The 68,643-nt window shown below is 51.6% G+C and overlaps 4 protein-coding genes across 12 annotated transcripts; all 4 read right to left on the bottom strand.

Moving 5' to 3' along the window:
* Positions 1–434: 434 nt before the first annotated feature.
* PI16 (peptidase inhibitor 16) lies at positions 435–16,108 on the bottom strand. Of its 5 annotated transcripts, XM_049832602.1 has the most exons (10): positions 16,029–16,108; positions 11,993–12,091; positions 11,273–11,425; positions 10,338–10,575; positions 9,028–9,137; positions 6,330–6,548; positions 5,679–5,788; positions 4,786–4,874; positions 2,236–4,332; positions 435–1,870 (listed from the first exon to the last, which is right to left on the bottom strand). In XM_049832602.1, the coding sequence occupies exons 4-10, from the start codon at positions 10,360–10,362 to the stop codon at positions 1,728–1,730; spliced, it is 2,793 nt and encodes a 930-aa protein (XP_049688559.1). In that variant the 5' UTR covers positions 10,363–10,575; positions 11,273–11,425; positions 11,993–12,091; positions 16,029–16,108; the 3' UTR covers positions 435–1,727. The 5 variants fall into 5 exon arrangements, with proteins under 5 accessions (XP_049688559.1, XP_049688558.1, XP_049688560.1 ...); XM_049832601.1 differs by lacking the exon at positions 16,029–16,108 and having other exon boundaries at positions 10,338–10,492; positions 11,993–15,941; XM_049832603.1 differs by lacking the exon at positions 16,029–16,108 and having other exon boundaries at positions 435–1,867; positions 11,993–15,941.
* Positions 16,063–37,622, bottom strand: C29H6orf89 (chromosome 29 C6orf89 homolog). 2 transcript variants are annotated; one of them, XM_049832665.1, is made up of 8 exons: positions 37,515–37,622; positions 32,494–32,701; positions 31,067–31,232; positions 19,400–19,554; positions 18,956–19,077; positions 17,583–17,709; positions 16,755–16,878; positions 16,063–16,351 (listed from the first exon to the last, which is right to left on the bottom strand). In XM_049832665.1, the coding sequence occupies exons 2-8, from the start codon at positions 32,680–32,682 to the stop codon at positions 16,266–16,268; spliced, it is 969 nt and encodes a 322-aa protein (XP_049688622.1). In that variant the 5' UTR covers positions 32,683–32,701; positions 37,515–37,622; the 3' UTR covers positions 16,063–16,265. The 2 variants fall into 2 exon arrangements, with proteins under 2 accessions (XP_049688622.1, XP_049688621.1); XM_049832664.1 differs by lacking the exon at positions 37,515–37,622 and adding an exon at positions 36,344–36,421.
* Positions 37,623–39,745: 2,123 nt separating this feature from the next.
* RAB44 (RAB44, member RAS oncogene family) lies at positions 39,746–55,606 on the bottom strand. 4 transcript variants are annotated; one of them, XM_049832575.1, is made up of 17 exons: positions 55,358–55,605; positions 53,658–53,883; positions 53,447–53,561; positions 53,011–53,182; positions 52,561–52,704; positions 52,108–52,198; positions 51,890–51,985; positions 51,358–51,545; positions 50,912–50,960; positions 50,493–50,587; positions 47,243–49,967; positions 44,335–46,357; positions 43,758–43,839; positions 43,297–43,411; positions 42,422–42,523; positions 41,524–41,600; positions 39,746–41,074 (listed from the first exon to the last, which is right to left on the bottom strand). In XM_049832575.1, exons 2-17 carry the CDS (start codon positions 53,865–53,867, stop codon positions 40,990–40,992), a joined length of 6,369 nt encoding a protein of 2,122 aa, XP_049688532.1. In that variant the 5' UTR covers positions 53,868–53,883; positions 55,358–55,605; the 3' UTR covers positions 39,746–40,989. The 4 variants fall into 4 exon arrangements, with proteins under 4 accessions (XP_049688532.1, XP_049688533.1, XP_049688530.1 ...); XM_049832576.1 differs by having other exon boundaries at positions 44,335–44,925; positions 48,298–49,967; positions 55,358–55,604; XM_049832573.1 differs by having other exon boundaries at positions 44,335–49,967; positions 55,358–55,606.
* A 2,320-nt stretch (positions 55,607–57,926) lies between these two features.
* On the bottom strand, positions 57,927–62,803 carry CDKN1A (cyclin dependent kinase inhibitor 1A). Its single transcript, XM_049832672.1, has 3 exons — positions 62,718–62,803; positions 59,953–60,363; positions 57,927–59,419 (listed from the first exon to the last, which is right to left on the bottom strand). The coding sequence occupies exons 2-3, from the start codon at positions 60,353–60,355 to the stop codon at positions 59,355–59,357; spliced, it is 468 nt and encodes a 155-aa protein (XP_049688629.1). The 5' UTR covers positions 60,356–60,363; positions 62,718–62,803; the 3' UTR covers positions 57,927–59,354.
* Between the last annotated feature and the right edge of the window lie 5,840 nt (positions 62,804–68,643).

Genomic DNA, 68,643 nt, shown 5'->3' on the forward strand with positions numbered 1-68,643 from the left:
TGGGAGAGGCTGGCTGCTGAGCCTCTTAAAAGAGGAAACCAGAAGCACTCCAGCCCCAGTTTTGATGTCTTTTTTTTTGCTCCAAGCTCTCTTCCTCTTGCTTTCCTTGCCCAAAAATTCCTGGTGGGGACACATTTTTGCTTAGCACTCAGCTGGGTGCTCGGGGAACATTCCCTACGTCATCCTCAATCTCCTCCTTCTGCTGCTTTTACACAGGCTTAAAAATATTAAGTTGCAACCTTGCAAAAAACAGCACCCAGATGCTTTTGGAAAGCCAATAAAAACCTTCAGCACCCCCAGGAGCCACATTGTCTTTTAGCAATTCTACCTAAGCACACAATCAAGAGCATTTTACAGATATAATAAGCAGGCCCCTGGCCTCCAGATCCCCCAGCAAGACACTGCACGCCCCACAACAGACTTTCACAACAGGATTTATTCAGTGTGTGCTCTGGGGATGCACAGGACACAGCATTATGGGGGGAGGACACAAATATTGGCCTTCAGGTCATTCTCCACTTCATCTGTTTAAGAAATCAAAGGATGCAACAACCAGAGAAGGACTGTATCTCCTAGTCCCTTCCACCGGTCTGCAAAGCTTGTCACATATTTAAGACACCTTACTGGGAATCCTCGGGTGAAGGGAGCAGAGACATGGGGGAATAAAACACACAGTGTCCCAGATAGCGAAAGTGGTCCTGCAACAAGTCCTGGAACCACTGGTAACCTCTAACATAATTTGTTTGGCTCTCTTGAGCTCAGATGGTACCAGCACACGTGATGACTTGTTTCTCCAGGACCAAGTTCCACCACACGCAAAATATATGTCAACTGGGATCTGTATCTAAATTCAAATACACTTAAGTTATGCAAAGAAGGAAGCCATGCAGAAGAAAGCTGTATGAAGGAGCCAGTAACTCCTCTTCAGCGCTGAAGGTTTTTCTTCTGTGCGTGCACACAGGTGCAGGCACACGCGTAAAATAAAGTCATGGCAATGGACTAACTGTGGAATGGGTACATGCAACAGACAGCAGAAGAGAGGAAGGAGGCAAGGGTTGCAGAGGTGTGAGGAGGAGAAATCTGGGTAGTACTGGCCATAGCTATACCAGAAACAGGAAGGAAATAGAAATCCTCTCCTGTGGACAAAAAAAAAAAAGAAAAAGAAGCCACTCTTTTCGGAAAGAAGAGAAGAGATGACACTTCTCAAAATTGAGACAAAAAGACACATTAGGAGGGGAAAAGGGCATTTTTGTTGGAAACTCATCCTGACAAACACCAAACCCAACCACCATGTCTCTTCTACAGACAAACACCAAAACCAACGACCATGTCTCATCGCCACTTGGGTTTCCAAGTCATTCTGCTTTCCCTGGGGACATGGTGTGGCGGGGCCTGCCAGCCACACAGGTGCGTGGGAGAGCTCATCACTTCCAGTTTGGAAATGGAACAGAAGCCCAGGCTGGCTGGGAAGAAAGGAGAAGGGTCCAAGGTCACCAGCATTATGGCAGACACCCTCCTGCCCTTGGGTCTCTCAGGAACGGGACCAAGTTCCCATGGGACTGCCAGCTGCCCCTGGCTCGTCGGGGCTGGAGCAGATAAGGCAGCATCAGAAGAGAGTGTGTCAACCTGAATTGTGCATGGTGTCTCCCAAGCCTACCAGGGTTGTGGAACAACCAACGCTGATGAAAGCCTTGGTGACTGGTGCAGGGACAGCTGAGAAAGACCATTCAAAGCAGAAGGCCCACCAGGATGACACTGGGTAGGAGGAAGAGTGAAAGCCCCAGGCAGGTACTGGGGGCTCCAGCCGTGGGCTGATCCATGCTTGTCTGGTCTGAGTTTGTCTCCGGTTCTTCAGTGTCCGGGGAACCTGCTGGCAGAAGAGAAGAAAACCTGGAGTTACTGCGGATGATCTGGACAAAAGAGAAACTCCCACTCATGCAGATCCAAGACACCACAAGGTGTGAGGCAGCGGTGCACCGATCCAGCGAAGGCATGACACAGCTGGTGAGTTAGTGGGGAGCAGGCTGTAAACAAAACCATGCTTCACAAACGAGACATCCAACCAGCCCCTTTCGGTGTTAGAGGAAAGAGTGAGGAAAAGGGTTGGTGCCACATATGAGAGGAGGATCCAGAGGACCAGTCTGATACTGGTTCCTCCCAAGCGCTCTCCATGCTGCTTGGGGATCACTGAACATCTGTGTGTCCATGCCAGGACAGACTCCACAATTACCTTACCTGAGAGGGAGGTCTGGAAAGCAGGGCTCTGCCCTTTTTTTTCTTTGGAAGATGATGTTAAGCGCAAGAAGGTAGGCTCTTCAGGGCTGAAAACCACTGACTTTGAGGGGGTTATGAGCTCAGCTTTATTGAAACCTAACTTGATCTCTGGAACAATTTGGCTGAGGGATGGAGGTGGACTGGAAAAGGCTGATTTCTCTTTCCCATCCTCTTTCTCACCTTTCTTTGTTTCTGGGACTGATTTGGGGCTGAAGGTTGTGCCCATGCTTCCTAATAAGGCTGGATCCTCTGTAGTTAAGGGGCTAACAGGCTCTCCAGTGTCTACCTCTACTTCTGGAGATACTGTGTAATCCACATCTAACGTGGGCTCAAAGGAAAGAGTTAGCCTAGTTGCCTCAGTAGGATTGGGTCTTTCTGTTTCAGTGGGTTCTGGCTTTGTGGTTGTGGCAGTTTTCGGTTGTGTCTTTGCTGTTGTGGTAGGTGCTGGTGTTGTAGTGGCAAGTTTTGGCTTTGCTGATGTTGCAGCAGCAGGTGTTGGCTTGGCTGTAGCGGTGGTAGATGTTGGTGTGGTGGGTGTTGGCTTGGCTGTAGCTGTGGCAGGTTTTGGCTTAGCCACAGTTGTGGTGGGTTTTGGTGTGGTGGGTGCTGGCTTGGCCGTAATGGTGGTTGTGGTGGGTTTTGGCTTGGCCATAGTTGTGGTGGGTTTTGGTGTGGTGGGTACTAGCTTGGCCGTTGTGGTGGTTGCAGTGTGTGTTGACTTGGTGGTAGTGGTAGTTGTGGTGCGTTTTGGTGTGGTGGGTGGTGGCTTGGCTGTAGTGGTGGTTGTGGTAAGTTTTGGTGTGGTGGGTGGTGGCTTGGCTGTAGTGGTGGTTGTGGTGGGTTTTGGTGTGGTGGGTGGTGGCTTGGCTTTAGTGGTGGTTGTGGTAAGTTTTGGTGTGGTGGGTGGTGGCTTGGCTGTAGTGGTGGTTGTGGTGGGTTTTGGTGTCGTGGTTTTTAGCATGGTGGGCTTTGGCCTGGCAGTACTAGTACTGGGTGCTGGCATGGTAGGTTTTGGTTTGGCCATGGCTGTGGTAGCTGCTGGTGTGGGTTTTAGCTTGGCTGGGGTTGTCGTTGGAAGTGTGGTGGCAGGTTTTGGCTTGGCTGTCATTGTGATGGGTGCTAGTGTTGCAGGTTTTGGCTTGGCTGTGGTTGGGAGCATGGCTGTAGGTGGTGGCTTGGCTGTGGTTGTGGTTGGGAGTGTGGTTGTGGGTGGCTTGGCTGTGGTTGTGGTTGGGAGTGTGGTTGTGGGTGGCTTGGCTGTGGTTGTGGTTGGGAGTGTGGTTGTGGGTGGCTTGGCTGTGGGTGGCTTGGCTGTGGTTGTGGTTGGGAGTGTGGTTGTGGGTGGTTTGGCTGTGGTTGGGAGCATGGTTGTGGGTGGTTTGGCTGTGGTTATGGTCGGGAGCATGGTTATGGGTGGTGGCTTGGCTGTGGTTGTGGTCGGGAGTGTGGTTGTGGGTGGTTTGGCTGTGGTTGGGAGCATGGTTGTGGGTGGTTTGGCTGTGGTTGTGGTCGGGAGCATGGTTGTGGGTGTTGGTTTGGCTGTGGTTGTGGTCAGGAGTGTGGTTGTGGGTGGTTTGGCTGTGGTTGGGAGCATGGTTGTAGGTGGTTTGGCTGTGGTTGTGGTCGGGAGCGTGGTTGTGGGTGGTGGCTTGGCTGTGGTTGGGAGTATGGTTGTGGGTTTTGGCTTGGCTGTGGCTGTGGTTGGGAGTGTGGTTGTGAGTGTGGTTGTGGGTTTTGGCTGGGCTGTGGCTGTGGTTGGGAGTGTGGTTGTGGTTGGGAGCATGGTTGTGGGTGGTGGCTTGGCTGTGGTTGTGGTTGGAAGTGTGGTTGTGGGTCTTGGCTTGGCTGTGGTGGGCACTGGTGTTGTGGGTTCTGGTTTGGCTGTAGTTTTGGTGGGCGCTGGTGTTGTGGGTTCTGGTTTGGCTGTGGTTTTGGCGGGCACTGGTGTTGTGGGTTCTGGTTTGGCTGTGGTTGTGGTTTTTGGCATGGTTGTGGTTGGGGTGGATGGGCTTGCCTTTGTTGTCACAGGGGCTGGAGTGGTCTCTTCTACAGTGGGTTCTGGTAAGAGACGAAAAGTGCCATGGGTTAGGGCTTGGGTAGCTGACCTCAATAGATCCCCTGCATTGAGCAGGGCCAGCAGAAATCAGCTGGGGGGTGAAGCAGCAGCTGACCCCTTTCAGGTCACTCTGGGCCATCCCCCACTCTGGGGTTCCCAACCTGGAGACATCTCATCTCCCTCACACCACCTCCTGCCCCTTGGGATTGGGGCATCCTCATGGGGCAACAATTGCTGGCTAAGGGGGTATGAAGTCCTTGTCCGATCCTCCTCATCTTGAGGCAGCTGACCTGTGTTAGGGGCTGCCATTGCACCTGATGTCTCATGGTCCAGCCCTGGAACTGCTGGTCCAGGGCTTCCTGATAGCTCCAGGAGGGTTCAGAGCTTGGACCCCAACCCAGGGGTCTGAGTCCCAATAGCCCGTCAAGGAACATGCGCCGCTTTGCTTCACTTACCACACAAGGAGTTGACACAGACTCTGCCCTCGGGACACTGCGAACAGGAGGGTCCTTCCTTGTATGGCTTTCGGCCTTTCATATTACCCCTGGAAGCAGAAGACGCCAAGAAAAACAAGGCGTGAGGAGAGGGGGAGACACCCATCCCAAAGAGGGGGTCTGATTCAACTGGAATATCCCAGCCAAGGCAAAACTCAGCATTAATGTAAAAAACAGGTCTTGGTCTCCTGCCACAGACTGTCAGTGCCGTTTACTCAACGGCCTGACCGCAAGGCTGCTAAAACCAGAGGAGACAGCTCCATGGACCAGATCCGTCACCACCCCTTAGAATAGAGCAGTCAATGGGCATTTGGATATGTAATTTTCTCTCTCTTCTGCTCAAGACCCCTATAAATGTCTGCAGTGACCAGTCACTCTTGTTGGTCTCACCAGCTCCAAGCGAGTAGTCCCCAAGGCTAGTCCCAGGGCTTTGCAAGTGAGCACACACCTCTCCTCACATGTCCAACCCTTCCTGCTGGTGCAGATGTGCTTCTCCACCCCAGGCAACTGCTGCTGCCGTTGGGGAAGAACCAGGCACAGAGCAGGGAGCTGCCATTCGTAGCCTCAGCTACTGCGACATCAGCCTTGGGCAGCTCTCACGGGGGAGGTCCCTCCCCGGGTCTGTGCCAGGAGCTGAACCAGACCTCAGCAGTCGCAATCATGGGCAAGGATCACCAGACAACCCTTCCTTCCTTTGTGACCAACCCAAGATAACAAAGGCCTTTCTTGGAATCGCTCTGCTGTTATTTCTGAACAAGACCAAATCCTGCTCTGCTATAGGGACCGAAGGAAGGACGTTTCCAGCACAGAAACCCCATCAAGATGCACCAAGCCATGCAAGACATGGGACTTACGGTGGGTAATAGTTGCAAACAAGCAGGTACATGTCCTCTGTTTCGATTCCTTCAATCTTCTCGCAAAACTTTGCCCCACAACCGATCTGATGCGTGCTTGCCCAGACCACCTAAGGCAAAGACCAGGGCTGAAAGTGAGACGACAGGGGGAAGGCAGATGCCCAGATTCCATATCCCCACGTTGCTTTAGCATTCAGGATGCTGCCCCTTGCCCCTGTCTGGGCCACCTTCCCAGCCTAGGGGTGCAGCCCACATATCCAAGTGCCACAGCTTTCCTCCCATATAGTCTATACAGGTAGAGCATCACCATCTCTGCTTTGGTCCTGGAACCCTTCATCCATTCATCCTCATATTTACCACCACCATCTCTGCTCCTCCTTGCTCCCACCCAAGCTATGAAGAAGAAACACTCAGTCCTCCTATCTCTGGCTAAGACAAGCTGGCACCCAGCTCTGCTGAGTAGCCAAACAGGGCTGCAGAGCTTGTTTAAGAAAGGTCTTCTCCAAAAGGCTGGTACCATGCCCAGGTCCTCTGTATCATTGTGATTCCTACCTGGTTCCCCATCCCTTTGCAAATACTTTGGGAGGAGCTGGGGCTCTGGTACAGCTCCTTTCTCTACAGCCCCATCCCTCCACCCCAGCAGCCTGGTACCTGGGTGTAATGGCCACACATCTGGCCAGGCACACATGTGGAAGTTGTCAAGTTGTAGTATTTCTCCTCCCCATTCCAGTCTTCCACGGCGAATTCTAGGTCCAGAGTTGGGGCCATAGCGAAGAGGTTTTCCCCCCGTCGGCCCCTGTCCTTGTTGTGGTCCCAGATGCACTTCTCTGCGTAGGCTTGAGCAAAGGCCTCCAGCTCTGCGTCCCAGCTCTGAAAGGAGCTCGGCGTCAGCATACAGAGAGGGACACTGGGCTCTCTGATGTACACAAGCACACATACCGAGGAACCCTGAGCTCTCTGGCCATAATTTCTCCATTCATGAGTAAAATTCAAATCCCTATTCAACAAAGTCCTCAGAAGAGGGGAGCTCCACAGCAAGTCCCAGCACAAACCAGACCTTAGCTTATAGGTCAAACAGGGGAAGGTCGGTGCATCAGCACAACTCTCACAACCTTGCCCGGAGCATTTCTAACATCATCATGGAGCGTCCTCAACTCAGTGTGGAGAAAACGTGAAGTTGGATGGAGGAAGGGAGGAAACTCACCCAGGGTCACACAGAAGGGGGCCTGGGGACATCCCTCTTTGACCAGGGTGGGGATGAGAGGAGAGCGGGACACATCTCCCCCAGCAGCTGCACAGAGCCTGGAAGCACACGCTCCTGGGAAACCTCATCTGTTCGCCTGGATCTGAGACGCAGCCGGCCGGCTGCCTGCCAAAAGCCCCCTCCAGAGCAGCAGCGGCCCTGCCGCCAGCTGAGCCCACCGGCCCACGGTCCCCCACCAGCCACATTGATATGCAGGAGGAGGAGGAGGAGAGGTTTTCTTGCAGGAGGCATACAAGGAATCCTGCACCGCAGCTGTTTGGACCGTCCTTGCGCCATTTGATGGAGACAGCAGCTTTGCTTCTGCAGCAGGCTGGAAGGCAGCCCAGCAAATAGCGGGTCCTAAGGGGGGACCTACCCGGCTGGAGCCAGGGCTGGATCTGAAGGGGGACCTGATGCAGGGCATGTCACCGTTGGGGTGTCGAGGGGATGTGGACGGGCCCCTGAGCGGCAGCACTGAGGGACTGGGGGGAAGGAAACACTGAAATAGCTGGTTGACCTCCCACCATGGCCCCAAGCCAGGCTGAGAGCGACGGCTGGAAACCCAGTTTGGGGAGTGCACACTCCTCTCCCTCTGGCACGGAGCTGGGCTCTATAAAAAGGGACTTGCACCTGCAGGATTTGCCTCATTAAAAAAGAAAAGTGGCTTTAGGCTATGTATCCCCCCCATCACCTAACTATTTCCACAGCAACCAGATCCGTATCCCAAACAGAAGCGTGGGGTGACCTCAGGCAGGCACGCTGCCACGGCAGCAGGTGAACTCCGAGACAAGGACAGCCCAAGCAAACGTCCCAGGAGGGAGGCAAGGACAGAGCTCTCATGGAAAAGGGCTGCTGTAAGCTAAACATTTGTTGTGCTTCAACAAAAAAAAGCCTTTGGCTCTGGACTGCAAGCAGGTCCTGTACGTTTAAGCAGAAATAGAGCAACTCTGCAAAGAGGAGTATCTCAAAGCACACAATCTGCAATCAAAGCTTCAGCTGGGAACAGCAGTCACTGGTTCAGAATTGCTGCTGACTTAAGGACCCTGCGAGACTGTTTCCCTCAGGCTTTCTCTAAGACTTTGGCTCCAAAGCCCTTATTCTATGAATTTTCTGTGTCTTGCTCTGGTGGGTGTCTGTGGGATCATGGTGCTTAGGGTTCCGGCTCTGTCCCCTTTGAGTCTGAAGTCACTAGTCAGACCTCCTATACCTGAACATAGCTTTTTGTCTCATTTGCCCAGTAAGCTCCCATTTATCATCCCACAAAGGTTTAATTCAGTGTGGGCAACTTTTGGGCCAGACAGAGAAGTCTCCTCCAAGCACATTGTGACCAAAAGAGGAAAGCACTCCAACTATCCATGATAAACAGTTGTCCTCCTCCTCCAAGCACGTTGCAAACAGTGAGAAAAATCGCATGTGGTGCAACATAAAATGTGATAGCCAAATTTTAATCAAATCAAGGGTCTAAATAAAACAAAAAGCAGCACCAGCTCAAGAGCTTTTTTTTGCTCCCAATGCAGCCACATGTGACAGTGGGCACTTGACTCAGTTTCCCCACACAAAATGGGGGATCCCTCACCCCCAGGACAGCCATACACAAGTCATGGTGGGGATTAGCAGAGCAATGGAAAGCCCAAATAACTGAATGACCTGGTGGACATGTTTGAAGTCGACATTCCCTCCTACAGATAAAAGCCTATTCACCTGCAAAGGCAAATAAAATGCACCCGGCGGATGCCCCACACAGCAGGATTCCGCCTCCAGCCTGGGGCACTTGCTCATGGCAATGTCTCACCTGCCTTTCCTCCCCATCACAAGGAGCTCCAGCGGGCCCTCATGTCAGTGAGAGCTGCATCGCTCTCACGCAGAGCATCAGGGGACTCAGATCACACTTAGGAACTTACAGAAACGATCAAAGACAACTCTCAGTGAAAGAAAACTCATCTCTTTAGAGGCAATTTAGGGAACCCCTCCGTTGATACCTAGTTGAAGCCCTACACAAGAATTGCTCTGCCTCCCCTAAAGAAAACCCCTATCCCTCCTAGCATTAAGATCGAGGCTTGCACTACACAAACACCCTGACATACCCCTGCAATCAAAGCCACTTACCATCTTCAGCATATCCATAGCAGGAGGAGAGACCTGGGAGCGGTATTTATTATGCTCATCCAAGATTATCTTCTTTTCTTCATCAGTCAGGGACCAGCTCAGCTCCAGTGCTGTGAGCAACAGGAAAACAGGAGGAAGACCTGAGCTCAGCATCATGCAGCCAGCTTCTGCTCTTAGCAGCCCACGGCTCTGGCAGTCAGATTTAAAGCACCTCCCAAAAGCAAGGAACACCCAACAGCTTGAAGATTGGGGAGGAAATGTATTTCTTTATTAGAGAAGAGTTTTGGAGCCACGCGGTACACGCCCATCTCACATATCGGCCTTGATGGAGAAGCAGCAATACGGCTGGTGCCAACGAGCATGCAGGGTCCACTCCCCAAGACAGACCCTGTGCCTGAATCGTAATCCCTGGATTGACATTTTCATCCAAGTCTCTGCTGCTCCAAACCTCAGACATCCCCTTAACCCTCAAGTTATGGGTCCTCTCTTCTACCTCCCGTCCCTTTGCTCCTAAACTATAAAAATAATCCCTAAGCAACCAGCAAAGCCCTGTTTTACAGAAAGGGCTGTCCCTGGAACGCAGCTGTGTCTAGAAACGAAGGCAACAAGATGCAAGTGCTGAGAACAGTCTGCAGCATAGCAACTTCCCAGCCAGGAGTCAGAGCCCACCTCGTCCAGCCTTGTGCCTGTGCACTGGCTGTGTTGGGGGGAAAGCAGTGTGCAGCTGAGGAATGGCCCCCCCAGGGCTCCCCCAGCCTGCTGAGGGGGTGGTCATGGTGTAAGCAGAGGGTTGATACCCCTTCCCTGTGCCATCAGGAGAAGGGTGAGCAGGAGAGGAAGAACTGAAAGACTATAGAACTGAAATTGCCCCCAAAAGGGGAGTTGACTATAGCTGCCTTCAGGGCTGGCTGGAATAACCAGCCACGAGCTCTGCAGGGACAGGCTGTGCTCTGTCCCCAGGCAGACACCTGGGGGGGATCAACATCAGGTGTCCCGAATCGCACCGCCACAGAGACAGTCTGGCAGAGACCCTCCAGCCTGCCTCCAGCCTCTTCCTCCCATCTGTGATTGTGCAACCACCCCGGCTCTGCTCCAGGAGCTGCCTTTGGGGATCACAGGCTATTAGAAAGGATCAGCGGGTGGGCAGCTCTGGCTAGCAGAGCCAAGTTAATCACACGCTGTTGGCTCTGCCTCCCCCCTCTCCCTTCCTGGCTCCCCAGGCAATGCTTTGCCATTTGCCCTTCTGCTTTGGACCACACTGATCACCTCTCACCACAATAGCTCTCATACTGCCCCTGCAAATCTCTTACCTCTGCATATTACCTTCTCCTTCATCAGGTCCAGGGTCTACCGCGCTCTCCATAGTCCAAAAATTTCTGTAAGCAGGGTCTGAGGCTAACCTCTCAACAGGCTATCTTCAACTCATCTGATCAAACCAGAGGTTCCCATTTATTGATTACGTGAACTGCAGGACAGGAATCTGGGTCAAGGCAAACCCATCTCCACCATGAGACACCTCAAAAGCTCTGCTGCTGCATCTCCAGAGACCTGGAGAAACAACTAGAAAGGATCAACACTGGCTCCAGCTCCTGTGGGCCAGCTTGCTGGGGCCTGGCTTACAAGGAGCAAGGCAGCACTGAGAAGACCCCAACGTGCATACTGGTCTCTGCAAACATGATGGGCCAAGTTCCATGTAGCCCCCGGCACTAGAACATCCTGACTAAGCCTTGCAGGAGATAGCGGAGCAACAAGTATTAAGGAAAATGGGACACACAGGGCTCCTGGGGGAAGAGAAAACAGCCCTAGAGGAGTCACCCTCAGGGCACATGGCTCATGGGGAAATGTGAGTAACAGCTGATGCATTTGGCAAAGTCAGGCAGGGCTGCTGGCAAAGGGGGTGCAGGGCCATTTCTCAACTCCCCAACCTGCCCCAGCAGCTCTTTCTGGAGCCAACGGCTGAAGCATCAAGATTAACACCACAAGGTCCAAGCCCCACCCTGGAGCTGACAAGCTCATGTCCAGCCGGCATTAGGTAAGCACATGAGGAATGCAGCTTTACTTCTGCTCACTCAGGGAACAGCCTGTCCAGCGCATCCCCAGGGAGCCAGCAGCCTCAGCACAGGAGACAGGAGCTGCACGCCAACACCTGATGGGGTGTGCAGGGTCTGGCTTGAGGCCGGTGGGCTCCAGGAAGGCACAACTCTGCGCTGCAGAAGCAACCAAGCCTGGTTTTCTACTGACTCACATTTTGAGGGTCTTCAGCGTGGCTTCTCTGGTGTCTAACAAGGCTAATGCGTTGTCTGGGTAGTAGCGGGATCTTTTTCTCCTCTGCTGGCCTGTTTTATGAACGCTGGAGGAGCTTATCATCTTCTACCCCTCAAAGGTTAGCTGAAATAAGCTGAATTGTGAAGGAAGGACAGTTTGTTATCGGGAAGAAAGGAACGCAGAGCTGTTGCATCAACTTTTTTTAGGGAACCAGGCTAAAACTGTCAAAACATTTTCCAAAGTGTTTTGTTTGACATTTTCCAAACAAAAGCATTCTGACTTTTCACTTAAAATGACACTTCCACTTAGAAAAAGGGTTAAATAACCCCTCAATGGCTGACATGCAACATGACAAGAAAATAAATCAGGAAAAGGGGAAAAGGTGCATTAACACTTGTATTTAATTGCAAAAAGTAAAAACTTTTTTATTATTCTTACATACAAATCTAATTTATTTACACACTTTACAGGCTTTTTCCAAGTATTTACAAAGTTTGCAATATATTAAATTATGACCATCCATAAAATTCTGCATTAAGTGCATATTTACATTCTTTTTTTTTGTCCACCACTGAATTTATAGTGTTCAGCATTGAAACAGTCTTTATGCATATATAGCTTTACTTCCCAGCACCCCTGAGCCTCTATAACATGCCTCTCCTCCCCACAGACAAAGAGATAATGCTAAAAATAAAATCACCTGTCATTTGTTTGAATCTCCAAAGCAATGGGGAAGACCAGCATCTCCCTTGTTTAACTCAGCAGGACAGTAAATCTATCCTTTATAAGGAGGAGTTGCCTGAAGAGGAGAATATGTAGTTCTACATATAAAATTTATGAAGAGGAGAAAGTTTGGTTTGTCGGAAGCAAAAGCTCTTTGTGCACCCACTGCAAGGCCTACCGAAATGGCCTCACCCCAGAAAACGTTCGGTTCTCTTGGGGACCACAGGGCTAAATGTAGACCACTAAGCCTGGGATTGGGCAGATCCTGCTAACTTCCCTCCCTGGAGCAGCGTTTCCAATGTGCACATGGGGGTTCAAAGGCAGGAGGATCACCTTTCTGAGATGCTGGCGTTCATAGAGCTCACATCTTGAGTAACAAGATGCTCTCCTGCTCCCCACCTCGTCTTGCTCAGGGTGTTCCCACGCTGCATGTGGGAAATCCTGTGAAAGGGCATGCAAGGCTTGCTGCTAGAAATCTGGGGAAGCCAGCCATGAGAGAAGGGAGGTGCTTTGATCCAGCCCAGTAAAACCAGCTTTCCTGCCAGACCATTACAAGACAGCTAGTGAGAGAAGCTAAAGGCCCGAGACTCTGGGGAAATCCAACCCTGGAAAGCTCTCCAGGGCATTGCAAAGGGAGTTTGAGGCTGGGAGCTGTAGAGCTGCCTCAGGGAATCGTGTGTGCAATGCCAGTGGGGAGCCAAAAAAAAAAAAAAAAAAGAAAGAAAAGAATCAATAGAAACAGGCAGCTTGGCTCCCTTAGGGGATGCCGATTTCCTGGTACTTAAGTAAATAATAATACTCCTTTCTCCTCCTTTCAGTTACCCTGAGTTCAGGGCTGACTGAGAGCAATGGTCAACAACCCCTGCCTTTTGGAAACCAGCTTTGAACCATGATCTCTTGCCCAGCTGACGGGTGACAGCCCATCTTTCTAGCCTGACAAGTAGAAAGATGACCCCTCTGCATCTCTGCCCACTGGGCACCTGGGTAGCACCAATTTCTGTGCCTCACTAGTGTGATTTCAGAGCAGCTTTGCAGCCTCCGAGTCATTGGGTGAGTGGGAGTCCATCTCCCAGCTCACAGGCAAAGAGCTCTGAAGCATGCAAATAGTTTTTAAAATAAATGAGATGCATGCATTGATGAGGCACCCCTCTGAGCTGGCCAGGGCGGGGAGTGGGAGACTGTGAACCAGCACATACCCTTGGATATGCACAAGTGCCAAAGTGAAGCTAGAGGCGAGGAAAAGCATGATGGGGGACACACACTCTGCAAGTCATCCGATCAGGTCTGTTGCCACGATGCCCCAATAGCTGAGAAAATAGCCACGCTGCCCCCAGTTCAGCCTCAGCAGATCACTAGGAGCTACCAGACTCTCTAGGGAAGTCGCAGCCTTTGCAAAGGTTCTGTGAATCCAGAGCCCCAGATGAGGAAGATGACCAGGATGCGCTTGCAGCCATTTGGCCAAGGCATCAACACCTCCTTTTGGCCATCTTAGTTTTGCCATTTTGGCCTCATGTCCGAGTCTTCCATCCTGGCTCCTTGCCCGTGTTGTGATGCAGAAGGCGTTAGCACTGCTTCTCTGGCAGCGGAAGACAGGAGCTGCTCTAGAAGCTGTGCTACAGGCCGGGGCTCCGCACTCAACAGCGGCTAGGGCCAAAATCAGCTCTTTATCAGCCGGAGAATTGCCCTCCTGTTTTAGTTTAGCAGCTAATTCCTTACAGCTTTTGGAAGAGGAAGAGAAAATATATTGGAAGTTTAAAAACAAATGATGTAAACTCCAAAGGGAGCAAGGTTGGGACATATGCAATGTATCGCCTAGACACAGATCTGGAAACTTATGCAGAGACCATAAAGTGCACTTGGAAAGCTGATCTGCAGTCCAGATTCACCATCTTCTGTCCAACCAGCTGCAACTCTTTGAGGAGTGGAGAAGCAATACGTGAGAGCACTTTTGCTAAATAGGCACAAAGCTGCCCTAGAGCCTCCCCTTTCCCCCCAGTCTAAACAGCAACTGTAAACAGATCCATTTTCTCTGCTTCTTCCCAAAGGAGCCAGACAGCCACAATGGCTTAAGCGTGACTCACAAAATACAGGCATTTCACAGACACTTGAGAATTGTCTCTGCAGCTCTTTTACAAGTTACATTCAAGGACACTTAGAAGTAACAGCATCACCAAACCACCTGCAATCTCAACAATAATGGGTCCAGCAGGTTCTCTCCCCATGCATCTCTAACCAAATGCTTTACAGAAATGGATCAGGTACAAAACCAGTTAAGAGGTGAAGTAACCTTGTCAGCCTTTGCATTTGACTTGAGAAGCTGCCAAAGTGTAAATAGCAACAGTCACTAATGAGGACCTAATTCTGCCATCACCAAACTCCCAAATTTCCATGAACTAAGACTCAGGCTTTAAGAGGAGGGAGAGGGGTGGTGTGTGTGTCTTGGCATGTACAAGATTGCATGTAGTGTCACATGTGTAAAACACACCCCAAACATTAACAATACTAACAGAAGTCTTATTAATCCCATTCCCTTTAATATTTTGCTAGAAATTAGTCCTTTTCTGTCCTGAGAGAGTTAGGCTCTCCCCCTTTGGTTCTACTAGATCTGGTGGATGTTGGTCCAGTGTCAAGGGCCAGGCACACAGACTGACACAGGTGCTGGGGTCGTTCTTATTTGTTTACAGGAGAAAAACAAGGGTTATGCATAGAAATGTTTGTAGTGCCAAGGCCTTAGACTAAATTCTTTGGAGCAGGAACTGTCCTCTGCCTTATCCTTGTACAGGAGCTAGACGTGGTCATCCCACTTGGCAGCTTTTGTTAGACCCTAATAAGATTAGTACAATGTTTGCTCCCATTCTCCTGGTCTTGCTCAAAAACAAAGGCTGGACAGACATTTTTCCAATCTGTCATTTTACACGTACCTAAAATATTTACAGAGGAAAAGGCTCTCGCTCCTGAGAACAGAGTTAACTTGCTTTCAAACAAAACCCCTCCCAATTCCATATTAACAAATGTGAGAGTATGTCCTGAACCCCAGCCCTGGCCTATGAGTTCAGCCTGACACATCTGTAAATGATCTTCAACAGCAGGATCAGACCCAAAGGATCAGACTTGGAAGGGACCGCAGCATCCGCAGCCTGCAAACACTGAAACCGAGCCTCTCTCAGGGCATTGGATAAAGCAGTGCTCAAGCAACAGGAAGCATGCGAAGGCAGCTTGGAAAGGACTCAGGAAAAACCAACGTTCATTCTGAAGACAGAGTTCCAGTTCTGGAAGGAGTCAATGCAAAAAATGCCAGGGATGAGGAAGCTTTCAGGTGTTCCTGTAGGTACCCTGGGCCAAGAACACAGGCAGCACCTCTCAAAGCAAGGAGTATTTGAAAACTGTCGTGCAGCCCTGGTGTCTTAGGTGCATGATCAGAAGATGAAACTTGTACAGAGCTGCTCTGCACCGAGCCCCATCTCCATCCACAACTACTGCACTCTCAGCACCATCACCACTAAAACTTGCATTGGTACTTTTGTAGGAAAGGAGGTGGAGAAAAAAAGCACAGTTACTATTTGACTCACAACCTCCTGATAGAAAACCATAGAAGAGTGATCACAAGACACAAAGAAGAGGCCTGAACAGATTCTTTTGGTACAAGAACAATGCAGTGGGTGCGGGTCTCTGCCCTAGGCAGCAAGGCTCATCTCAGCCCTGGAGCACAGAGCCAAGACTGGCTTTGCAGGCCACGCTACTGAGGCACACAGCTATGTATGTGATGGAGAGATGGGGTGGAGTTGGGACACGTCACCAATTCATTCCCTTTATAGAGCTGGCCTGACAAGACAGGCTCAAAGCCTCCTCCTCAGGAGGAATGTACACAGAAATGTCACAAAACCCCTCCACTCCCAAACCCCCAGGAAGTTTCAGAAGTGCCATAATCCACAAAGGACACAAGGTGAATCTCATCCTGAGAAATCCCTCTGTTGCTCCTGGAAAAAACCCTTTGCTGCAAACCCAGGGCTTACCTGAGGGGACAGGGAAGGTCATAAATAGCTTGAGCTTCTCCCAAAATACATTTGAGGAAAGGCAAAGAATTACCTCAAGGGTCAGGAAAACAGTCATTTTTAAACACTGTAAACATGCAGGGTGGCAAAGCTGCCTGCCCCAGTTAGCCCAGCTCTATCTCTTTCAAGACGCTGCCTTGGCTTCAAAGCTGAAAGTCTTCTTGTCCTGGAAACAGCTGTTTTCCTACCCCACCGTCCTTAGCTAGCAGCTCCATCGCAAACAACCGCTGGCTCTGTCCCTTTGGCCATGAAGCTCATCATCCAGTAATCTGCGCTGACATAACCTTTGGAAGATGCAATGAAGAGGCCATATTAGATGAATCCATACTTAATGACTGCTCACATTTCCCACGAAGTGATGTTGGTATGCAGAAGTTCTTTGGAAAGACCCTGCCCTCAATGACAGGCTGTGTTTGTAACACCCAGCAGAGCATTGTGTCTTGTGTAGCCCATACTGCTCAGTTTTTATACTGAGCATCTCATGGTATCCTGTTTGTGTTCAGGCCACAAACTCCCAGTCCAGAATGATCACTCCTCTCTATTGCGACAAGCAGGCACACACCAGTTTGGAGGTGGTAATGGCACACACCACCTTCTCAGGTGTCAGACAGAAAAGACCCAGCTGGAAGCAGTCTCCTGACCCCAAGGGATCTCCCAGGCCCTGCATGCCACAGCACCGGTACTCACCCAAATCTCCAGCTTCCAGCTCCACCTTGAACATCTCACAGTGTCCTCTGCACTTGTCCAGAGGTACAACAGTCAGGGTGAGCTGTCCGCTTCCAACAGCAAAGAGGCTGTGCAAACTGTAGCTCTAGGATGAGAGGAGAATATTTCAAAGCCTTGCTAGTTTTTCTTGAGTCTGTCTGATCAAACAAGGGGCAAGTCACTGCCCTGCAGCAAGGTGAGACAGCACAAACCATAGGTTTGCAGCTTCCCCCAGTTAGCAGTATATCATAGCTGAGGTCAGCTGCATGCAAGGGTTCTCCTCCTCCCCTCTTCTGTCCAAGGCAATGCAGGCCCTCCACACCCACAAAGCCCACAAGAAAACGGAGGAGGAGATCAGGCTAGAAGCCTGAATTGTCACTGTCTTCAGTGAAACGTCTCCATGGCCGGTATCTCAGAATGTGTGAGACTTACTGCCAAGAACAGCTCCTAAAAATGCAACTCTTAAATGAATTCTGCCCAACTGGGCACAAAAAGACCATCCCCTCACCAAACTACAGAGCAAGAGCAGGACATAAATGTGAAAGGAGCTGGGACACCCCATAGGCATCTCTTAACTGCTGAGGGAGATGGGTGCAGTGTATCACTTGCGCAAAAATGGACACAGCTTCTGGGTGGTACAGCAACCTTGAGGTGCCACATTACACAGGGATGGACAGAACGGATACAACCCTAAACCTTTCTTGTCAGAATTGTATCAGCTGAAAACATCCTGCAAATCCCCCAAAGACTTGGAGCTTCTGGAGGACAACTCAAAGATAGTGGATAATGTCTCTGGGGTGAATTTCTCACCTTATTCCCCAAATCTGGATGGCGGATGAGGAAGCAGCTCTCCAGGGACACTGTCTTGGGGAAGGACAGCAAAGAGGAAGTGGGGAAAAATTCCTGCAGAATCCGAGTTTTATTCACAGATTTGTTCCTAAACAAAACAACCCATATTAAAGAAATATCACCCAATGATAATGCTTGTATTTAAAAGGCTACTTCCAAGATCAAAACTCTTCACAAATGTTTATGCTTGATAAACAGCCTGCTGATAGACTACCGCCTAGGAGCTAGGAGCAAAATTCGACCTCTCAGCTTCTAAACCTGTGCTCCTTCATATCTTCCTTAGTACCTGCAGCAGGACCATGTAAACAGGGAACAAAGTTAATTTCCTTCCCCTCTTCCCTTAAAATAATCTGAGTCATTGATCAGATCCATTAATTACAAAAGATGCAGAGAGGTGGCATTATACACAACCATAACTGAAACCACATGGCAAGGCAGTGGGGAATCTAAGTCTATTCTCTAGGCCAGGGAATGTAACTGGAAAAGGCAGGGTGGGGCTTGTTATTTTTACATCTCTGTCTAGTGGCTTGACATGACTAATACTTCTGTACCCTGATCATCTGTCTACCAGCACTGGGGTCAAAAGATCCCATCTAAGCATTAGCCAAAGCACAGACTTCACCATGCCCTTCCCCAAGTCTGCTTGGACACTGCTCCTTTGCTCATACGAACATGCCAGGGAGCCTGCTCCACACCAGGTAGCACCTTCCGACGTTACTTGTCACTCTTCTCCACATGAAAAGACTTGGCTAACACACTGGGTTGCTCTTCAACCTTAGAGAGCTCTGAATTGTTCAAATGTCTTGTAGCCATGCTAAAGGCTTTAGTGCAGTTAACAGAGGGCCAGGATCAGCGTAGGACATTTTTCCTGCATGAGAGCAGACACAAATTGCAGGATCCCTTAGCTTTCTGTTAATTCTCAGTGTTTTGCAAAAGTCATGGCACCTCTTCTCAGTCAACACTAATGGTGGAGGCTTTCCACTGAGCAGACAGAGGCGATTAGAAATGTAAACCAGTTGCCTCAGGTGATCAGACCACAGCCCAGATAATTAACGTATGGCCTGAAGAACAGGACTGAGCAATCATTGGGATATTTTTGTCTTGTAAGGGGAGCAATGTGTCCCAGCCACAACACTCCATATTTAGTGCAAAAGTCTTCTGCTTAGATCAAATCAGTGCCAGCAGGCAGAGAGAAACCTGTAACCTACTCCTGTTCCCCTTCCCTCCAGTTAAAGTGCAACTTACAAGCTCCTAGTAATTCACATCAGCAAAAAGCCTGGGCACCCCTGCAGAAAGGATGTATACATCTATCACATGTTTTGGTTTTGACTCACCAGGGAAAGAAAAATGGGCAGCTCCACAATTCAGCTGAATTTTCTTCTATTATAACCTCTGCCAGGTCTGGATCCTGGGACTGAAAATGCTTCAGTTCTTCATAGGAGAGATGCTGCCCTGTCTTAAACAACACAAAACAAAGATAAAAGCTGTGCACCTGCAGTTCTTCCCCTCTCCTATTTCCATCCTACCAAAGAACATTCAAAAGTAACAGCCACCTAGACTGCTAAGTTTGCAACCATAATTAGTCAGAGGAACAACTTTCTAAGGATGCAGTGAGCTCCTCAGCCCCTGACATCTTTAAACTGGGCCTCATTGTCTTCTTAGATATATTTTCTACCTCAGTAGTTTGAGTTTGTGTTGAAAATACTGGGCAGGGGTCTTTGGCTGGTGCTATTCAAGAGTTTGGACTAATTATCCAGCCTTACATATCCATGCATTACCTTGATTAGAAAAGGCTGAGACCTCTGGAGCTTTTCTGATAGTTCTCCAAAGTCTGTCACTATCTGAAGGCTTTTCACAGCAGAACAGACTGTGCAGTTTGCGGGAAGCATAGAAGTGTTCTGTCTGCAACCTGCTGCCCACCAGTCCTGGCATTCTTGGAAAGAAACAAGAGAAGCATGTTTAATAAGACCAAAAGCGAAACAGAAAGGAGATAGACTTGATGATAAACTCATTATCCCTAACATGAAACACTGAGATTTCTTACAGCTTCCGATGGCTGTAAGTTACTCAAAAAGAGCAAGCTTCACTGGGCCGGGAACTCATCACAGAACATTTCCAGCACAGGCTGAAGATTTTGGAGATACAGCTTGGGGCTGTGAGAAATGGGAGAGCTTTATGGAAATTCCGCTTCTCTGTATATATGAAGCGTACAGGCTAAGTCACCCTTTCATTATCAACAGAAGGATGGCAACCACCACACATAGTGCAATTAAATTGAAACAAGTCCACAAGCAAAAGATCAATCCAAACATGTTATCAAGGAGACACCCAGAAGACAAAAAAAAGATCCAGGTTTAAAAGAGTAACTCTAACATGGTTAGCACTGGTGCCATGAACCCTGCTAAGACATCTCTGAGATCACTACCCTTCCCTTCACCTCGGTGTTAATTAAGAAATACTCTGTCCTGGGCAAAGTTTGCCCAGTCTCTGATGTGCAGAAGATGCTGGGGAATGCAGGATTTCACAAAGATGCGCTGCTGCTGTTTTCATTCATCCCATGCATTGACTTGAAGATGAAATGGGGAGAAAAGTCCCAGCATAAGGAACCCCTGGACCACAGCTATATCCATTTTAAATGTCAGAAATCGTTGTTACACCACAATCATCTGAACTGGCCTATAGTGAACACTGCATATGTTTACATCTTCAAAAATTCAATTTTTTATGTGAAACCATTACTTGATGCCCATATCCTGCCTCTCTCCTCCAACTTAACAGCCCTCCCAGCACAAAAAAGTAAGTAAACATTAACAGAAAAGACATGTTGCACCACTGAGTGAACAGGACAAGAGCCAATAACGCTGAATGCCCCACGTATTTCTATGCTAAAGGATCTGCAGGAGCAGCCACCACACTAAAAGAACATGGGTCTAATTTTGTGACAGCCCTGGTTCTGCAGCCTTAATCCAACAGGGAGATGTTTAACTCAGGCAGTGGCAGCAAACCCACCCAAGCACCTCATCTATCAGGGTGGATTAGGAAAAACCCAAGGTCTGGGACACATCTCACATGAAACATCCAAAGATCTGTCCTCATGACAGGCCCACCTGTCCCATCCGGTGCCAGCACATGTCAAAACAGCTTATGTCTCCTGGACATTGCTGCAGGCCACCCACTTAGAAAACAGAGTGGATAGGAAAGGGGAGGAAGAAGGGACAGTAAAGCCTGTCTGAAAAATAAAGTTGGGAAACAAGGATGCACAGCAGCTTTTCAGGGTGAAAAAAAGACCACGCACACCCTGCTTGTTACTGCCATCATGGTTTCCAGCCACACTCATGCTCCTGCACATGGGTAATAACTGCTGAACAGCACTTAATAGGAAAGCTCGTTTTATTTTTCCCTCCAACACTGGCAACAGGCAATGAGGAATATTACAGAGGATTTAGGTTCATTGAGACATAACAACAAGGAGCAGACTGGGATTAATTTTGGTTTTTTCTTTCTGAATATTTCCAGTCAACTCCCAAATGCTGCATTTCCCACCCTACTGCTGGGATATGGACTAAAAGGGATGAGGATATAATCCCTAGTCTATCTGGAAGACACATCTACACTGCTTTCAGGGAAAGGGGTAAAAAAGCAAAACAAAGTGTAAAATCCTTATTGCAAGCAGAAGTCCCACTCCCATGAGAAACTGCTCCAACGTACTTTCCCTCCCTGCTCACAAGAGAAAAAAGAAAATCTTTGTTCCACTGCCTGTAGAAAGCTTCAATTTTACAACAACAAAAAAACTCAACTCACAAAAAACAGCTGGTCAGTGACAGGAAACAAAAGGCTGAAAGACCTCACCAGAGAAAAGGCAGTCGCCATGAACAGAACAAGAAAACATATCTTATGGTCTCTCATCATACAGGGAGTAGCAATACTATAATTTCCCTCTGGGCAAAACTTAGAAACCTCATCCCAGAGTGTTAAGCACAGTTGTCCCAAAATTTTCTCTCCGGGCTTAGGGCAGTACCCCACATAACAGGATGCTAATCAGCTTGACAGTATAGAGCTTGATTCCTCTTTTGAGTGAGGGTGGGATATTTGCATTCTCAACTGCTCAATTCAGGAGGTTATTTCTTTTCCCCATGAATAACCCAAGCGGAGCACAGTTGAGATGCATTTCAAATGCCGCAAGTGGGGTTGTGGGACTTTTTTTTTTTTTTTTGGTAATTAATCTTTTAGATTTATTGTTGAGGGTGTTAGTCTGTGCACCAGCATGTGTGTGACTGGCATGACAAGTACGGGCAGCAAGAAGCGCCTGCCCTTCCCAGGGAGGGAGGGAGAAGAGACCATGCACAGAGGAGAGGGCACGCAACTGCACACTGGGGACCACAGCAGGAGTTTTACTGAGGATGCTTGTTCTCTCTTTCGATTACCCTCCCTGCATTCCTTTTACATTATCACCCTGCCCAGACACCCTGGAGGATTATTTTGGTTTAAGTCGAGTCCGCTGTCTGTGTGCACGCACAGTCTGCTCAGAGATTGAAATGAAAGATGCACTCTTCATCCCCACTGCAACCGTCACATGCAGCTGTCACACGATTGTCCCATCCACTCACATTCAAATGTTAAAGTGCTGGGCTTGTGCAATTATCCCTGTGGAGTTTGAGTGCAGGAAAGCAGCTGTAGTATTGACACGTACAACTATCCATTATGTGACAGAAGCGTGGGCCAGTCCCAACTAACCTCTCCTCCACGCTTGTGCTTTCTCACCTCTCTTTGAGGAGCAGCCTTTAGTTTGTTAAGCAGAACCTCAGTTCCCCATCGGTCACATCCACCTAATATTTGCTCTAATGCTTTATGAGCTCTCCAGAACAAGAGCTGTCTTCTCCCTTGTGTCAGGATAGTTCCTAGCAGAGCCAGGGTTGGGAACTTCCAGCTGCTAACACTGGAGATAACAAGAGATGATAACTTTCCTTAAAGCATGTCTATGATTAATGCTAGAAGGAGTTTATGACTGTACTTTCCACTATGCAGAAAAATAATTTTCAACTTACAATCACTTTGAGTACTCCGCCCTTCTTGGCCATTTTCAGAGAGGATCTCCCAAGTTTTTTTGCTGTCCCCAGAACTACAGAGGGGTGTGTGCACACAACCCCAGAGATGCTGGGTGTGGACAATCAGATTGGAAGCTAAGAGGTTATTGAGAAGACCTGGCCCTGCTTCTGCCCGTTGCAGTGAAGCAATAAAACTTATGGAAACTTGCCCACATAGATCTGAGAGCAGGATCTCGGCAACAGCGCTGGTCTCTTTAGGGACCATATGGAGAGCGAAACAGTCTGCTGCTGCAGCAGGTTCAAAAGGAAGCCCATAGCAGGGGGACCTTTTGCTCCTGCAAGACACACAGAGCCAAGCCAAAGGCTGCTCCTGACCCTAACGAAGCGTTGAAAACGTAAAGCCTCCTGCATGTAGAACTGCAGGTGGTGAGGCAGCTTGCTGGGTCCCCACCAAGCTGGTTTACTCCCCAGCACTCAGGACTGCACGGCTGAAGAAATCTCCTGCAGGCAAGTGACAGGGAAGTCTGGTCCTGGGGAAGGGGGACTCCCCCAGGGCTTTGCAATCCCCCAGGTCTTCTGTCCTTATGGGTTATTGCTACCATCACCCACAATAACTAGAAGAAAGCTCCCCAGAGGGCTGTCTAATGCACGGAGCAGCTCCACAATCTGCAAAGGTTGGTTCCAAATCCCTGATTCCTCTGAGGATGACACTATTCCCCAGTCCTACCACATACCTCACTAGGGATCAGTGCTAGGAGTATTCAAGTAACTTCAGCAAGCCAAGGATGAACTCAAGGCTCTCAAGAAACACTGGCGGATGAACTCAGGGCTCTCAAGAAACACTGGCTTGTGCACTGAATATTCACAAGACATTTCTCTGTCCTTTCTTGTAGGTCCATTGTACAAGCCTGGCTGTTCCATCAACACCCACAACACTTTTGGACTGTCCCTCCCTTTTGATCCAATGTACCATCAAAACCTAAAAAAATACTTGTAATCAGGGTAGGTCAGCAGGTAAACCTCAGGGCTCTCAAAAAGCATGACCAACTCTACATTGGCCAATTCAAAGGTAAGCTCAGGATGGTGGTGGACTCACCCAGGCCCGACCCAGTGACTCATTTATGGCACTGCACTGACAGCCACAACCTTCTTGTTCCTACGTGCTAGATCCAACAATGAGAAGATGCTGATCTCCACTTTTACAATGGATCTCCACTTTTACAATGTCTCCCCACAGCTGCACGTTTGTAAAAGTCAGGGAATTTTTCAAGGTGGATCTGAAGAGATGCTTCAAAGGAAAGGATTAAGACCTCAGCCTACGCTCTGCTGTCTGTGACCACACTTTCCCTTCAGCCAAAGGGACCTTTACAGACATGCACCTGACAGCCCGTGGGATACTTACCTGCTCTGTTCGTTTTCATAGCAAAAGCCCAACTACAAGCTGATTCTTACGGCTGACGCAGGACAGAGCTTTTTAAGAGACATTCAATCCTACCTCTAAGATTCCCAGTGACAAACAGGCCACGAAATCCTCAGTGCTCTGATGTCTAATTACCTTCACCACAGAAGGGCTGCAGCTCTCCCTCCAGTTGGAAATATCTAGCTTCCAGATGCTGGGATTTTACAGTTTTCCTGGTTTCCATTATTTTAAGGACAGGAATTTGCAAACTCTAGCCCTTAACCTTAAAGCGAAGTTGCAGCTCATAGCCTACTGTTATTGCTTTGACAGCCAAAGAATATGCAGGCCAGGTTATTCTTGCTCCTGAGATATGACTAGCCACTTGCTGCGTTGGGACCACTGCAGATTTACAGATACTATACTCCTCAAGTAAACAGCTTGTTACTTGTCGTGCTATGTCATTGCAGCAGAATATGCTTATCACCACACCCCCCTTCCCAGATTTTATAGAAAGATGAAACAGTATTTTAAAAAATCAAAGCAATTTAGACATCAATTCATGATCACAATCTATGACATGAGTAAATGTCATTATTCTTACTTTACAGACGTAGAAATTAAGAGCTCTGTGTGGCACAGTTCAGAGGAGACATTCAGAGCACTTTGTTGCAAAAGCAACGTTTCCCAAGCTCCATCTTGCTGAAATTTTTCACTAGGCTAAAAATTAATTTGATCGCTTATGTTATGTCAAAGTCAGACTAAACTGATGGGTGCTTGAGTAAGTCAGACAGGAATCATAAGGAGTGCTTATTAATTACAGTGTGGAAGTCCTCCTTAAGGAATGCATTACAGCGGGGCTTTAAATATATAGAACAAAGAGGGTCCCTGTTCAGCACAAGATCCTCACCTCTTTCCCTTACTGCCCTTTTTTGTAGCTCTGTATGCCAGCAGCAGAAAGTACCTCCCAGTCCTGGTTCATAGCATTTTTAGGAACAGCTAGTAACAAAATAACAGCTACAAATAAACCCATGGAGAAACCCTTATTTTTGTTCTGGGTAAAGAGTCAACAACTCCAAGAACTACTCATTCATCTCGCTAATGTGTAACGGCTGGTCAAACAACGGAAGGATGATTAGTCAATCTCTAGCAAAGCACAAAAATTATTTTGATCCAACCAGACATTGTGAAATCAAGTCTGCTCAGCCTAGCCCAAGAGGAACTCACAGTCCACTGGGGCAAAAGAGCATTATTTCCAGGAGAAACCTGCACCTACCAATCTGGAAAACTGAAAGCAGAGACCAAGCTGTCAGGAAAGCCTCCAGTCCACTCCAGCCTGCACCTCTGGTTACGTGCCCTAGAAGACAGCTTGTGCTGCTCTGGCAGTATCTGTGTGAGCAATCTGGCTTGGAGGAACAGCACGCTTTTGAAACAAATCCCTCCCAGTTGCTGCCACTTGCCCGACAGTGGCTTCAGTTTGTAAAAGGTTTGACATATCCATGTCACTACTGCAAACAGGGCTCTGCTAGGCTGCTGAATACCTCTGCAACACGCCACATATGGCACACTCTTTCCAGGGAAATAAACCCAAAGCGAGAATTCACTTGGTCTGCAACTGAGGAAACAAGAAATTCTGGAGGCATCAAAATATAGAAGCAAAAGGAAGAGCTTTTCATGTTCCGGATTACCGCAATGATTTGGAGTTTGTTTACTGTCAGCAAATCCAAATAAACAGTCCACTGGCTGAATGGAGGCCCAAAGTAACACAGTATATGAAAACAGCTTGGCACCATCCTGCACTGCAAAGTCAGCCCTTTTTTTTCCCCCCTTTGAACAAGCCAACACACACATCTGTTGGTCACTCTCAGGTTATAAAAGGGTTGTTTATACACACACACACACAAAAGATCAGATAAACTGGCAGCTGTACAGCGATGGAGCCCTGCACAGTGCTGCAACCCACATCATGCTCACACCCACCACAAAATGCTCCAGCCCCTGGAGCAGGTGCATGAGAATATGCACAAACACAAAAGCAAGCCAGCTTGACTTTGCTTTGGGGAAAAAAAGTGAGATCCTTTGTGAGCAAGAGGAGAAGGCCATGCTGAAGGCAGCAAGAAGTTAGGAAACAGATCCTGCTTTACCTCCCAAGCAGCCTTGTTGTGCAACCCTTTCATTCAGAGTGGGCGCCCAGGTTGCTTTGGCTCACGCATCACTGAACCCAGCAGGTCAGATGCAGCCTGGGCTGCAAAACCCATGTGGAAAGGCTGGCTGAATACCTGGGTGCTTAGCCCACATTGCACTCAAAAAGCAGAAAGTCCACTCTCCCTCATTTAAGATGGGCATGCTGGATGCTCCCTTTCTGCACAGAGCTGCCCCAATGATAAACACACTTCAGGGCTACAGTAAGAGGGGAGGAGACGAGTGTGAGAAGTGGAGAGAAACATGTCTGTGGCTGGCCCATCACAGGCTGCCTGCAAAGGGTTAAGATCAGAAGGAAGCCAGGACCTGGCCAGCTGCCAAGGCAAGCCTCCAACTAAATTGAAGTTGGCCAGCCAAGAGGCAGAGGCTGCTGTCCTCTCCCAGTAACCCAGACTGCTGTGACCCATCCCCACATATAGCTCTCACAACCAGCAGGCCTTGGGACATGGCAGTGACAGGCCATTTGCAAGGTATTGCTTAAACACAGCTCCTCCAGCAGGGTTCCTCCAGTAGGGTTCCCTTCTCTAAAATAGATTATGTATAAAACCTATAAACATCATTCTAGCCCTACTGGTCTAGGCAAAAGGGAGTATTTAACACAAGGAGTCTTCTCCAAGCTGGGGGTAACTTGCACAGGATCCCTTTTCCAACACTGAGCTACATGGGTGCTTGTGTCTGATTTTAGGCGTGCTGAGCAGCTACTGATCCAGTTGATTTTGAACTCTGTAGGATGTACGTGGTCAGGACCGGGTCTCATTATTAGAAGCAAAGCTGGATTTTCCTTGAGGTCATTATAAACCCCTATCAGCACAACGTGCAAATTGTCATGTTGTTGGACGAGAGCCTGTTCGCCACTGACCAACCTGCTCTGCTGAGGTTTTTGAGCTGCAAGGACTGAACTTACCATGGACAGACACACAAGTTAACATGTGAGCAATTTAATGCTCTGCTCATCACGTTCATTGCTCTATGTGGCTAGCGGGGAACAGTTATCAACCAGCTGACATCAAAATTCATATTTAGACAGTAACAAAGCTAGAAGGATGTCACACAGTTGTGAAGGGAAGAACCACTGAAAAACAGATAGAGTGATCACCATTATGGTTTTAAAACTTTGGTTAAAAAAAAGAAGAAAAAAAAAGAAAAAACCCTTTTCATTTGGCTCCAATAACTACAGACTTAGCTCATTATATTACTTCCTAATGCTTGCAGGGGAGAGGGAAGTACTCATACCCCTACTTTGCAGCAGAGAAAACACAGAGTGTATAACTTGTCCATCCCAGCCTATGTCAGAGAAGACGAATCCAGATTACATAGGCCCTACTTTCTCCTTGGAATAGAACTAGAGACCCTTGAGTTAAGCCACATGCTCACCCAAAATCCACTGTGTTCCTTATAGCAGGTAGAGTCCAGAGGTCTGCAAACCCATCACCTCCCTCAGGGCTACATGAAGTGCTGATCTACCCGGCTAACAGCTGCACGCTGCAGCAGTGAGAGGTGTTTCCCCCAGCCTGGAGCAGGCAGTGTGACCCAGCACCGGGGCTTTCACAAGCTCTGTGTAAACATGAGCTCAGGAAGAGCAAATGCAAACCACATTTCCGCAGAACTTTTCCCCAGCCGAAGGGACCTTGGTTCCTAGCCCTGGGAAAACAGCTGAAAAAAAGGCACAGATGCCAAACCCAGGGGTCTAAGAGTCAGCTTTGTAGAAACAAAGGGTGGGAACATTAGTTTTAATATGGGAATTGATCCGGGGGAGAAAGCCGGCAAGCAACAGAGCAGAGACAGGCAAAAAGGAAATTTACTTTGGACCTAATCCTACAAACTTAACGCAAGAGAGCGCTTTGCAGACACTGCCTCCTCACCTCGGCCACTCAAAGGTCCACCCACAGCCACTGACAGACAGGCAGCCCTTGTCATCCCCAGCACAGCTCTTTGGGTGGAAGGGGTGAGGATGAAGGTGAGAGTGAAGGCAGGTCACCCTGAGCCAGAGGGAGAGGGGAGCCATATCCTGCACTCCTGCTCCTCCCAAAGCATCACCACCACTCTGGCATGGGGCTCTGGCTCTCAGGGAAAACCAGGCATCCAAGTTCCTCTTGTTCTGCAACACAAACCTGGCTGCTCAGCCCACATCTACCAGGGGACCGGGCTCCAACCTGCACTCCTGGAGACAGGAAAGCTGCCCCAAGCCCACTACTCCCTGAGCAGGCTCAGGAGGGACAGCACGGCCACAGACCGCAGCCTCACACAGGTAGGCTGCCCCTGCCTGCCCAGGCGGCTTCAGGCCCGGAAGAAGCAAACCGGACCACCCATGCGCCCACGCTCACCACGGCCGGGCTTTGTCCACACCATGTTGGGCGGCGCAGCCGGGGGAAGTCTGCCAGCACTGCCGGTGGGCCAAGGCAGCCTCCAAACTGCTAACAGGTGGCTTTCAACAAGAACAGCCCAAGCTGGATTTGAACTGGTGCCCAAGCACAGCAAGCTCCAAGTTTCATCCTCAGCCCCCTCAAAATTTTCATCTACCAGGATCTACATAGAGAAAGGAAGAGGAGCCTGTGCGTTGAGTCCCTTCATTAGTGGTTTTCTCTGCTGCTCAGCCTCCTTGCACAGCACCTTCTCCTATGCAAGCATGCACTGGAGAACACCAGACCTGCTTGCAAGAACTTCCAGCCTAGTGCTCGCATCAACAATCAGGACATCAAGATGTAGCTTTACCCCCTCCCTTCAGCAGACCACAAAGCCAAAATTACAAGGCCAAAATTAAGGGCAAGATGTTGCATCATGCACAAGGCCAGGCTGAAAGAGAGCTCAGGAGACCACTCAGCCCCACGCCATGAAACTCTCTCATCTGGATCCCTACCGGATGGCTTTACCACGGTCCACTCAGCAGCAGGCTGTGAAGTTGACACCAGTGCTGCTGCGACAGCCCCTGTAGCCACAGCTGCCCGCTGGGAAGCCAGGACATGAGGGATTCCCACAGGAACCCAGCCAAGGTTCAGGCTGGGTGCTGCACTGTCCCATTCAAATAGCCAGGGTCTAGTCCAGTTCCTTTTGCTGAGGCAGGATCAAAGTTACTCCAGCCATCCCTAGCGAATCTAATAACTGGGACACGCTGTGGTTTCCACCACAACCTAATACTGTTGGAAAAACAGAGCGGGAACTGCCTTATCCCCTCTGTACCTCCCCTCCTTTCCCCAGAGCTGGCTTGCTGCCCACCCTATTGCTCATCACTTCAGATTTCCGGGACTCCTGGAGGCATGAGGGATTTTATATGCATTTAAACAACAACCTCGGATCCTTCCTCTCCATCCATCCTTCCCTTTTCCCCTGCTCCTTTGCATGTTTCCTGATCTCCTTCCTATTCAGCTGGTGTTCCCATCAGTAGCCCAGACTTGCTCCTGCTCTTCTTCACAGCAAGATACTCATTATTTCAGGCAGCCCTTGTCCTATAAACCTTTTGCTGTCCCAAGGAATCTCCCTGGGCTCTCCTCATCCAAGGGGACCCTGCGGCATCTTAAGGAAGAACCTGTCAACTTTCTGAACAAAATTTCACTGAACAAATATGAGCATTAAAATCCCTGTTGGTTTCCTTCCCCACACAGAAGCAGAGGGGTGTGCACAGACTCATGTCAATGCTGAAATGCATTAGACAGGCAGGCTACTAATGTCAAGTGGCTATCAGAGCCATCTCCTCGCCTTTGTTTTTTCCTCCCTGCAAGAGATCCCAGTGTTTTAAGGAAAGAGATGAACAATGGGGGATACCCCGTCCCACCCATACAAACCCGAATCAACAGAAATCCCACGTGTCAGCGGAAGAGAGGGAGACACACAGAGAAAATGCAGCACAGCGCTGGCATTTCAGGGAGCCCTTTTTAGTTACGGCAGGAAGGTCAGAGCCAGAACAGACAAGTCCAACACAATGAGCTGCCGAAGCTAAATATAAACCCATCGAGGGCATGGATACAGGAGTTTGTTTTTACAGTGAGCCGACAGACGATCAACATTGTGCCACATCCCCGCTCAAAATAATTCACAGCTTTATCATTACTGACAGTCTTTGTATTTTATCAAAGAGGCAGAGCCCATGCTTACACCCATTTGCCAGTCTAAGTCAGTGGAAATGATTAACCAAGAATGACAAATACTCAGACTTTTCCATTTCTATTATGACAGTCTAGGAAAATCTATTATGTTCCTCTCCCATAATGGGACCACCTCATTAGAGAGCCACTTATCTAGCTTCCTCACACACATATTACCCTTAACATTACGTTAACTGCTATAAACACCATAGCTCTCAAGCCCACAGTCCTTTCCCAACATGCCACTTGGGAAAAACTACTCTTCCTTAAACCTGGGTTGCATGTTGAGGTTTCTATACTTTGCTCACAGATCAAGATTTGGTTGACAAAACTGGTTTTGCCTGCTTACTCAGAAAAAATAAAAGTTGACATTTACCCAGCATAGCTATCTTAGTATGATTCTCAGAACTGCAGAGATTTTTAGAGGAAGGGGAACTCTTGTGGAAGAAAAAACCCGAGGTGTTAAAAGCAAGGAAAAGAGAATGTGCAAGAACAAAATTATGAAGTTAGAGATAAAATCAGCTTCAGCCCCAATGAATAGAAGGGAAAGAGCCCTAGCTAGAATTCAGGATGCTATTTTTAAGTACAGTGGTAGGAAAAGAGAAAACCAGGGTGCCATGGCAGTAACATTTGCTATTTGGTGCCCAGGGAGACACTCAAATGATTTGCATGGCTGGTATTTAACGTTAGGCTTATGCTACAGCAGAGAAATAATTTCCTTACTCTCGAGCATGTACTTCTTGGCAATGGGCAGAGAAAGCAGCCGGATGTGACCGATGAGGGAGCCCCAGGCATGGGCTCTGGAGAGCGGAGCTTCAGGCGGCAGTGGGCTGTATGGCTGGATCACGAAGTAAACAGTCAGCAAGACCAATCCCAGGGTGAGCAGGCCCTGCGAGAGAAAACAGGCAGATAATTAATTATACTGCAGTGAGCCGATATGTCTTCAGAACAGTACACACCTTCTGGCTGGTATCAAAGGGTTGTGGCTGTGCACTGCAAGATGAACACTCAAATTTTTGCTGAGGCTTCTTGTTCAACTGCAATGCTATTTACATACACAGAGTTGTCACTCAGTTTTATTGTTAGGGCTGTCCAAGGATTAAATTAAGCAGCCTTCAAACCCAAGCCACACAACTCTGTTCATATATTTTAGCACTGCAAATATTCCAGCACCAGAGCAATGAGGATCATCTACAAATAGTTTCAATTCCTCCCACCTAATCAAATAAAAGCTTGCACTTCTGCCATACCTCTTACACAAGGTTTCAAGGCTTTTTGCAAACATCCGTCAAGCCTCGAAACACTTTGGCAGAGCTGGCACCAGCTCCCTCCTCCATACCAGAATCCCAAATAAGCCTTAAAGACATGACATGACGCATTTCTCCCCCTGGCCAAAGTCAAAGTGAATCAACAGCAAAAACAAGAACAGAAGCTGAAAGTTCAAATTTCCAGTGTTCTGTTCTCCTGCCTCATTTTACAGCTTTTTATAGGATGTGAAGAAGAAAGCTTGGATTTTTTTCTAAAAAGAAGCCATCATGAAAATTTTGTAAAGATGACACTAAAATATTACTGAGTATTATGCCAGCGGGAAGTTTTTCATCTTTGTAGCAAACATCTCGAACCTACTTAACAGCAGCATCCTTTCATCGACTTTGCAAAATTTTTACAGCATCTTTTACTTAAGGGTCTCAAAACATTTTTCTAGCATCAAGCATCACGACAACAGGTTTATTTTATAGACTAGAAGGGAATAAAGACAGGTAAGAAGCTTGTGACAGGGTCAGAATCAGAGCCTGCATTTCTTCATTATTCAACCCTTTAAGAATCTCCTTCCTCACATTTCCACTGAGGGTGCTGACACTGGGAATGTTTGCCTGAAGAATCAATACAAGTCTCATTCTTTAATAATTTAAGGAGAGGAAGGTGTTGACATGTTAAACTTTCAACACACACGAGCAATTTCAAACCTCGGTCAGCTGTCTTCTGTTTTCAGATCAGCTCGTGTGACAAAAGAAGGAAGCTACATTTCACAGCTTTTTAAATAAGGAACTCAGAAAAATTCATCAAGAAAATGCAATGGGAAATAAAAGGCTCAGGTGCAAAAGGAAAACTCTGACCCTCAGTCTGTGCACACACAAAAGACGTCTTACCTTGTAGAGAGCCACTAAGATTGGGTACCGTGGAGGTCCCCTTTGGGGTTCATTTCTTTCCAAGAGCTGCTTGATGAATTTCTCAATGGCTTTTTCTGACATCCCACACTGGTGGCCAGTCTGCCTCACTAGATCAATTGTCTCTGATAGCTTGTCATAAATGCTGAGCTCATTGGCCGAAAGCTCCATGGCCTCCAATGAAAAATCCCTGTGGGGAGATTCAGTATGTTAACAGAAAGCATACTCCAGCCATACAGCTCAACACAGCATGTGCAGAGAGGACACAGGAATATCGCAATGTCTAGGCAAGGAGGAAGGCTTCTCTGGAGCAAACCTGTTTGCAGCCAAAGGCACAACATTTAGCTGCAGTCCTAATAGTCTCTGCTGATTCAATATCTCCTGGAGACGGAAAGAAGCCGTGAAATTTCCTGACAAGAGAGGAACCAGCTGAGATTTGCAGCTTATGTAAATGAACAAAGCCTCCCAGAAATCAGTGAAACTCCATTTATTCATCTATTCCAAATGAATCCATCCCATAAAGCGATTGCTTACCAAGTACAACAGACAGCAATACAAAGCCGATCATCACACACACTAGCCAAGCTAAGCTCTCCTGCACTATAATTTTAGTTGCTTATTTTAATGTAGATTTGTTTTCATTAAATCCCCTGTCAGCAATAGGAACAGGACAGAGAAATAAGCAGTATGTGTGGGGCAAAGTCCAACAGTTTACAATTTGTTGAAATTTTCGCAACCTAATGTCCAGGCCAACTGATTATTGAGTAACAGTAATGTGATAGCAGCATGCTCTGCAGGCAACAAAAGCTCCTACGTTCCTCTGAAAGTTTGCCTGCAGGTCATTCACACACAGAAACGCCACATTAGTAAATACTGCAGCAAGAATTGCATTGTGAACGTGAGACAGAAACAAAATGGCATTTGACAGAAAATTATTTCCCACCACGAAATTTCAACAGGGAAGCTTGTAAGAACACACCTATGAGCGATCAACATTAAGATGCCAGAAAAAAGAAATGTGTTCCTCTACCACTCCCCCTGTCTGCCACAAAGGCAGAGCCTCGCAATACGAAGAGCAGCAGATGGGCTGAAGAAAAGATGCAAAGAAATTGCTGGACAAGCTAATAGCTGCCAGCGTGAGAATCCCATTGTTAGAGGCACTTCACCTCGGAAAAACACTGCTGGGGAAAAGGGAGCATCTGTGAGGTCTCGTTTTGCTTCTTGTTTCTGAGCTGGGAAAACTCTAAACCTGGATCAAACTGGGACGACCAAACTTTCTTGGGAGACAAGAGTTTAGCAATGCAATACCCTAAAAGCACAGACTGAGGACCATCACGTAAAAACACAAGAAGCATGACCGATACATCCAGCTCACAGCTGAAAATGGAAATTGGGCCTCTGTCTCCCTTTTGCTCCAAGTACCACCTGACACCAGGAACCAGCTCGTGAATCCTGTGTGCTGCTTCACCCAGTTCACCACCTGGCTCCATGAAGTCTGTCGCTGTACTGCAAGAATTGTGTAACTATTTACATGGGTCTTCTTGCACACACCTCACAGCACTGCCTGCATTTTAAAAGCACAGATCTGTTTTGCTCACTTGAGAACAGGCTGACAAGCACTGCATAACATGCTACCTAAACTTAAGACTTGCTCTGTTCTAACTCATTCAGGTTGCTCCCACAGGACAAATCAGCCATAAATGTACGTATATATACATATCAAGAAATAAGATTCTCTTGTTAGGCAGCCAAACTTGAAACCTGATTTGCCTTAAAGAACTGGCCAACAGCTTTCTCCCTAAACCATGGGCTCCTACAAGTCAGAACTCAAGCAATGGCATTTTTAATATCTTTTTTTTTCTGCAATCCTAGGGTGTAGGTTCAGAAAAAAACCCCACTTTTCAACAGGACTACCAGTTTCAGCAATTGCTCCTCTCCCCCCAGGATCAACCCCCTGTTGTGCTCTTGCACATTTGTTTATGTGGTCACATGGTGAATCAGATGAGGAAAATTATCTGGCTGAAAAATAGCCCCTATTTGTTTGGTCAGCAGCTGCCTAAGCATACAACTCAAGCAGTTAATGTCAGATGTTACATTAACATTAGTGTCAAATTTCGACGCACAGCCTTAGAAACACCAAAAGAGTAAAATGCCAAATTAAAACCTAACCCCAAGCACACAATGAGAACATGCTGCACTACATTGCCAGGTTAATTAGCTCCTGGCCCTGTTCTACTGACATTCCTTGTGTTCCATGCAAATATTTGTCCCAGATCTTACCACCTGAGCAGCCCCATGGGCTAGCAAAGCTGCCCCAAAGCAGGTTTGATCAATAATATCTCATTATGGATCATAAGGTCTCCAAGGCAGGAACCTTTTCTTCTCATCTGTAAAGCACCTGGCATGCACTTGACTCTATAAAAACAATACATTGCTTTACTAACTCTTTCATTTATGTAATACCCTGATTCATATAACAAGCAAAAGCCAGCACATCTGAAGGATATTAAATACTTTTTTTTCTTTCCCCCAGCTTTTATGATTACTCTAGTTGCCTTGACACTGCAACTGGTGCACTAAATGGTCTTAAAGGTTATCTAGCTTCCTCTGGCTCCTGTGTGCCAAAGCTTTTGCCTGTGAAGCTCTCCAATGCCAAATTCCAGCAGATTCAGCAAGCTTCCCCTGCTTGCAGGATCTGCCTGGAACCACTTAAAACAATTATCGCTACAGAAATGCTGTCAAACACGGTCATTTCCCCCTTTCCAAACAGCAGAAGCATCCTACTATGATAAAATGCCGAGATACATCCCAGTTCTCCCTCCTCTACATTTGTATTCAACTCTGAGCAAACACCTCTGTAGACAACCCCTGCAAGTCACAGACATTAAAAACCCAATGCAGCTCCTTGACAAACTCAAGAGTAACCCAAGCCCTCAGCTAGGAAGTAAGGCATTATGCTCCCACATTGTTTTGAGAACAGATGAGGCCTTAAAAAACAAATAACAACCCATTATTTCCCTTCCTATCGCCACAATACAACTGACAAAATAATAACAACAGACTACTGTACCAGCTTCGCTGTCACACACACATACTGAGCAAGTCTTATCCCTTGCAAACAGCAACCCCTCAGAGACAGGCCTTTTAAACTAGGGAACCCATATGTTATTGCTATTTTTTTTATGAACTCCACCACCCTGGCAGGAATAAGCAGCTCTCTCCACAAACGTAAATAGCGACGGCTCTCGGCCTGAAGGGTTTCCACCCAAGTGCCCAGTTCTACCCGCAAACCCGGCAGGGTGTTCGGAGCCAGGCTTTTTTGAAAGCTAAATATTTAGAGAGAAACGCTGTCGGAGGAGTCTTTAAAAGGGAAAGCTTGCTCGCCTTGCTGCTGAACCTGAAACAGCGATATAAATACAAATACATTCTCCTCTGCTTTAACACCGTTTACGCTGCTTTCCTCGGCCCTGCTCAGGCGGGTCAGGTCCCAGCCCTGGGCTAAAAACCCTCCGGAGAGGGGCCTGCACCCCACCACAGGCCGGCGGCATCGCCCTCATTTGTCTCTGAGGCAGGGGAGCTCCAGCCAGGATTATTTTTTTTTTTTTTTTTTTTTTTAAATCAATAGAATGAAGCAGAAAAGAGCCCCCACCCCCTCAGCTGGGCGCCTGGCGAGGGCCTCGCTGAGGCCCGGGGAACCCCGCCAGCCCCGCGGAGCACACTCCCCCCCTCCCCCCCAGGCCCGGGCCCACCGTGAGGGGCCGAGGCCCGGCCCGGTCCTCCTACACCCGTCCCCCCCCCAGCCCCGTCCCCCCTCAACCGCCCCCGGCCTCACCCCGGCACCGCCCGGCGGCTGCCCCGCTCCGCCGCCCGGCTCCGGGCTCCTCCCGCCCGCGATGGAGGCGGGACGCGGGGGGCCGAGGGGCCGGGCCGCCCCGCCGCTTCCTGCTTCCGCCATGGCCCGGCCCAGCCTGGGGCCGCCCCCGGCACCCCGAGACCCCCCGAGAGCCGGAACACCCCCCGGTGTTCCTAAGACCCCCCTCAGCATCCACCCCCCCCCCCCGAGGGCTGAGACCCGCCGACACCCACCGGAGCCCAGAGTCCCCTGAGACTCCCGGCACCCATTTGACCCCAGAACACGGAGGACCCCCCCGAACCCCTAAGACAACCCACCTGAGTCCATGACTACCTTCAACCCCCCCCCCCCCCTCCCCAGCGCCTGCCTGAAGCCCCAGCACCTTCAGACACCCCCCCCCCCCCGAACACTAAGAGTCCCCCCCCCAGCACCCCACCTGTGCCCTCAGCACCCTCCTGCCTGACCTCCCCCCCAAAACCCTCAGACCTCCCCAGGAACCCTAAGACACCCACCACACCCCCCAGCATCCACCTGAGCCCCCGAACACCTTGAGACCCCCCCAGCACCTGCCTGACCCTCCCATTATCCACAGACACCCTCCCAACAATGACCTGAGCCCCCAGCACCCTCAGGCACCCCCACGCTATCCCTAAGACCCCTCCCAGCGTCTACCTGAGCCCCCAGCACCTTAAGACACCCCCAACACCCACCTGAATCCCCAGCACCCTCAGACACCCACCCCCGTAACCTTAAGAGACCCCCTCCCCAGTACCTGCCTGAGCCCACAGCACCACCACCCCCAGCACCCCCTGGAAACCACAGCACCCTCAAATTCTTTGATAACCAGATCCCACAGCATCCACAAGCCCCCCTCTCCACCCCCAAGCACTCCCTAAGTCTCCAGCATCCCCCCACAGCACCCACCTATCACCCCCTACAGCCCCCCCCATCAGCCCCATTTACCTCCTCCAGCTCTGCTGAGCTGCATTTGTGACAAGCAGTGACCGTGCATGGGGTGTTAACCCCCTAAAAAGCGTGGGAAAGGCTTCCAGGAGTAAAGGGCTAGGAGATGGAGCAAGTGGACGTCCCCAGAGCCACCCCCAGCATGAAAAGCTCAGAAGAAAGCAGGAGCAAAGGCTCTCAGCCTCACCCAGCTCTCAGACACAGGCAATTAAATGCATTTTCGGAGTCAGCTGTCGGTTGCGGCTGTGGCAGGCATTTTTGGTATCTCTCCGGTTCCTTTTCAGCCTTGTTTAAGTTCTCGGCCTCAACAACTTCCTGCAGCGATGAATTCTGCAGTTTAATTAAACATTGCGAGAAAAAGTACTTCCTCTTATCAGGTTTGAATTTCCTGCCCTGTCAATCCCAGCGTGGGAAGCGGGACAGTCTCCGCATCCCGATTTTACTGCCTTTTGAGGGGAATGTTTTGAAACTCTGGGGCATGCTGCTGGGCGAGACCCAAGACCCAGTGGCTGGGGCACTGAAAGCTTTGGCCGATGATTTGTTCCAGCTTGCCAGGAGCTCACCCGGGTTCTCTGCTTTCAAGGTAGATGCATCAAAACCAGACGGTGGTAAACGCCTGCTGACTTTGGGCTGGTATCTAAGATCTTCTGCAATCTTGGCTTGGCTGGAGCAGCTCTGCTGATTCTCACGGAGCGCCCTGAGGAATTACAAACGGCTCGAAGGGAAACAACCTGTTTTTAAAAAAATTCCTGTGGTCCAAACAAATATGTGCTTCCCTGTTGCTATTAATATCTCAGACCTTGATCCTCTTCCAAATACTCATGTGCACGTTTAACAGCTTGCAAATGAGTGGTCCCTTTGATTCTGGAGTGGGAGTGTTTGTTGGGTTCATGAATTATTAAAGGTGAAAGATGCTTTCCAATGCAACACGCTGATCATGTTTTCCAACACACTTTATTGCCTTCCTGGTGTTTCTCTCAACCTGGCAATGAAAAATTCATTTCCAAGTTCAGAGGGGAGGTTTGGAGCGCAGTAATACTTGGTTTATGCAACACCTTTGGGTCCAAACTCAATCCTTCTTTATAGGCGTGATTTCTAGTGGAATAAGACAGACATTTCTTTCTGTCTGCTGTTCTGGGAAGCCTTTTCTTTTGCAGATCTCTCTTTTGGGCCGTGTTCAAGCTCCCCAGTCTTTCTTTGCAGCAGCAATATTGCAGTTTGAAGGTATTGCTGAATTTGCTGCCATCTAATGGGAGAATTTAGCCTCATCGACCTCAACTCTTATTTTGCAAGCAAAAAAACCCGTTTTCTTGCACAATCCTGCTGCCACTTGGCAAAGAAGCATCTTTTGCACATAATCCCAGCAAATTTAGGCACAGGGAAAAGCCGATCTGATGGCTGGCAGCTGGGCAGTTCTGCACGGGGTCACGCAATTGAGAACCATTGTGGACCCAGTAAAAAGAACCTTTTTGGGTTGATCAACCTGAAATGGTGCTTCTTTTATCGTAAACCAGACTTGCAAAGTATGCTTGGATTTATATTATTTTAAGATAAAACAGCAAAGCAGAAATAGTGAAGATGGGTCCAAACAAAACCAAAAAAAAGCCATTTTTAGATATCCCAGACACCAAATCCAGGCACCTCTCCAAACTGAGCCACGTAAACTCTTCCTGAGGAGCTGTGGTCTTCAGGCAGCTCCTACCGCTCCATCAGTAAAAATATTTTATAATTAAATACAGTAAAGAAGAATTGACATGGAATGGGAATATAAACATATTGCATTAAGAAAATTAAGTCTTTTAACAATAGAGCCAAGGGAGAATGGCTTGTGGCTGTGGACAGGCTGAGGGAAGACACTCAGGGGACAGGAGCTTTAGTGGTACAGAGCTGCTGGAGCACTGAGACGGGGTGTCCAGAGGAGAGAACTCATCTCTAAAAGACTCAGAAATTCCTGTGTCACTGCAAAGTTGTACCCTACCTGGTGAAGCTCATAACGCCTGATTTTATTGAGCATGAACTTGGTCCATCAGTGGTCTCTCTTCATCTCCATTTGCAAATGAACATCATTTCCAGCAAGCGCTTTTGGGTATCACACAGAGCTGGCCCCTTTAAAGGGGTAATTCTGTGAGCAGCAGAACCAAGAAAGTCTGCTCACGCCGGGCTCTGCGTGTTACAGGTCTCTCCCGTGGAGATTTGACATTGTCTGATAAAGACTAAACTTAAACTGCAATTTTTCCATCAATGGGGATGTTGATTAGCTTCAGTTACTCAGGCCTTTATTCATACAGGAGTAGCAACATCTCATAGCTTTGCAAATCAGTCAGGGACTGCTAAAAACTGTTTGAAGCAGGGAAAGAGAAAACTGGTACATGTACATGGGCATCTGGAAAGCTGAGCTATAACAGAGTCAGAAACATGCAGGATTATATACTTTTTTTTAATATATAGTGTTATTAGAAAACCAACTCGCTGTCACTATATTTTTGTAAAGCAGAAACTGGCTACTATTATGCTTTGCCATAATATACACATAAATAATAATGGCAACAAAAAGCAAATCCATCTGAGCAGAATTATTTCCCCAAAATCTGCATGTAAGCACAGTCCTTGAATACAGCTGTTGAACTGCTGGGGGATGAGGCAACACATGAATATATAAAAATACTAACATATAACATTCATATTCTTATTTAGTCTGTATGTCCTTCTCTGCAAAAACACAGTTCTCTGCATCAAGCTGTAAAAAGAAAAAAAAACTTGAAATTGTGACATGTGCTTGTTTAGAATTTTTACGCTGCCTTTTAAAACTGATTCAGTATTTCATAAAGAAGCCGTCTCAGTTGCAGGAGGGCAGGGTGCAGCAGCTTGCTCTTCCCTGCCCATCCTGAGAGTTGCTGCAATAGTGCAAAAATCTGCCCTGGGAGCAATGCAATGCAAAGAGGTCTTGCAAGCATTTATCTGATCATATATCCCACCACCCCAGTGCTCTTTCTATTATCCTGGATGCGCTACTGGGGCTTTTTAATTTATTTTGAACAAAGTTTTTAGCAGTTTTCTGTCAAGACCCATTACTGCTCACTGGCACAATAAACCAGGAAAGAGGAAAAACTAGCTTACCGTGCCTAATTGGAAAGACTTACAAAGTGCATTTAGGACATATTGCATATTTCATTGTTCCAGATCAAGTCCGATCAGATTGCAAAGCCAGAGCAAAAGTCACCCCTGCATGGCAGCACCGATGGCCCTAACCCCCGCCTTGTTTTATACACTGGTTGTCGGGTGCCTCCTGGTATTCATTTCTTTTATCCCAAGAAGCGGTTTTGCTCCCTGCTGCTTCCAGTATCATTCCAGCATCTCAGATCCAGCTGCATTGCTTTCCTGCCTCTTTCCTTAGCCTGTTCTTTGTCTCCAAAAGAAAGTGGCAAAGTTTCCCAACAAGTATTTTGGAGGGTTTATGTGCTCTGGGATAATGGCAGGAGATGAGCGGGGAAGGGGCCGGGTGACAGCCAGCTCCTCCGCAGCAGCTTTTGCTCTCAGCATCTGAGGGAGATCAGGCAAGGCAGACACATGGGGAGCAGAGATGGTGTCTGAGGGCTATTTTTATGCTTTTCTGGCTGTCACTGCAGTTTCAGATCATGGAGGCAAGGGGGGTCTGTCCATCACTAGCAGCAGCCCTTTTTCTTCTGGGGTGGCTTTGGTACCTCTGCTGCTTTATTTTTCAATTCATCTTCACGAACTTTGAGCAACCTGGGAGAAAAGGAAGCAAATTAGCCAGGTACTTCCTCCATATTTTGCATTGCTCTGCCGTTTGCCTTGACAAGCATCAGTAAAGGAGGCTCAGCATGGCTGAAAGGAGTTAGGAGCCTTCCAGCTCAGGCCTATTTGAGAACCATGGGCTCTGCTAAAAATGCTAACCGAAATCAAATCACAGACAGAATTTATTTCAGTCAACCCAGGGAGAAATCAGCAGCATCCTGAGAAGGGTTTTGTTAATCTCCTTGCAATGCTGACTACTCAGGAGACATCTTACCTTATCTCTGGCTCATCCCAGCATCCACATGCTGCTCCGAGTTTTCCCTGACATTTGGGCACATGGAGTCTCAAGTGACAGTTACACACCAGCATTTGGAGTTAAAAAAGCAGTAGGAAGCCCATTAAATTCAGGACAGCTGGCAAAATCCAAGCACATGCCTCACCTGATTAAGTTGACCATGGATTCCAAGACATTGTGGCCCGAGGCAGCACTACATTCGTAAAACATGAGCTGATGCTCCTGGAAGACAGTGAGCCCAAATAGAAATGTAATATTCTTGCATTGGAGTAGTTTAATGTGGGAGTAAATAGCCATGGGACAGTCACAGTCAAGGGGAAACAGGAGTGACTCAAGGAAACAAATAAGTCAGTAACCTATTTACTGGAATACAAGTGTGAAATCCAGGTTGTCTGGTAGCTACAACACCAACTTTTAATACCAAGGAAAAGGCCGACACTGCAGACAGAACGAGATGTGATGCCCTCTGGTTAATGGAGCGGATACGGAGACATAACTAGATGTTCCCAGGTCTTTTGTGCCTGCCAGTGACTAGTTTGCGAAAAAAAGCATCTAACCCCTTATCCTGCTGTCTCCATTTTTAAAACTGCTCAATGGATACTGGCCCAAATCCCATAAACTTTGAAATTAAGTCAGTAAAGGTAAGATTCTTCTCACCTAATTTTTATTAGCCATCTACATTTGAAGAGATTAATTGTACTTTAAACATTTCAGTCTCTTTAAAATAGGATAGAGCTTGGTGGTTTTATTATTTATAGGATGCTGGGAAGACATGTGACACTTCACAGCAAAGATAAAGAAACCTGAAAATGTTTTAATTTATAGATTCAGTTTCATAAACTGTTTTACTGGGGCAGCAAGGGGAAAGCAAGGCAAGGAAGGGTGAAAGATGGGTTCAGAGATCACTTTGCCAGCCACCAATGCACAAAAGGTAAGTTAAGGGCTTCCACCTTTCTTCAGGTCCTCAGGCTGGTGGCATCCATCCTCAGTGGTCCTTGCCCAACTTGGGTGGACAGCACGCTTTAGCAGGGCCTTGCACCTACCTTGGCCAAGCGTTCCCCCTCCTCTGTAGGGACCTTTCTGTCTTCAGCGCAGTCGGTTTTGTTCCCAAGAAGCAGAATAGCAACTCCGTCTTCTGCTCCTTCCTGGGCAATTAAAGAGGGGAGGATCAGGAGCGTGTCTGAATCTCCCTTGAATCACAGCCAGCCACACTGTCTAGGCACATCCTGGAGCACCGGGAAGGATGCCCACAGATTTGGGCTGATAACAAAACCTTAAATTCTTAAACAAGTTTAACAGCATTTAAGAATGGGATTTTTTCCCCCCCTTAAATCATCTGTCCTGGTCTATTAACAGGGCAGAGCACTGGATGAATTAGCCTTGTAGTGAATTCACTTTGTGTTCAACTTCAGGAACCATCCAGGAGATGCTCTGGCTGACATCTACAGGCACTGAGCAAGGTGACATCCTATTTTGTTCCAGCGTTTTTAAACGCTGACTTTGTACTTGACTGGAAATCTCTGACAAAAAGTTTTTAATAAGACACAAGTTGCCTCCCATTTCCCAGGACTCAAAGTGGACTATTCTTGATTTTAAAGCATTATCAAAATCACTTTCAACATTTTCCATTCCTCTTTTTGATTTTAAAAAAGTTGATCATTATCATAACGATGCTATCAACACATTACCCCAGGAAACACTGCAAAAATGTGAAAATTTTTGGTATCTGAATTTAAATCCTCCGAGGAAAATTGTTTTCTAACCAAAACAAAGCAGAATGCCCTTTACAAAGGGCTTGGTCACCCCCAGATGTCCATCCTTAACCAGTGGCAGAGGTCAGGTGGGGAAATGCTGAGCTCGGATTCACTGCCAGTTCCAAGACCTCGGGGACAGAATGAGGTTTTTCTACTTCACCCACCTGGATGCAGCTCAGCCAGTACCGCACGTCCGAGAAGGAGTACTCCGATGTGATATCGTACATCAGCACGACGCCATCTGCCTTCCGGAAGAACTGCTTGGTCATACTGTGGTACCTGTGTACATTTTAAATGGTCACCAATAAGGTCTAAGGAGCTTTTGCCTAGGAGCGATCTGAAATCCCAGTGGGAAAGCTGGAAACGCTTGTCTACAAAAAAAGCAAAACCCAGATTTTGCTCCTATCCTGATCACAGAGGCCATACAAACAGCCCGAGTGCTTATTTTTATCTTAATTACTTCCTTTATTATTCTTTATCAGATCACACACTGTACAGAGTCCCTTCTTAAACAACCCCTCCTTTGCTTAGCAAAGCCAAGAACATTCCTTTCCACTAAACTACCAGAAAAAAAAAAAAAAAAAGAAAACCACAGGTTGCTCTCCTTAGGCAGATAGCACCTCACCTTTCTTGACCGGCTGAGTCCCACAGGCGGAGAGCAAAGCGCTTGTTGTCCACAATGAGGTTTTTGACCTGATAATCCAGTCCTAGAAGACAAAAAAAAAGAGATATTTTGATACTGTAGAGTTCATCCTTGTGACAGAGGATGGATGGAGAAAGCACATGGTGCAGGTGTGGTCTGAGGCTGCAGCTTCAGTGCGCTGCTCTTAAGTGAACCTCCAGCTTTTAGATCTTTGATGGCTGGATTTTGGGAAGGTCTCTAGTCTCATGATGAGTAAAACCAGGTTGGTTAAAAGAGAAGAATATAGCTGAAAGGCAAAGCAGGGAAGAAAGCACCAGGGCCATTACTATTGATGCCCCCAGCGAGAGCAAGGAGGACCAGCATTGCCTGCTCAGGAGCATCCAGGCATGCGAAGTCGGTGGTCCTATTTGGTCCTTGGTGACAGGTTGTATAGCACATGGCGTGAGCTGTAACATGCATGTAATAATCACCAGAAGCTTGTGGGGTGGAGGAGAGGGGATTGTGAAGGTCACCCAAGCAGGTGCAGAGCCGTGCTGGAGAGTTGCTGGAGGAGACCTACCTACTGTGGCGGTGAGGTGTGGGTTGAAGGTGTCGGCGTGCAAGCGGTACAGGAATGATGTTTTGCCCACGTGGGAGTCCCCGACGAACAGCACGTTGTAGAGGTGGTCTGGCTCCAGGGAGGCTTCAGGAGAACCCCTTGGGGCAGGTCCTCCCCCATCTGCAGTCACAGCCCCTGGCTTTCCTGGGCTGGGCTCACCTTTCTGGCTCGTTTTCTGCCCAACTTCTTGCTTCTTCTCCCATTGATCAACATTAAGGTCTTCACTCTGTTCTCCCAAGTGTTGCTTTTGAGGCTGTACGCTGCTGTTGTCTGCATCCCTCAGTGACCTGTCTCCAAGGACCATCCCCAGCTGGTCATTCCCAGCATCTTCCTCCTGTTGGACCCTCATGTGAAGGGTTGATGCTGGCGGCATCTCTTGTTTTGGAGGTTCAGCAGGTCCAGCAGCTACCTGCTCTGTTTCCATCCCATGCAGTGGCTTCTCCTTCAGCTGCTGGGAAGCAGTGTGAAGCCTCACCTTATCTGCCTGTGCTGAGACCTGCTCCTGAAGCTCGCTTTGGACTGCCTGTCCCAAAGTGCCTAGCCGCCGCACATCTGGAATGAGAACATCCGTCTGCATGATCGTTTCCAACTTTAGAGTGCTGATTTGTAACGGCACCTCGAAGACCAGGGAGGCCAGCTCAAACGCTCCATCATCACGGCCCTGCTTTAGCCCTAGACCCTGAGTTTCAACTAAACTCACCCCCGCCTCCAGCCTCTCTCCCTGCACCACCTCCAGACCTTGAGCTCCATCCAGAAGTCTCCCCTCTGCAGCAGCTCTCTCTCCCTGTGGTAATTCCAGTGTCTGGGTGTCCTCCAGGATCTGCCCATGAGGACCAGTGAGTGCTCCCTGCTTTACTTCCAGACCAGGACCCTCAGCAGCAGCGGCACACTCAGGATAGGAAGCAGCCTCAAGTGGAGGGGACACACATCCACCAGCAGCTCCTTCCCACGTGTCTGCGGTGTGAGCTGCACACAGACCTGCCTCCAAACTAGGAGGCTGGCTCTGCTCCCCTTCCCACATCCCAGCCGCATCCAAGCGTGCCAGATCTGATTCTGTGCCCCCTGCTGAAGTTGATTTGAGCTCCTCTGCCTCTGTAAGCAGCAGCACATTTACATCGGTTCTCTGAATCTCCAATGTGTCTGGGATTACAGTCTCCTCAGGGGGCTGCATGCCTGCACCAGCCTCTTCTCCCTGCCCAACTCCTGCTCCCTGCAGATCAAGCACAGGCTCATGTGGCAGCCCATGCTCACCCTGCCCTTGTTCCCCATCCTCAGCCTCATCCCCAAGCTGCATGGCTCTTCTGGTCTTCCTGCCCCATGGGCCTTCTGGGCCAAGACCATCATGCAGCTGTGTGTCTGTCCAGGAGTCCTCTGCCTCCAATTCCACTAACTCCTGTTTATCATGTTTATCAACCTCGTCCAGGGGTTGCACATCTGCAGCCATGCTCCCTCCTTGCTCTGTCCCCCGGGAGCTGACCTCACTCCAGAGCTGCAGATCTGTCTCACTGCTCCCTCCTGGGGTCAGTTCGAGCTCATCCACCATTGCAAGCGGCTCCATGTTTGCATCACTGCTTTGAGCCTCCAGTGTGTCCAGGATAACAGCCTCCTCAGGGGGCTGCACACCTGCATCAGCCCCCTCTTCCTGCCCAACTCCTGCTCCTTGCGGATCAAGCACAGGCTCATGTGGCAGCCCATGCTCACCCTGCCCTTGTTCCCCATCCTCAGCCTCCACCCCAAGCTGCATGGCTGCATGGTCGCTCCCTCCCTGCAGGGTTTCTGGGCTGGCACCCCCATGCAGCTGCGTGTCTGTCCAGGAGTTCTCTGCCTCCACCATTTCCACTAACTCTGGTGTATCGACCTGATCCAGGGGTTGCACATCTGGAGCCAAGCTCCCTCCCTGCTCTGTCCCCGGGGACCTAACCTCACTTGGCAGCTGCAGATCTGCCTCCATGCTCCCTCCTGGGGTCAGTTCGAGCTCATCTGCCTCTGCAGGCTGCTGCACATTTGTATCAGTGCTTTGAACTTCCAGTGTGTCCAGGCTTTCACCCGACTCCCACGGTTCCACGCCTGCATCAGCCCCCTCTCCCTGCCCAACTCCTGCTCCTTGCGGACAAAGCACAGACTCATGTGGCAGCCCATGCTCACCCTGCCCTTGTCCCCCATCCTCAGCCTCATCCCCAAGCTGCATGGCTCTTCTGGTCTTCCTTCCCCATGGGCCTTCTGGGCCAAGACCATCATGCAGCTGTGTGTCTGTCCAGGAGTCCTCTGCCTCCAATTCCACTAATTCTGGTTTATCAACCCAGTCCAGGGGTTGCACATCTGGAGCCATGCTCCCTCCTTGCTCTGTCCCCAGGTAGCCAGCATCACCCAGGGGCTGCAGATCTGTCTCACTGCTCCCTCCTGGGGTCAGTTCGAGCTCATCCACCATTGCAAGCAGCTGCATGTTTGCATCACTGCTTTGAACCTCCAGTGTGTGCAGGATTACAGCCTCCTCAGGGGGCTGCACACCTGCATCAGCCCCTTCTCCACACCCGACTCCTGCTCCTTGCGGATCAAGCACAGGCTCATGCGGCAGCCCATGCTCACCCTGCCCTTGTCCCCCATCCTCAGCCTCCTCCACGAGATGTACAGCTGCATGGTCCTCCCCTCCCTGCAGGGTTTCTGGGCTGGCACCCCCATGCAGCTGCGTGTCTGTCCAGGAGTCCTCTGCCTCCACCATTTCCACTAACTCTGGTGTATCGACCTGATCCAGGGGTTGCACATCTGGAGCCAAGCTCCCTCCCTGCTTTGTCCCCGGGGACCTAACCTCACTTGGCAGCTGCAGATCTGCCTCCATGCTCCCTCCTGGGGTCAATCTGAGCTCATCCACCTCTGCAAGCAGCTGCACATTGGCATCAGTGCTCTGGTCCTCCAGCAAGTCCAGGCTTTCACCTGACTCCCACAGCTGCATGCCTGCATCAGCCCCCTCTCCCTGCCCAACTCCTGCTTCTTGCGGATCAAGCACAGACTCATGTGGCAGCCCATGTTCCCCCAGCCCTTGTCCCCCATCCTCAGCCTCCTCCACGAGCTGCACAGCTCTTCTGGTCTTCCTGCCCCGTGGGGCTTCTAGGCCAAGACCCCCATGAAGCCGCGTGTATACCCAGGAGTCCTCTGCCTCCAATTCCACTAACTCCTGTTTATCATGTTTATCAACCTGGTCCAGGGGATGCACATCTGGAGCCACACTCCCTCCTTGCTCTGTCCCCAGGGAGCTGACCTCACTCCAGAGCTGCAGATCTGCCTCACTGCTCCCTCCTGGGGTCAGTTCGAGCTCATCTGCCTCTGCAGGCTGCTGCACATTTGTATCAGTGCTTTGAACTTCCAGTGTGTCCAGGCTTTCACCCGACTCCCACGGTTCCACGCCTGCATCAGCCCCCTCTCCCTGCCCAACTCCTGCTCCTTGCGGACAAAGCACAGACTCATGTGGCAGCCCATGTTCCCCCAGCCCTTGTTCCCCATCCTCAGCCTCATCCCCAAGCTGCATGGCTGCACCGTCCTCCCCTCCCTGCAGGGTTTCTGGGCTGGCACCCCCACGAAGCTGCATCTCTGCCCAGGAGTCCTCTGCCTCCACCATTACCACTAACTCTGGTGTATCGACCTGATCCAGGGGTTGCACATCTGGAGCCATGCTCCCTCCCTGCTCTGTCCCTCGCGACCTAACCTCACTTGGCAGCCGCAGATCTGCCTCACTGCTCCCTCCTGGGGTCAATCTGAGCTCATCCACCTCTGCAAGCAGCTGCACATTGGCATCAGAGCTCTGAACCTCCAGCATGTCCAACAGTATAGCCTCCTCAGGGGACTGCACACCAGCAGCAGCCCCCTCTCCCTGCCTGATCGTCACTCCATGGGGGTAAAGCAAAGCCTCTTGTGGCAGCCCACACTCACCGTGTCTATGTTCCCCATCCTCAGCCTCCTCCAGTAGATGTATGGCTGCACAGTTGCCCCCTCCCTGGAGGGTTTCTGGGCTGGCACCTCCATGCAGCTGCGTGTCTGCCTGGGAGTCCTCTGTCTCCACCGTTTCCAGTGCCTGAGCCTTAACTGGGAACAGCCCACCCAGATCTGGGCTACCTGCAGGTGCTTCTGCTGGGGAATGACCCTCACCATGCACTGCAGCAGCATCCATTTCCTCCCCCAGCCCTAACTCTGGTTTATCAACCTCCTCCGGTGGTTGCACACCTGGAGCTATGCTCCCTCCCTGCTCTGTCCCCAGAGAGCCGGCCTCGCTCAGGGGCTGCAGAGCTGCCTTCACCTCTGCAAGCAGCTGCATGTTGGCATCGTTGCTCTGGGCCTCCAGCGGTTGCACATCTGTTCCCGCTCCACCTTCCTGCATGTCGGCGGGTGGCACAGCCGCCGGCAGCGGCACCTCTGCACCCACGCTCCCTCCCCATCCTGCCTCTCCCCTCGCAGACTCACCCTGCGGTTGCGGTTCTGCCTCCCTGGGTTGTGTTACCTCCACCTCCCCTTCCTCGGTCCTGGCTCTGCTGCTCCCTCCATGCTGAGCTGGGGCTGGCAGCACGTCAGCATCTAAGGTTTCTCCCTGGGGCTGCACCTCTGCACTGACATGCTCTTCGTCCAGCATCCCGGGGCCAGGAGCCACTGTCACCTCGGGGAGGACACCGTCCTTCTGGGCTGCTCCCATTCGTGCCTCAACCTGGGATGGTGGCTCTGGCTCCAGGTGCTCTCCTGGGTTTATTTCAAGTTTCTCTGAGAGCCCCGATGGCAGGTCAGCCTCTTCCCCCAGACCCATGTCCAGGGGCTGTGCATGCTCTCCTGGAGGCACAGCTGGGCCAAGCTCATCTGTAGCAAGCTGCCATCCCACTGCTAGTCCTGCCTCCCCAGGCTCAGGTGGCCCCAGACCTGTCTCCAGATTTTCTCCCTGGCTTAATGCCACCTCCTCAGCTTCTCCTGGGGGCTGTGCCTTTTCCCAACCTATTTTTTCCTGCATCCATCCTTCTCCCTCCACCTCTATCAGTGCCTGCTCTCCTCCCTCTGTGCTCTCTCCCAGTGCTTGTTGCAGATGCTGAGTCGCCTTTAGCATCAGCTCCTTCACACCAGTGCCCTTTCTCTGCAGGAATAACATCCTCCGTGCATCCTCTGAGCTCTCTCCCTGCTCTGCCCCTGGCTCCTGAGCCCTGCAGTGCCTGGCTCCCATGGACGCACCAGCCTGTGTCGTGTCCGGAGCACAAAGCTCAGCTGCGGCTGGTCCCTCTTTCAGGTCTCCTTCAAACAGCTCGTGAGCGACGTGGCTGGGGAGGGTCTCTTGCAGGACCCTGGGGGTTGTGCCATGGGCTGTGGCTGCCTCTGGCCCTGTTTGGGGCTCAGCATCATCCTGGGGGTGACAGACAGCGTCTGCCAGCACAGGGGTTGTACCCAGTGCCTGTGGCTTCAGCTGTTTGCTCAGAGCCGCTATTGCATCATTCATCTCTCTTAGCAAAGAGCTTTGGTTAGAAAAACGTTCCTCTTTGAGAAATTCTGGGAAGGGGTCCTCTTCCACGGAGCTCGCTCTCGGCGGGGCTCCCAAAAGGCTTATTTCTGCTGGCAGTATTTCCCACACCCTGGAAAGGGCACAAAATGGGGGGAGGTCAGTCCAGTTTCCAGGTCAGGCTGCAGCTCCCTCCCAACTGCTTGGGCTGGCACTGGGGGGGTCCGCTCCTCCACCACCTCGCCCTGTCCCTCTCCAACCCGACTCTATTTACCCTCTGAGTGTACTGAAGGTTCACATGGGTAGTGATGGGGACAGGGGAAAGGGGGATGCCCACCCAAGGAGACAGACCAGGGGCCATATCCTGCCCAGCAAGCTAGCATGCTTCTTCCCAGGCTCTGTGTTCACATTATCGGAGATGAAAAGGCAACTCTTGGCCAGGTACGGTGAGTGCCTGAGCCAAGGGAGCGATGCAGGATGGCAAGCCAGAGTAAGCAATCTGATCTCCAGGATGAGAGATGAGTGGGTGGAAAAAGAGCATTAAAAGGAGTTAATGTCACGTTCTGCCTCGAGACGGTGAAGGAGTTGGTGCTTAGCACTGGCTCGCAGATATCAAGGGCATGAGCTGAAGCAGCAGCTGTGACCGAGGACCTCTTACACTTGGTGGGTGCTCTTGACTTTGGGCTTGCCACTCTGGGACCCCAGCCTGGTCCGCATCTCGGAGCGGTACTTCTCACTCTTCTCCGGACTCATCTGCAGTAAACAGGGTGGGAAGAGGAGAGAGAAAAGTGCTTGGTGAAGGAGCATATCCACCTGAAATGATGCTGAGCTCTCTGGCAGAGAGACGTACCCACCCAAAATCTTGGGGGGTATCAGAAGTAACATGCTGCTACCCCCCCCTTCCCAAGCATCTGTATGGCACCATGCTGACCCAGTTGAGAGAGCTTTCAGGGGAGATATTGCCTCTGCTGCAGAAGCATCCTGTGCTTTTGGGGTCCCCAGCAGTCCCAAACTGAACAGCACAAGGCCCTGGAGCACGGACACCCCACCCCATCCCCACACACCCAGCTGCAGTACCTGTGGGGACGGGGGCATCTCTCCAGGCAGCTCTGCAGCCACTCTGTCCCTGCAAACACAGAGCACAGGGGTCAAAATGGCAATTGCATCCTCTTCACCACATCCATCCCTGCCCCAGGGTAGTCCCCAGCCCTGGAGGCAGCGATGGACTGGAGCAGAACAGCAAAACCCACAACCCTTGGATCAGTCCTTGTTGGGTCTTTCTGGGTGAAGGACATCCCCATCTCAGCTAGCACGGCCCTACAGGGACATGTTCAGTGCATGGTGCTGATAATCCTGGCTTTTTTTCTGATGCATTTCACACCAAGCCATGATTAATTTACACCGTGGAGACCACTGAAGCACAGCAATGGCCGAGACCTATCAAACTCATTCCCCATCCACTGCAAGGCCCAGGAGGAAACCTCGTAGGTGCAGAGGGAGATGCCGGTCTCTCAGCTACTCACCCAGGCTCCTCCACGTTCTCCCAAGCCACCGCAGCCCTCGCTGTCTGCAGGCGCCTGTGGGTCTGCTGGAGCTGCTGGTGGAGGTGCTGCAGGCGGTCCTCCAGCACCCGGTTGCTCTCCTCCAGCTGCTGGTTTTCAGTGCTGGTGGCTTGCCGCATGCTGCGGAGGCTGCGGCACCGCGTCTCCAGCTGTGGGATGGCAGCCAGGACACTCACACCCCGCCAGGACCCTCACACCCTGCCAGGACCCTCATGCAAACAAATTATGGATAACCATCTCCTCTAGACCCGGGGATGAATTTTTCCCCCTGAAGGTGGTGGGTAGGAAATTCAACTTGGGTCCTCTGGGGATGGAGGGGAGCACGGGGATGGGGGTGGCAAAGGTGGTAGTGATGGAGGTCCTATGTGACAACCCGCATCAAAGGCTGGTGGGGACAGACCAGGATCACCTGTATAACACCCTGTTTCTGCTATGGGCACAGCCCGGAGACCCTGTACACACGATGGGGGGCTGGGGCTTGGGGCCAGCTCACCTCCACCTGCGCCATGACCAAGCGCTGCACCTCCCTCTCGCTGGCATCCAGTGCTCGCTGCAGCTCCATGCTGTGCTGGTGGCTCCGGGCCACGCTCTGGGATAGCAACAAGGATGTTAGCACCCACTCACCCACCTGGGAGCTGCCACAGGGGTTTGAGGGTGCTGGGTCCGCTCCCAGGGTGGATGGCAAGGGGAGAGGAATAGCTGGTGACCCACCTGCTGCTCCAGCCGCTGCTGCTCCTGCTGAATCTGCTGCTCCAGGGCCTCACAGAGCTGCTGCACCTCCTTGTCATGCTCAGCCACACGCCTGCCGAAGATAGCACAGCCAGAGGGGTGGTCAGACCCTGCTGCAGTGGGTGCAGGTCCCTGGGACCCCACATTGCCCATGGGACCTGCAGGCTGCAGCTGGGTCAGCCCGGAGGGGTTCACCCAGCCGTGTCCAGCAGTCTGAGTCCGGCACTTTGCCATCCCGTGTGTGACTGTAGAGGGAGCCCGGCCCCAAACGTCAGCTCCCAGTGAAACCGCTGTTCTAGCCACTGATGGAGATGCTGAAAGCACCCAGATTTCTCCCTCCTTGGGTGCATCTCCACAGCTGGGGTGAGCAGGGGGTCCCATCCCTGTCCCCATCCTTCCCACCCCGTCCCTCTCCACTGCCCTGGGGTGACTCACTTGTTCAGGGTCGCCTTCAAAGCCTCCTTCTTGCTCCTGGCTTCTTGGATACGGTGCCTCATCTTGGCCAGAAAGTCCTCCAGGTTGCCCAGGAGTTGGGGTTCGTCCTCCCGGAGCTTCACCCAGAGCTGCCAGATCTCCTGTCTGCCGGGAGAGGGGTGTTTTGTGGTGAGCATCCCCCCAAACCCGGGCCAGCTATGGGATCCCAGGTCATTTAGCTCACACCGTTCAGGACACATGGTCCTGGGGGACAGCTGAGCATTGGGGTGACTGTGATCCTGTCCCCTGCTCCTGCGCTTGGGCCAAAGGCACCTCCAAACCATTTCTGTGCTCACTGCCTGCATGGGGATTAAATGAGGGGAATACCCTGCCCTGTCCCAAGCCTTTCCCCCTAGGGCAGCTCAGCCCCATCCTGCAGGACACCCATGGGTGTTAAACAGGGTGGCTTACTCGTCAGAGACGTTGTCCGTGCCCAGCTGCTCCATGAAGGCAGCAAAGTGTCTCTGCTCCTCACTGTTCGCCCCATCCAACGCTGGGCTGGGGAGGGCCAAGCGGACCCTCCGGGATGCCGTTTTCCGCCGGCGGTGGTTCCTGGTAGTTTTTTGGGAGCTCAGGAACTGCCCTGCCAACAGATACCCCAAACCCTCAGTGCCCAGCCAGGGCGGCAGCAAAGCCCAAACCCCGACACTTCCCACCCCATGGCTTCGACAAGCCGCTTCAGCACAATAGGACCCCTCACCATGCCAGCCATAGGCTGAGACCCGGGCATGGGGACGCTTTTTGGGCCATCGTATGCCACCCAGCAAGGGGAGTGTTTCAGGTTCCCCCGCCGGGGCCATGTCCAGGATCAGCCCAGGCTGCTTGGAGGCAGCGTGCTGGCACTTACAGAGCCCGGCAGTGAACTCCTCGGTGCTTAACTGCCCGGTGCCGGCAGCATCCAGCCCATCAAAGATGAGCTCCAGCTCCTCTGTGCTGCATGGGAAATCTTCCTCCTGCAATTTCTAAGAACAAAGCAAATCAGGGGAAACACCTACCCATCATCCAGGCTCCAGCCACCACGGCAGCGTTTGACACGAGACGATATCCCCATCCCTTACCTGCATGTCTGAGCGGGTGATGAACCCCGCCTGGTCCTTGTCCTGCTTCCTAAAGAAGTCCTGCATTCTCTGCACCATTTCGGATGCCCACGGCGGCTCCTCGCTGGGGCTGGGAGCTGCTGCCGGTGCCTCACCGGAGCCCTCCTGCAGCTGCCTTCGCCGGCTGGAGCCCATACGTCGGCCCTTGGTGGCCGCCCGGCGCTCTGCCATGGCTCCTGGCTCAGTCCTGTTGAGGGGGAAAACAGCGGGTGCTGAGCCTCAGCCAGCTCTCTCCTTGCCGGAGACCTTTGCTCTGGTGTGATGGGAGATGGCGGAGCGGGACTGAGCTGGACATTCATTTTGGCTGGTGTAAAGGGCCCCCGGGTTTGGCAATAGGAAGGGAGGCACTTATCTCTGATTGCACGGCATAAACGGAGCCTCGACCCACAGCAAGCGTCAGCCGTCCCCACCAGCTTCAAGCCCAGCACCCACTGGGTGAACGGCTTCTCCTGCCACCGGTCAAGCACCCATCCCAAATCTGTCCATGCTCTGCCCTGGCTGTGGAGGATGCACAGGGCACCAGCACAGCTCAAGGGTCACCGGGGAGGTGACACAGCCAAGAGGTGACACCAGCAAAGGACCAGCCAGGGTGATGCTGGAGATCTGGGCAAAATGTGCTGGCTCCACCTGCTTTCTTGGAACTCAGCAGCAGCTTTTAAAATTCCTCCCCCAGCTTTCACAGCCGTGAGTCACCTCCGGGGAGAGCTGTGTGAGACCTCGGGGAGGTTTCCATCATGCCTGCGCGCTCGCCCCAGCATGTGGGGTCTGAGCTTGGGACCCCCCCTCCTCCCACTCCCCTCTCCCCATCCTGGATGGGTGGCAACATCACCAGCAGCTACTGCACCATCACCGTGAGGGGCTGTTCTCTGCACGAGAAAGCTGAAAAAATGAGCGGAGGAAGCCATGGCCACAGAGAGAGGCTGATGGAGAGCGAGGGCCATGCTTGAGGCACCTGATGGTCACAGCCTGGCTTTCTGTTCCCGGCCCAGGGACCCCCGTCCCAGCTACTCCAGCCCTCTGCCCCTTTCCTTCTGCAACATGAACAGCGATTCTGCTAAATCCTGGGGTACACCAGAAACGTGGGAACAGAGCCCAAAAACATCCCCATCCCCTTGAAGCGCAACACTTGCAAGCGCTATCCAGTAGCAATACGTGGACACGAGGGGGTTCTGAGGAGTCACTGGAGCCCCACGGGACACCCCGCAAGCCAGGGACAGAAACCAGGTGCCTTTATGGTGGTCCCAGCCTCTAAGACAGCAGAAGCAGGAGCTCAGCGGGGGGCAGATGGGGTTGGTTAAGGCATTGAAAAGCCCCCAGTTACCTGCCCCAGCCTCAAGGGGCTGAGCTGAGCCCACCACACAAAGGAGGTGCAGAACAAGAAGGGGGGCTGGGCTGGGAACCACGCACCTCCCAATCCTGGCTGAGCAGGGACCCCCCCCCCCGTCACAGCATCAGTGACTCCTGACGACCTGACTCCCCTCCAAAACACCCCACGATACTCCCAGCCATCAGAAAAGGGCCCCTAGCCTCAGTCCCCCCACTGGCAGCCAGAAAAAGCCTCCCCAGCTCACCGACAGTGAGAAAACCCCCTTATTTTCCTTGCTTTTCTATTTTTCAAGGCGACGCATGAGCTATCCCCAGAGCACCAAAGCTTACCTTACCTGTGTGCCCAGAGGGACCCTCAGTTTTGGGGTGCACAGGACAGAGAGGCTCCCCAGGCTGGGAGGGATGCTGGTCCTGTGGTCCTGTGCTGACGGTGTTTGACCTGCCAGGCGCCCGAGCTCTCATTTTCTCTCTTACTCAAGGCGGCTTTCCGTTTTTGGGTTACACTCAACTGCCGGTGCTCACATGTTTCCTGTTTGCCGCATTGCAAACAGGGTGTGAGAAGGGCCCGTCCGGAGGGTCACTGTTCCCCCAAGCTCCCCCCAGATCCCAAAGCAAGGGCACTGCAGGTGTCATCGGGAACCACAGCAGAAGTCCCCATCCTTTCCTTGTTTGCAATAGTCCAGTCAATACTGGAAGGTGTTTGGGGCAGGAGAAAAGCATCAGAGAAACAGTAAATGTTATTTTAAGAGTCTGAATAGCCCAAACTACAAGACTATATATAACCCACAGATTATAACATCCTACCAGAGACAAAACAAACCCACAACCCTTGCCGCGGAAGGTCTTTGGCCCCAGAATTTGGAGATCTCCCCCACTGTGCTACTCACACTGACGTATTTTTCAAGGGTCCTGCATGAATTATTAAACCAGCTTTAAAGTCAGCACCAAACCCACTGACTGCCTGCGGTCTGCACCCACTCTGGTTTGCAAGGGAACAGGGGAATTAGATGGGTTACGTGCATTTTTGCTTCATTTTAACTGCAAATGGGAAGAGATCCCGAGCAAGGGGAAACACTATTATCTTCAAGTTATAACTAGAATTAACACCCACTGGCTCACAGCACGGGTCTGAGCCTGGGCACTGCCTGTCTCTCCCCACCCAAGCTGGTTAAATCACTTGCAGGGAACCGGCTGCGCAGGTGCCCTTCCCCATCACACCCACCCAGTCACGGCCCAGCCCTGCTCGTTTGCCATTTAACCCAAGGAAGCAGCAGCCAGCTCAGGTGCAATAACTCCTCTTGGACATCTGTAGACCAGTTCAAGGCTCAACTGTTTTTTTCTCTCCACTCTCCGAGCAAAGCTGGTGTCTGTTACCCCAGATTGAAGTAACCCCAAGGCCAGGCTGGGGTGCTCAGCTTACAAAAACCACCTCTGAGCTCAGGTGTGTCACAGCTTCTTACAATCCTTGGGGCTGTTCACCTGCTGCAGAAAGACAACTGAATTTTGGCTTTGTTTTCCCTGAGAATGCTTTTTTGGGGAAAACCCTAAATATCCCTGGGAGAGCGCACTGAAAGTGCAAGGTTTCCATCTGTCCCTCAGCTGCTGGAAGCCCATCACCGTTTTGTGTCCCCAAAGCTGGGGGGACACAGTCCTCCCGCACCCAGGAGAGGTGGTGTGGGGCTGGGGTCTGCCAGGGGGGTGCAAAACTCAAGCCCAGGTCCCAAACTCCCTCTTACACGGTAGAGTCAGCCCGTGGCTGTCCTCAGAGCCCCACAAACAGGGACAAGGGGGTATTTGCTGATTTATTTCTTGCTTCCTCCATTATCGCCACTCCTGACAAACAGGAGGTGACAGTAGAGGGGAGCAGCTGGCAGCAGCCAAGGGGGCTGGAAGGACTGATGTAAGGGGAAAGATTAAAAGGGCTGTAACTGTAGGGCTTGATTCAGCAGCAGCTAAAAGGCTGCATGATAGTGCTCTGCAAGCATTTCAAGGGGCATCAGCACGCACAGGTGTCACCCAACACTACGGGGACAGGCAGAAGCTTTAGGGATCCTCAGCTGAACACCACCACAAGGTTGTTGTTACCATCAAAACTTTATTTTCACCTGGATCCTCTGCAAATCAGGTCATTTATCACATTAACCATAACTTCAGCTCACAGTCCACATACAGGTCTTGCTCAGTCCTCAGAGGAAGCAGCTGATGGTGGAGGCATCCCTGGCTCCCAGGGGATCTCAGCCCTGGTATCCAGCAAGTCCAGTCTCAGTCCCACACCTGGGACTTGCTGCCGCATGTTTTCATCAGCAGTGCCACCATGCACTGTGGCACCATGCACATGTCCCCATCCCTACAGCATGGGTCACCCTTATGGACCTGGGCACCCAGGACCCCTTTAAAGGAGGAGGGGAGATATGACCAGCTTGCCCATGGCCAACAGCCACATAAGATAGTGTGCTGGGGGTCAGCAGCAGTTCAGGGTCACAGTGAGAAGGGGGAATGCTGTGGGCAGCAGATGCCCACAGTGGCACCCCACACAGTGGCATCACCAATCCTGCACCCCGGTCCACAACAGACGGCTGTCCCAAGGGAGCAGAATTAAGCACAGGGGTTTTGGTGAGTTTTTGCCCCTCTCAGCCCTTGCACAGCTCCCCATGCCCCTGCTTTGACAGCTCATGCTGCAGAGGAGTCACCCAGGGCTGCACAGACCCTTCCCCCGGCCAGCTCAGCTGAAAGCACAGCTGGGTTTGTGCTGCAGCTGCCTCTGCTCCCAGACAGCCCAAAGGCAGCTCCCAACTGAGGGCTGCACCCCCAGAGTGACCCCCAAGCCCCCAGAGCCCAGCAGGGACCCAGACCAGAGCAATCTCCTCCCCACAGCCAGGCCCTGCTCCCAGCACAATTATTTCCATTAACCCAGAGACACCAGTTCCCTTACACAAGACAAGTGTTTATTCAGAGTTAACATTTATAGACAATCAGGTATTTCCCCTTCCTCTTCCCCCCACATAGACTTAATAGCATTTTTTTTATAAATAAACATTTAGTGCTGGGAGCTTGCCAGCTTCACTGACAGCAAAGTGCATCGTGGTGCAAGGCGGGAGGTTGACTCCATCCCTTTTCTGCCTGGGACCATCTTGCACCAGTTTCCAGAGTCCAAATCCAGCAGAGCAGGAGATGAACCCCATGAAAGTGCTGAGACCTGACAGCATTGAGTCCCTCACAAGCAGAGACTCATCCTTCAGAGCTGGGACCAAGCAGCCTTTGCTCTGGGACATCCTTTGGTCCCAGAGGTGACTGAAGCTGCTTGCTCTGTGGAGCCAAGTGAGGGTCCTCTCTCCCCACAGCCCCAAAGGGGAAAAAGTCCAGGAAAAAAAAAGCGCTACGATTTCATCTTTCAGTGTCATCCTTGCTGGTGAGCAGGATTCCTTCCCTAGAGCAATCCAATGGAGCCAGAGCAGGCAGCTCCCCAGCCTGGTGTCAGTGTTGAAGGAGGCAGGAACTTGGGGGCAAACAGCACCACTCAACAAGCCAACAAGGTAAAAAAGTGGGGTTTTAGGTCAGCAGAGTCCAGGGGACCCCAAAGCCTCCCAGACAGCATTGGTCCCACAATGAGCTCAGCACTGGGGACCTCCAATGGGTTTGTCACCATCTGCAACCCATCTCTGATGGGTGACAGCACTGGTGAGTCACCCCAAGGAAGGGCTGTCTGGGAAACAGCATTTCCTCTCCCAAAGCAGCCATGGGAAGGAGCACCCCCGTGTCACTCTGCTTCCATGCATGGACAAGGGCTTGTCACCACTGGGTCCATCCTGCTGGGAAGAGGGCCATGTTCCACCATGTTCCAGCAACCGGTGTGTCCTCAGGGCCAGGCTGACCCAGGGCTCTACAATCCATACCAGTGACCCTTTCTTAAGGATATCTGGTGCCACCAGGTGGCTGGGACACAAGTGTCCTCCACGGCCAGCCATCAGGCAGGGGAAGGACCACAGCAGGATGGTGCAAGGGTGATGCTTGACCCCACCACCACAGGGCAGAGGACATATTCTTTCTTCTCTGCAGGCAGGGCAATGCCTTAGTCCCACCAGGCCCATTTCAGTCCTCCTCCATCCCATCCGTGGGGCTATGAGCCTCAACGTGGGCTACTCCTATACATTGCACACAGTGAAGGTCCCTCCGGACCCCAGAGCTACTCATAAATAGGAAACTACAGACTCTACATTGCTTCATACAGACAGCTTACACAGTACAGGGCAGGGGAAAAGAGCCATGGACACCCCCAGGGCACATCAGCATCAGCAGCTGTCCCCAATGGCAGAGGAGCCGAACACCACCATGTCACAGCTTGGGCTTGTCAGGCTTGGGCTTGTCAGGGACAATCCTCCGCTTGGAGCTGTAGAAGTCTGGAGGGCAGAAAGAGAGGGTTGGAAAGTGCCTCCAGCTTGTTGGGAGCAGTGGGGCAGGAAGAGGGAGGTGTCCCCAGGGAAGCACCCCAAAACCCATCCCAGGTGGGCTCCATCTTAGAGCCACCCACCCAAAGTTCCTGGAGAGAAGAGCCTGTAGATTTCCACCATCAATTCTGTTTGGTCTCAGTTGCATTTCCACTCCAGGCCCTGATCCTAGAGGACAGGCTCAGGCCATGGGAACAGAAGGTGATGAACTATCCTGGGGCATCTTCAGCTATAAAACCCACAAGCCCAATGTGAGCCCCCTGCCTAACCCCCAGCAACCAAAAGGCACCCAGTTTGCAGCCTTTTCCCCTTGGATGATGGGCTCTGGTCCCCCAGGAGAGAGATGCATGGAGGGTGGTCCCCTCCTCAGGAGCCAGGCAGGGCTCTTGCATCTGAGTCCCCTCCAGCTGTCCCTACCAGAAGAGCCATGACACCGACAATGCCACCAAGCACACATGGAGTGACACCAAGCCTCCAGCACTCACCTTTGATGGTGGTCTGCCCACGTTTCAAGCTCTGCAGGGAACCAGCCCTGTAAACCTCTGAGTTCTGCTGAGACCCCTCCGAGCAAATCCTGCCAAGATGGTCCTTGGGGGGGACCTTGTGGACCACGGAACTCCTGCTCTCACTGCTGGTGGCCTTGACCAGGCTGTCGACCTCCTGGCCTGGCTGCTTAGCCAGGAAGACCCTCTCCCACTTGAAGTGTCCTTCCAAGGGAGTCTCTGTCTCAAAGTTGAAGTTCCAGCGCTGCTGAGCTTCTTCCAGTTGTTGCCTCAACAGGTCGTCAAAGTCATTCTGGAGCTGCTGGTGGTCCACAGGGCCAAATAGGTTCCTGCACACCTTGCTGCTGCATGGTATCTGCGCAGCCCTGCTCTGAGACAGGGGCATTGTGGCACCTGGGAGGAAAGCAGAACAAGTTACTGGGGTGTTGGGCAAGCCATGAGCAAGCCCAAGGGCCAGCACATTTGCTGCCAGAGCAAAGCACACGGTAGCCAAGGTGGGACAAGCTGGGTTGGGCTCTGCAATGAGGCAGCCTGGAGGCGACCTCCATCTGCCAGCATTCATCCTGGACTCGGACATTTGGTATTTTAGTGGTGTCTTGGGCAGCGGCTTGAGCCTGACTGAAGTCAAACACAGCCTGCTGTGATGCAGAAGGATGGGGAAGGTGCAAATGTTGATGTTGCCCATTCCTCCTCCAGCAGGTAAAGCCCTGCCAGAGCAAAGCATCCGGGACCTCAATGCTGCCACTGGTTCCATCCACAACACTGCTGCCTTCCCGCTTCCACACAGGCACAAGACAAGTTGGCACATGGGCAAGTGAAGCAACAGGATGTTTTTCTGGCCAGTTTCTTCATCTCAAGAACCCAGGCCCAGTGGCAAGAAAGCCTTTTAAGCAACCGTAAGAATATGCCACAAGCTTGACCACTTAACCACCCCCGTTATCTGCAAGAAGCTGTTGGGTAACCAGAGACAAGACCCTGTTTGTTTTTTTTCAAATCGGTGCCAAAAGCCTTGACCTTCACAGTAAATGGCAAAGCCTTTCCTTCCAAGCAGTCCTCCCCCTTACACATGCATGGGGCTAATGGATCCCTCGCACCGCCCACAGTTATGAGCAACCTCATTATCAGGGCAAAGCAAACAACGCTCTGGGATTCGACAGCTTTTGGAGCTGAGGCTTGACCCTGCTCATTAAATCTGCTTTGAAAACAGATTCACAGAAATAGAATCCATGTGTGCAAGACAGCTTTCTCATTGCCCACCCAATCTAGGGCCCCCAAAGCCAGGACCACAACAGACACCCAGGCTTGCACCTCCAAACGTTCCCAGGGATGGGGTGTTCAGCCTCCCACAGGGAAGCTTTCTGCCCAAATTCAGCACCCCCAGCCCCGCCAGGTCACCTGCACCACATTACCAGGCATGCCACCAGCACAGCGTGCCAGGGGGCAGCTGGAGAGCCTCCAGGCCAGGGGCTGGGGAGACCCTGCTCCGTCCCCAGGGCCACCTCAAAGCTCTGCCCTGCCCCAGCCCGGCTCCGCTCCCAACACAGACTGACCATCCTCAAGTAAAAATAGAAATCCAGCTTCCTATCTCCTGGCAGTCAGAGTACATAAACAGGGTGACCTCATTGCGAGGCAAGTCCCAGCATGTCCAGGCAAGCCCCGGCAGGTAGCAGGCAGGGGACGTGTTTCGACGCCCTGACCGGACACCCTCCAGCCCTCCCTGCCTGTGTCAGGCAGGGGTCTCCCCATCCTCAGGGCACCCCCATGGCCTACGTACCACCCCAGAACCCCCACACCTCGAGATAACAGCTTCGCCCCGACTCACGATTGCAGATTGTCAGAGCCACCAAATAGGGAAGGACCAAGCCCAGGTCACCGTCCCCTCCCGTGGGGCTGGCGTTGCTTTTTAGCAGCCTCTCCAAAGCTTCAAGGCTTCTCGCAACCCAGCTGGAGAACCCCAAAACTTGACCAAAGAGGTGATGCAGGTGCATGGCTGCGTTAAAACCTCACCCAGCCGGGCCGGGAGCTGAAGGCACTCCCAGGGACACACACACCACGCACCCTCGCCAGCCCCACAGGCACCTGCGACACCCGGGACCAGTTACACCAGTTGGAGGAAGGCTTAGGGAGCAGGAGGGGCCGGGCAGCACCCACACCCGAGGGGGGATGGAGCCGACAACCGATGTCACCCCGCACCAGGTGCCTCCCCGGGGAGGGGAAGGCGCAGAGAACGCCCCACTCATGACACCGATGAGCCCGTGGGTCTTTCCAGCCGCGGGGCGAGGGGTGGGTTATTCCGGAGCCCTCAGGGAAAGGTCTCCGGATCCCAACCCCCCGAGCGGCCTCCCCCGCCCAACCCCGCGGGACGGCGGACACGCAGGGATGCTCCGCGGCCGCGCCCCGCACCGCGCCCCGCCGCCGCCGGGGGGCGAGCGCAGCCCGGACCGGGGCTCCGCGCCCGGCCCCGAAACGGGGGGCGGCGGCGGCTTCCCCCCCCCCCCTCCCCCGGGACCCAGCCACCGGGACCGGCCCCGCTCCCTCCCCCGCGCTGGGGACGCGACCACCGGGGCGGAGCAGCCGCTCGGTCCCGCTCCGGCGTTTTCCCCGCTCCCCCCACCCCCAACCGGGCACCGGCACCGTGTGTCCGCCCGTCCCCCCGCCGCCAAAATCCGGTGACACCCCCCGCGGGCAGGGAAGGGCCAGAACCACCGGCCGGCCGCCCCCCGCGGGGCCGCCCCCGCCGCACTCACCGTGGCGTCGCGTCTCCCGGTGCCCGTTGCGTCTCGCCGCGCTTTATACCGGAGGAGCGGGGCGGGGCCTCGCCGCCGCTCACCGCGTCGCCCGGGATTTCCCTCCCGCCCCCGCCCCGCCCCGGGACCGGCCCGGCCCCCCCTCCCCGGGGAGCTGACTCGGTCCTGGCACGGCTCCCCCCACCCCCCCCCCGCCACGCTCAGCTCCGCATCCCGGTCCCGTTGCCGGGAATGCACCCGGTCACCGGGTGTGGGGACCCCCATCCTAGGGGGGGTGCAGGGATTCTGCATGAGGGGATACAGGGACCCCCTTCCGAGGGGGTGCAGGGAGTCCCTCCCTCCCATCGGGGATGCAGAGACCCCCCACCCATCAGGGGGGACAGGGACCCCCTTCCTAGGGGGGTGCAGGGACCCCCCCCCCCTTTAGGGGATGGAGGGATGTCCCCATCAGGGGATGCAGGGCCCCCCTTGCTACGGGGGGTGTAGGGACCCCACTGTTAGGGGATACAGGGACACCCCCCCCTTCCTAGGGGGATGCAGGGACCCCCCCAGTTAGGGGATGGAGGGACATCCCCATCAGGGGATGCAGGGACCCCCTTGCTAGGGGTGCAGGGATCCCCCCCATCAGGGGACACAGGGGTGCCCCCTCCCCATCGGGAGACGCAGGATCCTTAGAGAGCAGCGCTTCAGCTGGCTGCCAGGGTGGGGGGGGGTGTTCCACATATCCCACCCAGGCTTTCCCGCCCAGCGGGTCACTAGCGCAGAGGATTTCAGCGGGAAAGGGGGATAACGGATTAAGGAAGGGGCGACTCTCTCTGCCCTTGGGGTGCCCACCTCAGAGCCACGCCGGGATGATGCTCCCCTGGTCCGCAGGCACTGCCCGACCCCCTCCTAGCCCACCCTGGCCTCTCCTGACGCATTTTCTCCTGGGGGCCCGGCTCTGCTCTGTCAGCTGAACCCCCCCGGCACCCGGCCGTGGCGTTTGGGGAAGGATCTGCTGGTCTTGAGTCCTGTAGGCTCCTGGGCAGGGATGAGGAGGAAGAACAAGTCCGTGCATGTTCTGCAGGAACCTGTGGGGAGCATTCGGAGGGATTTGTGGCTTATCTGGAAAATGCATCCAAGTCCACAGGCAGGAAAGGTCTGAGCCCAGGGCAGCCTCCGCTGGGGTTAAACTGCAAGGCCGGGGGACACCCATCCCCTGTGCTGCAGACAGAGCGGGGTCAGCGGGTCCGACTCTGCCCGCGGTGCGAGAGCTGATGCCCTCAGAGTCAGGTTACCCCGGTGCACAGAGAGGGGGGGGCCGTATTCTGCAGCACCCTCCCAGCACCCTCCCAGGCGCCTTGCGCATCACGACTCGGGCAGCAAGGGTGCAAACGCGGTGTATTCCTGCGGGGCACGAGAAGGTGAAAGCACACTTCCAAGGGACAAAGACCAAGCTAAAGGGGTCTCTTGGGAGTGGCAGGCACCCCTAAAGGCCCCTGGAGCCAGCGGGTGCTGGGGTGCTGAGCAAGACCTTTGGCGTGCAAAACACCCGTGTATTTCCTGGCTGGACCAGCAGCTTCCCAGCGGCCCGAGCAGCTGGAGAATATGTTTGGGCATGTTTGGCTGAAGGCTGCCACGCGCTGCGGCAGCATTTGCCATTGCTGGTCCCCCCCCCGCGGCGCTGGGCCATGACATTTGGGTCATGGGCGGCTGCTCGCCCCCTCGGCTGCCTCCAAGCTGGCACAGTTGGATGGGAGGAAAGGTGAAAGGAGGATGGGGAATGTGAAAGCATCCTAAATTAATACTACACGCTGCAGAAAACCCATCCTGGCAAAGCTGGGGATGCTCCCGAATTCCGCCTGTCTTTCTGTTCATAAATAGGCAGGGAGAGGAGGGGGTGAGCAGGAACAGCCTTTCCTCGCAGGGAAGCCGTCGCTAACGTTTCCATGTGGGAATGATTTTTGCTCCTGGTTGCAAAGAGCAGCTTTTAGAGCCGCACTGCGGAGGGTTGGATGCGTCGCTGTGCAGTAGCGGATTGTTTCCTCGCCAACCGCCAGCTCTGCTCCACCTGCAGTTTGTTGGTTCGCTCCTTCTGGATGCGAAGAAGACGCGATCGGCACTGAAAGGAAGCCCGACACCATTCCAGCCGCAGCGCTGTGGGCATCCTCCCCTGGTCAGCGCAGCCTCCAGCTTCCAGCCAGGGCTCTCAGATGAAGCAGCATTTACCGAGAGGATGCTTACTGCTTAAACCAGCTTTTTTTTTTTTTTTTTTTTTTTTTCCATAAAAGCCCCCCTGTATACACAAAAGGGAATGGGACCATCAAAACCAGCAGCTTTTTAAATTAGCGCCCAAAGTGGCACAGGAAGGAGTGGTCTCGCTTGTGCAACCCACAGCAAACGCTGATGCAAGAGCGAGGGATTAAAAAACCAAAGTGACGTGAGATAACCGACCAGCCTGGCTGATGCGAATATTCCCAGTTACACAGGGAATACATTCTAGGGCAAAACCAGCCAGAAAATAAATTGGACATAGATTTTCCCTTAGGAAAATAATTCTGTAATTATGTCTGTGATTTTTTTGGTGGGGTGGGGTCCCCTCCCTGCACCCCAGGATGATGGGGGGGGGGGGCAGGTTTCTGACTGTTGTGAACTCTGCTCTCGCTCCCCTTCCTCATGCCCCCACATCAGGAGCTGGGGACCTCCGGCTGCACGGCAGCACCAGCATCAGAGGAGACCTCAGCAAAGTGGGTTACTGGAAATGGGAAGTGGGGAGATGAATGGCGTCAGGGTCTGGGTCAGACAGTCCATGGTCAAGTCTGCAGTGGCATTGCTAGAAAAAAAGGGGAAAAAAAAAGTGTGATTAATACAGAAGGCGGTACAGGAACTTTAAAAAAAAAATCCCAAAGGTGACTCATGATGTTCAGCCCCAGCAAGATGTAGGAGGAGGAGGTCAGAGGCGCGGGGCTGGGGACCAAGATCGGCGTGTTTCCTTCTCACCATTTATAGCCACTGAGTGGGAGCCGTCAGCTCTCCTGTCCCAGGCTCGCCCTTCCCGAGGGGTGTCCCAAACCCCCACCTGGGAGGGGTGCGATCCTGGGAGAATCCGTCTTTGTAATTTGCTTGAAAAACCCATCCTGATGCCTGGAAGCAAAAGGAGCATATTAAATGAATGCATATTTCATAGCCTTCAAAGTAACCTTCTTCCCAGCACCAGGGGCACCTAAACACCAAGTGACACTTGCTGCCTTGGCCGGGGACCCTTGGGAGCATTTCCTTCCCGGGGGGATCTCCCCAGGTGGGTCCCGCAGACACCGAGGGGAGGGGAAGCCACTGCAGACAGAGATGCAAATACATTATTCACAGTGGGCAGAGTTGGTATGTGACTCAGCCCATCCTCAGCACTGGCACGGCCGGGGTTTCGTCAAGGGAATGTGCCCGGGCACATTGCCTCTGACACCAAGTTTCATCCTCTCTGGGGACTTGGGGAGCAGCACCCCTAAAAGCCAAGGAGATGTGGGTGGGAGCTTTGGCATGGAGCAGGGGAATGGTTTGTCAGGTGAAGAAATCAGGGTTTGAATGCCCCAGCCTTGGGTGAGATGGAGAAGAATGGGGAAACGTGGCTTTGTGGAACTACGTAAGGTAATCCTGACCCCAAAGGGAAGAACCCAACATTGCACCAAGGAAGGATCTCAGCCCGTTTGATGGGAATCACACGCTGAGATCCAACCCATGCTCATAACAACTGTTTTAAATGCCCATGAACACCTACATGTAAGGATTTTATAAAGGCTGACTACAAAATGTCATTAATATATAAGCATGTGATTGACCTGGAAACGTTTTCCCAGACAGAAGCCTGCCAGCGCCGACCACAGAAACGAAGCGATCCGTGTGGTGCCTCACCCAGCCCTCCCCAGCAGCAAGGAAGGTTTGCAGATTTGGTGGTCAAAGGTGTACGTGAAGTGGTTTTTGGTGGGGGGGGCTGGAATGTAATATTCCTGTTAGATCAACTGATGTAGCGGGAAGAAACAGAAAAGGGTCGGGCAGATGAGCATCCTTCAGGTCTTTTGGGATAGAGTTGGCAATGACAGATCAGAGCACGCTGTGTTATTTTTCAAGGTGGGATAAACGTAAGCTCTGCAAAAACCTGAATTTCTGCCCAGGGAAACAACCTGAGAATGGGGGAATTAAGACGGGACCTCTACCCCAGCACAGAGAACGGGGACAAGCACACAGGCTTTGGGGTTCAGTCCTGCAAAAATGCATCATCCTACACCCCAAAAGGTCTGACCAGGGCTGACTCTTTCCCTCGTCAAACACTTTTTACTTGCAAGAACACCCCAGGCAGGTGTGAAATCGCTCAGCTCAGGAAAGCAGACTGACAGGCAACTAACTCTAGGTGCAAGAGGCTCTGCTGAGGACAAAGCCCTGAAACAAAGCCCCGCCTATTCAGGCAGTAAAAACCCTCTTCAGCAAGATTCAAATCTCCAAGATTTTTTTTTTCTTTTTATTATCTCTACTAACAAGCTTTTTTCTTTTAAGTGGGAAACGTGAAGGCTCTTAATGAAACACTCACGCTCCAGCAAAAGTCTAAATGAACCCAGTGTTCGGCTGAATGGCGTTTATATCCCAGCGAAGACTGTTTTCCCATCAGCTCTTTGAAGTGCCCAATTAAGTGATTTTATACTAATAGGATTTTCCCAGGAAAGAAAGACAAGAATGACAAAACGCTGAATGCTTGATTAACTCTGCCCCTAAAAGAACTCAGATCGTGTTAATTGACTGTTTCCCTGCCATATACAGCCCTTGTTTGCTCCATTTATGAAGGCATTTTGATGAGACACCGGACCCAGCAGAGTGGAAATAGAGTCCCACCAAGCACAAATGGGGGATGAGACAGTCCCTAAAACAAGGCCTTTGCTTACTGGAAATATTCCTGGATGCGGGAGCTGGGCTATGAATCGGTTGCTTCATTCGGCCCCTCACTCATTTTCATCCAAGATTGTTTTTAGCCCCATTCACAGTCATTAACGTAATTGCTTCACTGACTTTCCATGAGCAGCTTGGAAGCTTTGTGGGGTGTTTTTTTTTTTGCTGGCAGCAAAGGACCTCATTGTTCAGAGCGCAGCGAGGGCAGCAGGGAGTACCTGGCTTCGAACCTCGGGCTCGTTTGCCTGTTTATTTACTTGCTGCTTTACCTCATTCACTACGACCCGAGAGCAAGGCAGGACGGTGCAGACGGCTGGCACCCGTGGAGGGGGCACGGATGCCCCGCTGGGAATCGGGGTGAATGGCTCCAGCCTTTTGCAAAGCTCCTTGCGGGGAATAAGGTCCATCCAAAACGTCCACAGGGTTTTTTTGCAGCCAGCTCTTCCCCGCAGGCATCTCGGCGAGGGCAGGGGAAGCTTCCCGTCGGGGTGGCAGTGGGCAGGGGGAGGAGAGGGACTGCTCCAGGCCCACCGGGACCTTCCACAGCAGGATTCACTGCGTGGGTGGGAATAAGCAAGCGGAGTGTGGGGCAGAATTGCTCCCGTCCATGCGGCATATGGGGTCCCCAGCCCATGGCAGCTCTTGGTGCAGCCAGGCCTGTGGGAAGCTGTCGACCGACGTAACTTCTTCCCAATGGATGACATGTAGCACAGCGCTGCTGACGAGGGATTTGTTGCTCCCCAAGCTGTGGCGTTGCTTGAAATCTATCAGGAGCACGACCCAGCCCTTTATAGCCATGCGTGAGAAGGAGGTGACTACGGAGAGCTGTTGACTAACGCTTGCTCACGATGTGAGCTTTAAAAACAATCCCCACAGTCAGACACAAGGATGGAGTGTCTGCGAGGCAAGTCCCTCCGCTCCCGCTCGTGGAGGCAGCGACACCAAACCCCAAACCCACGGCTCTGGGAGATGCGTGCCGGCCTGCTCGCCCATCCCGGCGCCCGCCGGCACTGCC

The sequence above is a fragment of the Accipiter gentilis genome, chromosome 29 (assembly GCF_929443795.1).
Source record: "Accipiter gentilis chromosome 29, bAccGen1.1, whole genome shotgun sequence".
Lineage (NCBI taxonomy): Eukaryota > Metazoa > Chordata > Aves > Accipitriformes > Accipitridae > Astur > Astur gentilis.

Coding starts and splice junctions, on each gene's coding strand:
- PI16 (XM_049832602.1), bottom strand. CDS start 10,362: ATGAAGGAGAAGGTAATATGCAGAG. Junction 9,138..10,337: donor GGAGAAGGTAATATGCAGAG/GTAAGAGATTTG, acceptor TGTTGCTCACAG/CACTGGAGCTGAGCTGGTCC. Junction 4,875..5,678: donor GTTTGCAACTATTACCCACC/GTAAGTCCCATG, acceptor TTCTGCTTCCAG/GGGTAATATGAAAGGCCGAA.
- C29H6orf89 (XM_049832665.1), bottom strand. CDS start 32,682: ATGGAGCTTTCGGCCAATGAGCTCAGCATTTATGACAAGCTATCAGAG. Junction 17,710..18,955: donor TGCCCATTTTTCTTTCCCTG/GTGAGTCAAAAC, acceptor TGTTTTGTTTAG/GAACAAATCTGTGAATAAAA. Junction 16,352..16,754: donor GCTGGAAGCTGGAGATTTGG/GTGAGTACCGGT, acceptor CATCTTCCAAAG/GTTATGTCAGCGCAGATTAC.
- RAB44 (XM_049832573.1), bottom strand. CDS start 53,867: ATGGCAGAGCGCCGGGCGGCCACCAAGGGCCGACGTATGGGCTCCAGC. Junction 53,562..53,657: donor TCACCCGCTCAGACATGCAG/GTAAGGGATGGG, acceptor CTTTGTTCTTAG/AAATTGCAGGAGGAAGATTT. Junction 42,524..43,296: donor ACTGGCTGAGCTGCATCCAG/GTGGGTGAAGTA, acceptor TTAATTGCCCAG/GAAGGAGCAGAAGACGGAGT.
- CDKN1A (XM_049832672.1), bottom strand. CDS start 60,355: ATGCCCCTGTCTCAGAGCAGGGCTGCGCAGATACCATGCAGCAGCAAG. Junction 59,420..59,952: donor TGGGCAGACCACCATCAAAG/GTGAGTGCTGGA, acceptor TCTGCCCTCCAG/ACTTCTACAGCTCCAAGCGG.